Below are 72,089 nucleotides of genomic sequence, written 5' to 3'. Positions count from 1 at the left end.
TAATAATTGATGTATTTGATTTATATATATATATATATATATATATATATATATATATATTATATTTTTATATTCATTTAATAATTGATGTATTTGATTTATATATATATATATATATATATATATATATATATATAGTATTAATTAGATGATATGCAATCAAAGAAAAAAATTAATATAAATTAAAAATTGAAAATGATGAAGTATTTAACTCTTATTTTAATGTTTTCAAGGAATAAAATTAGTCTTATATCAATATTAATATTTTTTTGACAATCATATCAATATTGAATATTGATATATATCAATATTAATATGATAAATATCATTATTGAGTAGCATGGAGAAGATGATTTATGGTTTTCCATTTTTGAATGTCAAGAGTTGTGTGATCAAAGTGCGGGGGTATCGCAGCCATTAGCTAAGAAAACTCTTGCTTTAAGTCCTAAAATTTTTACTATTTTTAACTTATGTGTGCGCGCGTGTGCGTGCACATGCGTACATGCGTGCGTGCACGTATGATAGGAGGAGGAGCAGCAACACTAGTATTGAGATAACTCTGATTTTTTTTAACCTTGCAATTTTCACAAAAGTATTTTTTTAATCACAATTAAAATTAATCAAATTTTATCTAAGATCGTCGATATCTCAAAAGAGATTATTTCATTTGACTTTACTATCCATTGAAAAAAATTGTTAAAGAAAATTGATTATGATAATTTAATAAGCAGTTTTGCTTCTGAAAAAGATCAAAAAATAAAATTTACATAAAATATGTTTTAAAAAAATATATTAATTTTAAAAAGGCTTCATTCTTAGACTTTGTTTTAGGCCTTAAAATTGGATTTGACGGGCTTGTGAAAGTGTGAGAGTTGCAGTGTTTCATTCTTAGACTTTACTTTAGGTGATATTTTCTCTGGCCTAAAGAGTCACTGTGTGATGAAAGTAATCTATTTTTTGGAATGTCGAGCACATTCCATGTTGACTCCACTCGTACATCCTGAATTGTTCATCATTCATTTTGTGAGTTATACTTGGCCATGGAGTTGTAAGCATTGGCTTCAAAATTTTAATATGATGAAACGAAAAAATGAAAAATAAAAAATTTATTCAACAATAATGTAAGATAGCAAAAAAAAAATGTGACTTAATAATAAACATACATCAGCGGGATCTAAGACTACACTCGAACATACAGATGGTTGAGTTCGCTCCAGGTTCAATGGCCAGAAGCCATGAACGATGAATATTTTGGGGAGTGTAGATATGCATCAATTATATGGACTCTTACAAACACCAGATGCCCGTTGTTCTGTCCGTACATAGTGATATTGAATGATGGCAATGGTGCTGCCAATGCCAATGTCTGAAAAATATAGAATAAAATGCATTTTAATATGAGTAATTGCATGTTATAAAATGGTTGAAAAAAGAATTTTATGCCAGTTGAAGTGCAAATTCTATAATTGGTTTGACATCTCTGGCTCCTTGGTAATCAACCGGTGGTTTTCCAAGGGTAAACACCTTTATAGTTGGAAATGTTGGGTTACTATGTTGGTTTGACATCTCTGGCTCGTTGGTAATCGGATATTGTTGGGCTGTTACTAGAGCAAATGTATATGTTATGATTATGATTTAATAAAATGATTTAAATTCATACCTAAAAATGAAATGAAAACGATCAGAAATTTCTTCAACAATAAAGAATATCATCAATTCCCAAATTTTATACTCGTTAAAATCCTTACGTAAAAAATAAGCAAACCTGTGAAGTGAAACCTTTTCTTTTTTTTTTGTTTTTTTTTTTTAGTTTTTCATTTTTAGTTTACGATAGAGACTGACTTTTTTTATTTTAGATATTCAAAACGACAATAATCATTCAAAATCCGCACACTAATAAAAAAATTAAAGAGAACATGTTTCTTATTAGAGTTTTATGTGTAATTGCAGCTCTGCGTGCGTGTGTGCGCGCCTGCATGAAGCCAAGATCATTTAAAGAAACCATACCTTCTACATAAATTTTACCATTTTTACTCTACTCTCATATTTACCCTCTCGAGATAGAGCCACCATATTATGCTTTTTACCCACTTTTGTTGCTTTCTTCACCTAAAGGCATTATCATCACGACATTATGCTAAGTTGGCACTTCGTCTAAAGGAGAGCGGTGTCCCACCTTTCTATTAATTAGAGAGCAACCTTGAATAATATTCTAGTTTTATTAACTATGGCAAACTTTTGCATCCTAGTTTAGTTTCATAGTATGCCTTGGGTAGTGCAATTTGGGAATGGTTTAAGAACATAGTGAGGGACGCAGTTAGAGAGTAAATGCACAATATAATATATACGATAAATTTAAGAAATTATAAGACAAGTCTAAAGTTTCCCTGAAAAAACATATATCTAAAGTTAATGTTTTCAAATAAATATTAAAACAACTAATATTTACTACCATGGACAGAGCTAGAAAAAACAATTAAGGGTGGCGAAAATTTAAACCCTATTATAAAATATGAAACAACCCAAAATAAAATTAAAATATGTGAAAAATTACCAAAGTGTATTAAGTATGGTTCTGTAAAAGTGAATTTTATACTCCAACTTATAAAATTAATAACAAAATATATTTAAATTTAATTATAGTTGACATTTAAATTACAAAGAAGCGAATTTATTTTATTTAAATGGTGATTCGAAATTAGTATATATTATAAAATATTAATTTGTGTTAAAATAGGTTAAAGTGTAATGCATATTTAATTATTAAGGGAGGGGTTGTAATTTAAGCATTTCATAGAGGAGGAGAGTATAAATTTTATTTTTCAAGGGATGAGAGTATATATTTTAACATAAGAAAGGGATGTGAGTGTAATTCAAGCTTCTCTTAAGGGAGAAAAATGTAATTTACTCTATTATTAATAATCAAGATGTCTTATTTTTACTATCTCAAACAAACAAATATTTTTAAAAAAGAGTCAAATTTAATAATATATAACAATTGTTGATTTTAAGTAGAATAAATCCCATTCTGTAAATGTATATGAACATCCCATTTAAAAGAGATTTTAAATAACAGGTGCCATTTCCTTAAAAAAAAAAATTAACAGGTGACATTAGATGAACCGATAAATGCAACAATTTCGGATTGAAGTGCTATGAAAATTGCATCAAGATGCGTAAGTGCAATAACTGATGGTGTTATTAAATTCAATGGACATGGATTTTTTTCAAATCGAATAACCATTCAACACTAGTTTCTCTCATTTTAGGGGGGCGAGTGTGTAACTTCAAGTATGCATAGTCACAAAATTTAGGAAATTAAGGGTGGCCGCTGCTCCTAATTAATTAGGAACACTTAAAGAGTATTTGGATAAAATTGTAAGAGATCTCTTTCAGATTAATCAGATGATACTCGGTCAGACAAAAAAACAAGTATTTACTTTTGAAGTTATGTTTGTCGTTGTTTCAAAGAGTTAGAATCGTTGTGTTCGTCGTTGTTTCAAAGAGTTGAAATTGTTAATTATCATATTGATGTACATTCTTCAACAATCTCACCTTCAACATAAACAATCATGTAATTTTTTAGAAAAACATTTTCCACCTTATTACTTAACCTTGTTTTTAAAAAAATTATAATCTTCATGCTTGTATTATATTTTGCTTGGTTAACAGGTTTTTTAACGGTAGAAACTTATGTGTTTAACATCCGATATATTGAGTAAAAAAAAGGTTCACCGTATAATATCATATAAGGTTCACACAAAAAAATAGAGATTAAAGGATATTATAACACACTAGTATAAAAAAAATTGAGTGATGAACAAATACCTACGTAAACCATTGATCCAATTTCAAAATCCCACTTTAGAATCAAAAGATTTACCAATTTACAATAGATACAAATTATATTTACATGGCTATGATATTAATTGAAAATTTCTGAATTTCATTGTAGATACAAAACTATCGCATACCACCAGGCTACTTTTGCATATCACAATTTACAAGAAATAAGGGATTTAGTATCGGCCATTTGGGGTCAGTCACACTTAAATGACGGTAAACAACAAATTACTAAGGGTGTTAATGGATATTCATGTACACAACTAATATTATATTCATACCCGCCCCATTAGATTAATATACTCTAACGGGGTTAGGTAACTCAACTTTTTGAACTATGGTTAAAAAGGAGTTTCTTTTTTTAAAATGAGTGTTTAAAGGAGTTGCAGTTCAACATCTAGTATTAACATATTAACAATTATTCTCTTAAAAAAAACATATTAACAACTATCATTCAAATAAACAAACAAACAAACAAATAAATAAATATATACTCTAGATAAAAAAATTGGTTTCGAGCCAATACCATTTTATTTCCTTGCTTGTGGTTCGTGGGGAAATTTTAAGCCAAAATTACTAATAATGGAGGATCTTCTTAAGTACAAGAATTAATTCAAAATTAAATTGAAATGATTAGGAGAAGGGTGATGACACTTCACACGAATTTTGTGTCTCACGTGAGCAACATAAAATGGAGGATAAAGGAAGAGGTGACAATGAAACTAGTGCAGATACATCTGAAGATTACTTAAATAATGTTCAAGAGCAAGGAATGTCCTTGAGAAAACAAGTAGGTTTCTATTGTGTGGCAATATATTTGTCATGATGCCAAAAAGAGTAGTTATTCAACTCAAGATTGTAGGTGACCAAATGAGTTAACCCAAGATTAAAAAAGGTTCTTTAATTATCATCCTCCATAGTAAAATTATTACGGAGATCCTTAATAAGATCCTAGTCTCTCATAATATGTATATTAATTTTAGTGAATTGTTTGCATCTCGAACAAACATTACACCACGATATTTCCTCCTCGTATTAGTAAGAAGCTTACCATTAAACAACTTCCAAAGGAAAGTTTGGATTTTAGGAAGATCTCTCTAATTTCAAAGATGCTTGAAATTGGGAGAATGATTCAAGGTAGAGCCTCATCAAACAATGCATGGTAAGCTCATTTAATCGAAAAATACTCATGACTAGAATTTTCAAATGGGAAAGTCTTCATTGCCGAAAAATACAATGCATGGTAAGCTCCTTATTATGAACATAAATAACTTAATAGAGTTTCAATTTCATCCATATAACTTAATAGAGTTTCAATTTCATCCATTTTGTGAAAAATAATCACTAACCGTGAAATTACGAGAATAAGGAGAAATATAAGTAACAATAGTTATTAGCTTATCAATTTCAAACAAGGAGTTTCAAATTAATCATAATAAGGAGGAATATAACTAGCAATAGTTATTAGCTTATCATTTTCAGAAATCTAGTTGTCATGCCAAAAATGAATAGAATGACTATTACAAACCACTCAACTAATAGAAAGATTGAACGCTTTGTGTTAATATTATTTTGAATCTTTGATAAAATTATATGACTTGTAATACAAAAAAAATTGAAATACACTAAACGATCATCTTTTAAATTAATTCAGTATGGAGGGAGTAAAATTTTAGTAAGTACTTTCGCATTCATACACCAAAGTGCTCCCTATATGCGTTGTTTATGGTAAGACATGATATTAGTAGAGTTGAAGCAGTTCTTTTTATACCACAAATTGTTAAAACATCCTATTAATTGAGAGCGAGTGGTTTTGATTGCAAAGATGATTTTTTATTCATTGAAATCAAGAATTTTACCCAATGAATATATTGTGACTGTTTCTTAATTCTGGATCCTTGTTTGTATTTCAACAAACTTATACCATATTGATAAAATCAAATATCCGGCATCGACAGGACGCTGATTAATTCGTGTATGTGCGATTGGTTTAGTTTAGTTTGGTGTGTGATTTTTCATTAATTAATAAACTTTTAGTCCATGCAAAGTGTATCGTTGTTCTTCTATTACCATCTATACTAATGAATGTTGAAAAAGAAATTGAAAATTTTCTCAATGAAGTCAAATACATCAACATATACAACATACTAATTATGTTACAAACTCTAACATGTTTGTTTTGTATTGTGTACACGCAGAAGAAAGACGTGACACAAACTTAGCAGTTGTTGCACAAGTAATATGTAGATTGAAGCCAATCTTGGTTGTTATAGTTGTGTTGATCAGTTGGTAATCTTAAGTGTCTCAGGTGTGATATTTTTCTCTTCTAGCATAGTTTTGACATTATGAGTATACCATAGATATAAGGTGTAGCGAAAGTAATCATATTGGTTGAATGGTGTGCAAATTCCATGTTTTTCCCATTGTCTCTACTAGAAACTATCACAAGCGCCACCAACATCTGACAAAGAAGTTCTAAGGTTTGACTTCAAACTATCAATCTAGTAAAATGAAGACAATAAAAAAAAAATCATATTATAACATCATGCCAACAAAAAGTCATAAAATGAGAATATAAATAACTCACATCTTTGAAAATATATTGCACAAATGTGCAACCTAAGGGTTGAGGTCACGCTATGTAACGGTAAGCAGTCTTGAAACTTAAGGTATACAACTTCTTATGCTTATGAAAACATCTTGTGTCCATTGCAAAGCGAGTGTGTAATGTTGAATGTTGATGCTGACAATATCTACAATATATATATATATATATATATATATATATAGACACACACACACACACACACACACACACACATTTCAATGATCATTAAACTTGAGTCCACACTATATATGCTTTTAGAATTTTGGAGCAGTTAAAACACAATATAAATTTCCTAAATATATACATTACACAATATGAACTTTGGAGCAGTTAAAACACAATATAAACTTGAGGCCATACTATATATACATTTCATCATAAGTAAAATTTCATTAAATTATAATAACATACATGACTTTAAGTAAAATTTCATTAAATTATAATAACATACATGACTTTAAATTATCAACACATGAATATTGTCTTGGTTTTAAACATTATTTTGGCTAAACTTAAACTTACCATAATTAGACTGATTGAAATTAAATTATTAACACACTACTTCTTCAAAAATTATTAACACACTAATTCAAATTCAACATAGCAAATGATTTAAAACATATGTTATTCAAACTCAAGTTCATGAAACATGTCATTGTTGTATTGATAAGTAAAAAATTCATACTTAAAATACAATAACAAACAAAACCATATTTAAATCTAATTTAAGGTCTGACATCGTATATATCAATTGTTTTGGTTGGTGAAAGAGTGAAGTCACTTCAGGTCCCAAAGCAAACAAAATCATTGTTCAAATCATATTAAAATATTATTTTCTCATATCAATAGTTATGGTATATCGAAAAACCATACATGAAATTCAAAATAGCACAAATTAAATCTTCATATGACAAAACAAAAACAACACATCTTCATAGAATAATAAAAAGACTAATTTTGTGATGATAGAACAAAAACACCCAATTATCATAGAAAATAATGAATTAAAGAACTGTTACTTGACTAATTTTATTTACATTCAATTAATAAAAGATCAATTCACCTGGATGAAACAGTCGTGAAAGAAGAGACGGAGAAGAGAAGGTGCAAGGTCTCTCCAATCAAAGTGAATCCTTGTAACAGTAGAACGATTGATGTTCTCTGCTTGGGGACAACTTCTTCTGTAAAAATTCTCATGCAGATCCATTGATAACCTGTTTCCCATTGGAAAACTGTTTACCATCGGAAAAACGTTTGGCATCGAAAACCCAAAACAACCCAAAATCATATGCATGGCCATGAACAAATTTGTATTACCATCTAATTTTTTTTGGTGCAAGTAGCCACATAACACCGAGACCCATTAAAAGACCAACAACTTCATTGCAATTGAAGTTGTTGCTTATGTAAACTCTTGTTTTTTATAACGGCGTTGCTGTCTTGATTGTATAGAGTTCATGTTGACTGAGAAAGGAGAAACAATGGTTGTTGTTGTTAGGTAGGGTTCATAGAGGGTTCAGAGTGATGATGTGAATTTAAAATAAAATAATGACATTACATATATAAGAGTGTGTGTGTTTGGATCATGAGTAGAGTTGTCAAAAAGTCGTATATTCTTAACAATATATCAAAAGGTGAAGAGATATAAAAAGTCATTTATTTATGTAAAAAAATAAAAAATCGTGAGTTAAAATTCCCCAAATTAAAAGTCTGAAAAATACTAACACACATGTTATAACTTCGACCAATAGAAATTTATTTGAGTTCTATCAGGTGTATATAAAATGGCTTAAAAAGTTTAATCTTTTAACTTCTTTTAAAAGTTCAGTTAGGTCATTACTTTAAAACCCGTTAATTTGGTCTCATAGTTTATTTTAACAGTTCATCTTGTTCTCTTAACTTTAAAAGTAATCAATTTAATCTTTTAATTTATGTATGTTAATAATGCTTTAACTTATGAAACTATACGAGTAAACCACCAAATTTTCCCCCGACTATGTAGGACGATTTCAAATAGGTTCTTAGGATTATGAGTATTTTAAAAATGTCTTTGATCGTGTTAAATTTTACTCGTTTTAATCCTTCTGAGAGTTAAGAATGGACTAAATTGATAATAAGTAGTTAAATATTGAGAGCAAATTAATAATTGTTTAAAATTTAAGGTACACTAAAAAAAGTGGATTTATCTATAACCAAATTTAAAGATTGTTGATATGCTTCATAGATTTGTTTTTCCAAAGTTGTATATACGACTCGTAGATACTGATAAGTGGGTAGAATCTCTCGAGCGTAGCAAGAGAGATCTATATTGTTGATTTGGCCTAAATGTTATTATTGAGAAGTACTGTGGCGAAGCCAAAAGTCCTAATTATAATGTTCAATTGGAGTATATTGACATAAAATTTACTTTCATTAATTTAACATAATGTCATTCTCTACACTATTAAAATACAATGAAATTTAAAATATTTTTCTAACTAAGAAAAAAAATTCTTAGACACAAATAGATGAATGTGACTGTACCAAATCAGCGTAATGCACATGCATATTTTGATAATGATGAAGTACTCCTCATTTCAATTGTTCGTGTGTTGCAAATATTTTACTATTTCAGAAAATGATTCTCGTGCAAAATTTTATTAATTGAACTAACGAAGATCAACTCTAATGCAGTGAGCAATAAAGAAATAGTACATTCACCTTGCATGCTTGCCCTATTAGGTACTTCTTGTACTGGGGTCTGTTATATATATATATATATATATATATATATATATATATATATATATATATATGGTTATGATAGAAGACACATTTTATGAAGGTGTCTTTTATCAAGTTACTCTATGAGCATTTGCGAAAAGACACCAACTTACTTTTATGAAGGTGTCTTTTAGCAAAGTTATAACTAAAAAGTGAAAATCACACCTTAAGGTGTGACTTGTTAAAAGACACCACCAAAGGGTGGCTTGTAACAAAACCCATATATATATATATATATATATATATATATATATATATATATATATATATATATATATATATATATATATATATATATATATATTGTTGCAAGACAAAAGATGTGCCGACTATTGATTCGGGTGGACAAAACAATTATACTTCCTCCCAGCACAACTATATATATTTTGTGTAAATTTTCTTACACAAATGTAGTAGAAAGAAGATTTATACAAAACATAACAAATATATATTTTGTGTAAATAATATTATGTTGTTTTCAGTCAAAACAACATAATATTTTTCCTATATTTTGTGTAAATTTTCTTACACAAATGTTGTAGTAAGAAAATTTATACTAAACATAAGAAATATATTGTTAGTTAACTTATTGACAATAGTAATTATCATCAATAATTGGGTTTTTCGGTTAGTTTTAATACAAAATACCACAAATACCAAAAATGGATGTTATAAATTGAAAAATACATTTATTTTTTTATTTATTATGGACTGATTAAATAATTCCCAATGTAATAAACTATTATATTTGTTTTCTTAACCGGTACCAAGGAATACCGGTTAACATTTTCTTTATTTAAAATGTAATGTTGTCAATTTTTATATTATATGCAAGGGCCAGAGTTCGAACCCTGTACATCCCACTTCTCCACATTTAAAAAATGTGTGAGCTATAGAGTAAATTATAAATTTTATAAATAAAATTCGTTTGAATGAAATATATTCTCCAAGTTACGTTGTGTGTGGTTCATTAGAACTTTACTGAATGAGTATGAAAGAATTATTGAAAACTGAAATATATTATAAAGTTGTATTTATGTCAAGCATCTTTTATTAATACGACAAATATTATTCCCTTAAAAAAAGACAAATATTTTTCATTTAACTTAAACAATTAAATTGGGTATAAACTAATCATTTGAGCGGTGTCGAGAAATCTCATTAGAGCGCCAAGTTCTAAAAAAAAAAATTGTTCATAAATCTCTCAAAAATTTTGGCACTATTACACTCTTTTTCTTATATTCAGCACGGAAATAAATCCCTGCTGTTAAATAATTATGTTAAGTGATGATATGAGATAGGTTTTACGATGATATGATATATGATGTGTCGCAGGGATTAAAGTGAAAGTATAAAATAGTCACTTTGGTCCCTGAACTAATGATCAATATCCTCAAATTAAATCTCAAATCGCTAAATCTCAAATTCATAAATGTCATATAATTCTCTCTTTTGTTCAAAATCAATTTTCCATCAAACACCAACTTAATGTTAGGTCCATGTGCATACTTACTATCAGTTAGGTCTCTGACAGTAAACACATACTCTCATTAAGGTCACTGACAAGTTGTTAGTTAAACAGAATGTTACCTACCGACAACAATAAGACATTAGTGCAAGAAGCAGGAAGGAAGCATTGCAACGTTTGATTGTTTGGGTATCTCACTAAGGGATTTAAGGATTTGAGATTCAATTTTGGGATATTGATTTTTGGTTCAAGGACCAAAGTGACCATTTTCTACTTTCACTTTAGTCTCTGTGACACATCATATGCCGTGTCATCGTAAAACATGTGTCACGTCATCACCTAATATAATTATTTAATGTCAGGGACTAAAGTGATAGCGAAAGTGCACAGTCAGAGACTTCTTTGTATTTAAACTTCTTTGTATTTAATCCTAAGTCAGAGACCTATGTGACAACGAGGTGCAGAGTCAGGGACTAAAATGACCATTTCCTCTATTTTCTGAGTTGCTCTTAACTTTTTCAATAAAACTTACAAATGTTATGTATTTGGAAAACTAAAGTTTGTATTTTTTTTAAACAAATTTTTTTTTAACGCTACGTATTTGAAAAACTAAAGTTTTTTTTTTTTATATAAAACAAAGTTTTTTTTTGTTATCTTCAACATTCAAATCTATGTCACATAGTGTGGATCTAATATTAGTTGAAACCATAGTTGAAACCTTAATTTTGGTTAAAGGAGTTGAAAGAAAATTAAAATTTTCTTAACTTTTGATTAATGTGAAGTTAGAATAATTTTTATTTTGCTTTACAAATTCTAAATCTTATTTACTAAAGCTTAACCCGTAAAGCTAACCCTAAACCTAATTTTTCCCCCCATTTTTTCATCCACTTTTCTAAACCATTGGATCTTGCGCATTTAGGCGCCATTCAATTTTAGCCATTGATCATATTATATTTATCTCTTCTATTTTCCGAAACAATTATTTCGTATTTATCTCTTCTATTTTCCGAAACAACTATTTCATATTTATCTCTAATTATAATTTTGGTCATATCCGAAATTTGTTATCAATTCACTTAAATCCGAAATTTGTTTTCCTATAGTTTTGGCCATCCGAATCCTTATTTATTAATTAACCTAACAAATTTCCCTTTCAAAAAAAAAAAATTAACCTAACAAATTTCATTCGTATCCTCCTTTTTTTTTTTTGAAACAAATATTTTCTACACTTTTACGATTGCAATTTAACATAACAAATTCCATCTAAAAAAATGCATCGCACAAATTTTATTCTTATCCTCGCCTTTTTTTTTTATGAAGCAAATATTTTGGTTATATATACGAAGCCCTAAACCTGTTTCTCTCGATAAAAATAAACCCTAAACCGTGGTAAATGCTTAATCCGTAAAGCTAACCCTAAACCTAATTTTTCCCCCCATTTTTTCATCCACTTTTCTAAACCATTGGATCTTGCGCATTTAGGCGTCATTCAATTTTAGCCATTGATCATATTATATTTATCTCTTCTATTTTCCAAAACAACTATTTCGTATTTATCTCTTCTATTTTCCGAAACAACTATTTCATATTTATCTCTAATTATAATTTTGGTCATATCCGAAATTTGTTATCAATTCACTTAAATCCGAAATTTGTTTTCCTATAGTTTTGGCCATCCGAATCCTTATTTATTAATTAACCTAACAAATTTCCCTTTCAAAAAAAAAAAATTAACCTAACAAATTTCATTCGTATCCTCCTTTTTTTTTTTTTGAAACAAATATTTTCTACACTTTTACGATTGCAATTTAACATAACAAATTCCATCTAAAAAAATGCATCGCACAAATTTTATTCTTATCCTCGCCTTTTTTTTATGAAGAAAATATTTTGGTTATATATACGAAGCCCTAAACCTGTTTCTCTCGATAAAAATAAACGCTAAACCGTGGTAAATGCTTAATCCGTAAAGCTAACCCTAAACCTAATTTTTTCCCCCCATTTTTTCATCCACTTTACTAAGAACACAAAGGTGTTGTTTGTTACTTCTTTCTTTCATACGGTATAACTATAAATACACATGACCATGGCTGTGAATGTCACCTTCATCCTTGAATTTTCTTATCCATGAAAAAGAAGAAGAAATGGTAGGTGAGAAAGCATGAGTGTGGCCTGATAAATTCTTTCTAAAGAGGACCATAGCTTTTTTTTTCTTTTGATAATAAGTGGTTTGTTGTTGTTCATGTTGTAAGATGTTGAACTGCTCACATCGTTGTTTGTGTTTTAGATGAAGATTGTCACGTGCGCCCCTTCCCATTACCTTTTTCTTTTTTGTTTCTTTAATTATAATATACACATGTGGCTTTTTCTTTTAAATTTAATTGAAAAATAATGCATGTGGCGTCCAACTCACTTAAGTGATGAGCCACGTGGGCGTTGATAGAGTCAAGATTAAGGGGACCTTAAAGTTGAAAAAAAAGGGTAAACTTAGGGGGTTAAAAAGTGATTTTTTTAATAGGGGACCAAAATTGCAACTATGATAAAGTTAGGGGCCAAAAGTGCGTTTAAGTCTTTTAAATAAGATTTGGGTAGAAGAAAATCCAAAAGAAATTTGGGATCCATTTCCAATTAATATAATCCTTCTTTTATTTTTCAAAAAAAAATATATAAAATCAATTCAATCAAACTCAATTTTGGTCACCGCATAATCAAACACATGCATAGTAGCTTCTAAAATTGTTTAGTTTAAGTCGATTCTCCAACATGGGTATAATCCGTTGTCGCCCTTTATCATATTTATATTCATGATTTCATATTACTATGATATTTAACTATTGTTATTGTCACACTAAATATCGTATAAGAAATTTTCCCTTTTCTTAAACATTAATTAAAATAATATTTAAACGAATTTAAAAAACACGGTAATAAAATATAGTATATATAGACATAATTATATTTTTAATTTTTAATTTATTTACATACTTTATATTTAACTTATTACAATTTATAGTTTCTTTATCTATATCTAATGAAATTTTATGTTTATAAATAAATATGTTTAGTTCCTATAAAATCACGACATTTTTAAGTTTACTCTGGAATTTTAAACGGTTACGTGACTATTCATTTGTTTGCTAACAAATATGTGTGCTGGTATTCTCCTAATATAATTTTTGGTATACTTTTTTAATTTTATAATTGAAACTATGGTTCCCTTACTAAATTAGTTACTAATCAATCAATGTATGGTAACTGATCTGTTCGGTGAGGAATCGATGGAGGCAACAGTGGTGAAAAGTGTTCTGATACAGTGGCGATGAGTCTTTACGGTGGAATGGAAGGTGCATGCAGGCACGTTAGCTCTACGAGACTAAAGTCAGTAGAGAAACAAATACAATTAATAACTCCGACGATGGATCTGTTGTTGAGCTTAGTGTGGATTGTGCTGCGCCAAACAATTCAAATGTTCAGATGGTAATTATTACATTAATCTTTCATGAGTCCGTAAAGGTTTAATCCGTAACACAATTGATCAAATTGTTTGGCGCCAATGTCTGCATGATGTACCAGAGGCTGAGGACTCATGCAGCAATACATGTGTGATTGACACACCAACCACCAAAACAGGTGCTAAGAGGTCCTCTAAAAGCATTGACTATGTGGCTGTTGATGATGATGAAGCTGGCCAGACGTCGGCCACAAAACCTACCAGAGTTGTTCGTGTCAAAATTGAGCACAAGGACGACAAAGATGTTTAGCTTGCTCGAATGCTAGAGCTGTTTGCTTTGTTATCGAATTCCTTCAATCTGCATAAATCAGACATTAAATAATCTGTGTTTTTTCCTTTTGTTTTTTACAGTTTGGTTTTTAATTTTCTTCAAGTTGCTGTGTCGGCTATATTTACTTAGCTAAGGAAACTTTTTCCAGTCCACCTAAATAAATTTATTCATTGCCATAAGTATTAATTCAACAATTTATTATCATTGTCTTTTATTAGCGCTTCGACCTCTAAATGTACGAAATTTATTTTTAGATTTACCTCCGGAAGGTGTTAATATTTTTCTGAATGTTAGATAGTCATTCACCAAGTTGGTATGCTTGATGAAGAAAACCCAATACTGATTTGGCTTGAGTAACTAGATCCCACGCATTCACATGTTAAATTAAAAGTACAGATTGATAAAACCAAGTTAGTATGCTTGCCTTTGCTTAGTATGTGTTTAAGCGAAGGAACATTTTATTATGTTTTAAACAAGTATGTAACAGATCATTAAAAAATTTAAAATTTTAAGCATAATTAAATAAATTTTAATTTAATAGGGACTAAACTACGTGCTGAAATTTTTTATAGAAACCAAAATCTATCAAAAAAATTTTACGAGGACTAAAAACTAAATTTGATATATTTATAGGGACTAAAAACTTTATTAATTATTCGTTTTATTATGTATCAAATTATTCCTGCCCGTGAGACCCGTGCGTTGCACGGGTCGACGTTCTAGTGAAGATAAGTGGGGTGTCCAGAGTTCGAAGTTCGGCCCCTGCATACAATATGAAATATCCTTAGCAGTTAATCACATCTTTTTATTTATGATTATAAATATTAATTTAAAAAGTATTGTATTTAACTAATACTAATAATAATTATTAAATACTAATAAACTTTAAGATTAATGTATTAATTATGAATTTTGGTTGTATTTGACGAAAGAAGAAAGTAAGAATGTGTAAAAGTGTTAGTTTAACATAAACATGCAAGAAGGCATTGTATTAACCACAGCAATGCCCTCTTCATCTTCATCTTCCTCTTCATCATTACGCCACCATTGCAACAATCTCTGCAACTGCAAACATGCCCCATCCGCCACCCTCGACCTCCTCATCCTCCTCCTCGTTCTCTTCTCCGGCGCGTTCCTCCTCTCTTCCTACATCCTCTACATCTTCAACTCCCTCTCTCTCCTCCTCCCTTCCTTCTCTCTCCCCATCCCTTACATCCTCGCATTCATCATCTTCTCCATCGGTTTCGTCTTCGGTTTTGAGATATGTTGCGGTGCTCGATCGAGGAAGTGTGAGCGGAAAGGGTGTAAAGGGTTGAAGAAAGCGACGGAGTTTGATTTGAAGATAGAGAGATTAGGGTTAGGGTTTGGTGAATATGAGAAACTTCCTTGGAAAGGTGGGAGTGAAGGGAATCCTGATTATGAGTGTTTGAGGTCTGAGTTAAGGAAAATGGCTCCTGTTAATGGGAAAGCTCTTTTGCTTTTTAGAGCTCCTTGTGGTTGTCCTGTTGCTAAGCTTGAAGCTTCTGGTCCTAAGAAAGGAAAGCGTCAGAAGAGGTTAGGTTTTACTCGCTCACTCATAGTCAAAAGATTGATTCAATTTGTCTAATTTGGGAATTATGATGATATTGTTGTTTTGATTTTGATTTTTTGTTTTGTGGTGGAATTGAATTGGGTTTTGTGTGTTGAAATGTTTGTTTAATTGTTTTGATTGGTGTGAATTAGATTTTGAGGATGTTTTGGAAAGATTAAATCTTAGATCAAATCTGATTGTGTGAAATTTTAGGGTTGATGATGTGTTACGTGTAGATTCAAATATCATAGAAAGCTTACTTTTATGAAAAGAAAGCTTGGTAAAGGTTATTTTTGATCGGGTTGACTTGTTGTGTGACGAAGATTTTGTCGATTTGCAGTGTTCTTCTTTGAGATTGAGAACCGTGTGCCCTCTTTCTTGGCGGGGGATTGTTTTAGTAAAATAGACACTCCACGTGTTCTACTGCTTGTTGTAGGCGAGGTTATTGGAACCTGGATTGGTGGATTCCCTGCAGTCATTAATGACATGCATTCATGCATTCGTAGATTGAGACTGGACATTCCAGATCTCACATTTTAGTTTTTAAAGAAAATCAAAATCTACTTATTTTTTGGGCTGTCCAATCTTGATCGGACGATTGCGGATTGCCCAACTGTATGAATGTGCGCAGTCTGCAACGGCAGGGAATCCGGTTTCGTGTTATTGTTAGCTCGGTCATTAATGCAATCCTTTAACAACTATTTATTATTGGATAAATAATTCTTTCCTTATAGTGTTCTAGTGTTGAAATTATGTTTTCATATTTCTGCGTTAAAATCGTGGTAAAGAAAAGCTATCGGTAGGGTTATTATCAACCGGGTTGACTTGTTGTGGTACAAAGCTTTTCTCAATTTGCAGTGTTCTTCTTTGAGATTGAGAGCTGCGTTCCCTCTTTCTTGGTGGGGGATTGTTTTAGTAAAATAGAAACTCCACGTGTTCTACTGCTTGTTGTAGGCGAGGTTATTGGAACCCGGATTGGCGGATTGGCTGCAGTCACTAACGACACGCATTCATGCAATCGTAGATTGAGACCGGACAGTCCGGACCTCAAACTCGGTGATTTTAGTTTTTAAAGAAAATCAAAATCTGCTTATTTTTTGGGCTGTCCGATCTTGATTGGACGATCACGGATTGCCTAACTGTATGAATGTGCGCAGTCAGCAACGGCAGGGAATCCAGTTTTGTGTTATTGTTAGCTCGGTCATTAATGCAATCCTTTAACAACTATTTATTATTGGATAAATAATTCTTTCCTGATAGTGTTCTAGTGTTGAAATTATGTTTTCATATTTCTTCGTTAAAATCGTGGTAAAGAAAAGCTATCGGTAGGGTTATTATCAATCGGGTTGACTTGTTGTGGGACAAAGCTTTTCTCGATTTGCAGTATTCTTCTTTGAGATTGAGAGCTGTGTTCCCTCTTTCTTGGTGGGGGATTGTTTTAGTAAAATAGATACTCCACGTGTTCTACTGCTTGTTGTAGGCGAGGTTATTGGAACCTGGATTGGCGGATTCCCTGCAGTCACTAACGACACACATTCATGCAATCATAGATTGAGACTGGACAGTCCAGATCTCAAACTCACTGATTTTAGTTTTTAAAGAAAAGGCTTAATTAGTCTTTTGGTCCCTTAACTTATTTTTTGGTTTCGTTTTGGTCCCTTAACTATTAAAAGTTTCGTTTTGGTCCCTTAACTTACTTTTTGGTTTCGTTTTGGTCCCTTAACTATTAAAAGTTTCGTTTTGGTCCCTTAACTTATTTTTTGGTTTCGTTTTGGTCCCTTAACTCTTCCTCCGTCAACCACTTTGGTCCTTTACATTATGATGAATGTATTAGAGTTAAGGGACCAAAACGAAACCAAAAAATAAGTTAAGGGACCAAAACGAAACTTTTAGTAGTTAAGAGACCAAAAGAAAACCCAAAAATAAGTTAAGGTACCGAAACGAAACTTTTAATAGTTAAGCGACCAAAACGAATCCAAAAAATAAATTAAGGGACCAAATGAGTAATTAAGCCTAAAGAAAATCAAAATCTGCTTATGTTTTGGGCTGTCCGATCTTGATTGGACGATCACGAATTGCCTACTGTATGAATATGCGCAGTCAGCAACGGCAGTGAATCCGGGTTCGTGTTATTGTTTGCTCGGTCATTAATAAAATACTTTAACAACGATTATTTGTTTTCACATTTCTGCCTTGAAATTGTGGTAAAGAAAAGCTATCAGTAGGACTTATTCAGTCTTCTTCTGTTAAGTTACTTGTGATTCACATATACGGATAGAGAATTTGATTTGTCTACCGAATTTGTACTTAGCCAACATAAGTTGCCTTTCATTCATAACTAGGTTAGTGATTTGAATGGCGATTTATTTATGCCATAAGGGGTTTATCCAGATCTCTTTCCCTCACTTATCTTTCAGCCTTTACTCCTGCCGAAATTGATGTGATTTCAATGGTGATATGCCTTGAGGGGTTTATCCAGATTTCTTTCCCTCACTTATCTTTTAACTTTTACTCCTGCCAAAATTTATGTTATTTGGGCTTTATAGATGCTTAAGCTATGATGTTATGCACCTTCTGTGAATTTCGGATGTCACTGAAAGTCATCTTTGTATGCTGTCATCTGAAGCTGAAAGTTTTAGTAAATGAAAAAAGCTTTTCCAAAGTGAATTTATCTTTAACCTGAGTACGGATGTATCCACCATGATCTTTCTGGGTTAATATTATAATGTGATTTTAACTAAATCCGTTGTAGATATAACCTTATGAAGCTCACTTTGGAGGAGTCTCATCCTTAGTATTTCCTCCCTTTTTGTTTTAAGAACAGGGTAATTAGTTTGTAATCTAAGTTTTTAGTGAAATTGTGATTCTAATATTAAAGACAATACAAATTCAGTAGGAAAGCTAGAATAACATGCATTGCAAGTAAAATTCTAATTATATTTCAGATAGCTACAAGTGCAGCAACTTAGATTACATAGGTATAGTCCTCTTTTAGTAGATTTTGTACCCTCTTCACGATATATTACAATTTATCAATTTTTTGTGGTGTTCAATAATGATGCACCTTTTTACTGAATTATATCTGTAGTCTTGGAGAGAATCTTAAGAAACCTGTGAGGTTGTTCGTTACCTATTGCCAAATTGTGGAATTCAGGTGTTGGCTAGTGTTTACTGAAAATTCTGAAATGTGAAATGTGAGTTCTGTTCCTTGGGACCTTTTAAAATTTTGAATGGGGAATGCAGAAGCATTTTAGAATGAGGAGTGGGCTTAGACTAGGATGACCTGAACATTGTACACTCAGTCCTAGGAAAGGGGTGTAAAATTGGGATCCGGATTGTCTGATGTTATGGCGGGAACGTCACCTGCCTTTGGGAAAGGTTTGCCCGTTCAATAAATCTAACGTTGAAAATTAAGCCACGTGGAACTGACCCACTTTAAAACTCTGAGCTGCGTGGTGGAGACGAAGGGTTGTGCCATGGAGGTCACACTAGCCATAGAAGGTTGTACGCCACAACTGCCAAACCAGCCACTGCAGTTTGGTCCTAAGATCGTCTTCTACAGTGACCCTTGTGGTGTCAAACTGTAAACACCATTAAAGAACCATAGAAATGGAAAATCAAATTCAGCAACAAAATCATGACAAAATCCTGCCTCCGCTGTCATGATTTGTGGAGAAAATCTACTTCCGCCGTCGGCACTTCGCAACTCCGCCACCATCTCAGATCTCTCCCTACACTTCGTACTCGGTGGTGTTGCATGGATTTGTGGCCGTGGTGAGCAACGTCGACGTTGTGGTGGCGTGCGGGAAGGCCTCCGTTGGCATGACCGGTGGTTCACCCCTTCAGCTACCCATCGTCATTGTATTCAGAGTTGAGAAAGGGTCGTTCACTACAGACTTGCGTAAAACTGAGGTTTGCCATATGGCAAAGTTCTGAACGCTGGATTAATCAAACAGACTAGAATTCTCCAAAGTCAGGGTGCAGTTGGTGCCCAAAAGTCAGAGAATCCGTTTCCGTAAAATTGGATTAAGATGACCTGATGTAATATTTATCCTAAGAAATCTAGTAGTAATAGCATGACATTTGAGTATTTGGTATATGCATACTATGATACTAGGCCACTGGCAGAGGAAATAATTCAGTATATGACACAGAAGGTGTTGGGCTGGGCTACGTAAAGCATGTAGGTACAATATATGTACAAGCATGCATAAATGATATACATACATACATACATATAAATCATAAATGTATGAGATTAGGGACCCTATTCATACTATCATTGAACTGGAGTATCCTCTACGTGATTAGTCAGATGTTAAGCAATTTCTTCACGTAATGTAATTGCTCTGGTTCATTTGCAAAAGTTGGAATGCCAAAAAGAAGATTATAGCAAAATGTATAACCATTTAACAAAGATATCAATGGCAATTTTCACTAATTTATTTTGTCCTCTAAAATTGCTTTTGAACAACAGAAAAAAAAAAAAGTTACAAATTTATTTATTGTTTCATCTTTTCAATTGTTGTTCTGTCAATTTTTTTTATTTGTTGATTAAAAGTCTGCTAGTTGTTCAGTAGATAAATGCAATGAATAGATACTGGTACCAACTTTGAAATGTTCACTTTTTTATATCCGAAATTGTGGTTTCACACACACACACACACACACACACACACACACACACACACACAGATTGGACATATCAAGCTGGAGTTTGAGAGGTGACAAGAACTAATACCTTGCATATTTGTCTTCAGTATCTTCTTTATGGCTCTAGGTCCTTCACCCAACAATTAGCTATTTATTGATGCTGTGTGTTTTTGCGGTGATTAAATATCTACTAAATTGCTTATGGAATCCTCAACAGTCAACACAATCACTTACATATATACAAGATTAACAATTTAACATTGGAAACTACATAAATAAGGAAACCAAGGATGTGACAGCTACACAAATAAAAACAAAAATTACATATGGGTGTGTGTGTGTGTGTGTGGCACTAAATAGATTTTACTCCTAATGATCAAACCTATTGAGATTCTATGAGTTGACTCACCACACACTCATTGTGAAGGAATTACTTGGTCTAGTGATCTTGAGGTATTTTAATTTCCTGACTAGTCTCTTGTATCAACCAGGGTCTAAATAAGGCTCCCTCCTGATCTGGTCATAGTTTACTGTTCAGATCTATTAGAGTGTCAATAGGTTTACAGTGGGTCTTGTGAAGGAATTATTGGGTCTAGTTATTGCGAGGTAGTTTAATTTCCCTGTATCTGCCTAGATCTAAATTAGGCTCCTCCTAATCTGGTCATAGTTTGATGTTCTGATCTATAAGAGTGTCAATAGGTTTACAATGGATCATGTTGATTTCTTCCAGTATATCTTAATCTAAGGCATATTTTCTTTGCAAAAGATAATATCGTTCTTTTACTAAGCTACCTCAAGACCAAGGAAGCATTTAGGTTTCCTAAGTCTTTGATTTGAAAATGTCTAAGCAAATGTTTAAAAAAAAAAAAATGTATGTAGCATACATTCCGATGTTGTTAATGATTTTAAACCATTTGTTCCAATGATGTACTCTATGAAGAAGCAATTTCTTATTTATGCTTTAGGATTGTGGATTTTCCTTTTCTCACATGCTTATTAGTTTTCTGAAGTAATCCAGTGCTGTATAATTGCCACTATGGCAAGTTTTTGTTAGAAGTTATGAACTCTCCATTAATTGTTTTCCAAATTTTGGAGTTGTATAAATCGGATGAACGCTTTAAATGAAAGATCTGAGATTTCTTAAAAATCCTTATGAATTGAGTATTTATTTTTCAATGTTTGGTTTGGTTAAAGCATTTTTTACATTTACTAGTTAGCTGTTTGTGCCTGTAGAACATTGTCCTTTTCTTGTTAGGCATACAACATTCCATTTCTTTACTAAATAGCCGGGTTTTATTTGTATTCCAGATATGCATGATAAAAAGAGGCGCCCGTGGTTGTGGTAGGATATAAAAACTGATTTTTAGTTTCAACTTCCAAAATAATCGGGTTAGATGAGTTGAGAAATGTACGCCGACAAGGTCTATATTTAAACAAAATGCAATTGATAAGCATTAATAAGTCCAAAGATTGCTATGAAAGAGTTTATTTGTGCCAGTTATAAAAATTTGTAAACAGTTGAAACATTCCTCCAAGTTACTAATTATGCACTACTTATTACTAACTTATTGTGTGTTTGCTCTTGCTTCAAAATTTCAGAATTGTTGATAAGTCTGTGGTAATTTAGTTACACCTATTGTTTTTACACTTGACTATTTAAGAATTTTCTATTTCTCAATTTGATTTACAGATCAATATGAGAACAATGACACGAACAAATGACTGCACACTCTGGCTTTTGATTCACATGCATTGCATTGCATTCAGTAATCTACTATGTTGATGTTAATAAAGTTTGCTTTATTTATATGATTGCTAGAAACACTCTTTTCAACACTTGCTCTAGCACTCACTTTCTTATTTGGTGAAATTAATGTCAGTCCCACCACTTCATGTGGGACTCACTTCCAAAATGTGGGACCCACATTGTTTTCACCCAATAAGAGAATGAATGTTAGAGTGAGTGTTTCTATCATTCCTCTTCTCTATATTATTAGAAATATAATTGCACAATACAAGCTAGCTTAAAGGACTTATTTTTTTGGCAAAAAAATGAAAATATCTTATTCGATTCATTCCTAGGTTTACTAGTTTAGCTGTCAGATAACTTTTCATTCGATAAGTAGACTAACAGCCTAACATGCCTTCTCTTCGTGAGCCTTTTGCAAATGTACCTTACATGTGTGTAGCCTAGGTGGATAGCATAGAGGGCCACATTCCACGGCCTATGGAAGAAGTAGGGGTGGCGGGACTTTGTCTTTGACCATCAGTGTATAACTTTAAATCATTGTTTTATGTAATCTGTTTTGATCTGGAGCTTCATTATCTGAATTTGAATCATGACTTATTTGAGTTAAGGATGTTTATTTTCCACTTTGGGGGACAAAGCTCTCCCAGTTTCTTTTAGACATTCAGAAGGTTCAATTTGATACTTTGCGTATGAGCAATCAATTTCCTTCCTACTCAAACCAATAGACATTGTTATCACAAGAACTTTGAATTTTTTCTGATATTGTGGCATCATGCATTTTAAGTAAAAAAAGGAAATTAATGATGATGATCTGTTTCAGAAGTTGTGGCTAGCCACTAATTCAAATTTATTGAAGACTTGAAGATATGCTCTGAATGGTAACTCTGAACCTCTGATTTTAATGCTTTGAGCAGGTCTACACCCAATGCAACTCTTAATGGAGGAGGAGATCATCGTTGATCCACCACTGCGTAGGCATGTCACATATATTTAAACCATTGCCATTCTCATGGTTACTCATTTATTGGAAAGCTTCTGATCCAAACAATCTTTATAAGAAAGAAAATAGTGTTATCAATCCTTCCTTGTATCTGAACTGCCCAAGAGTGTCTATAAACTTATGAAGGATCGTACAGAGTTGACTCCAATAAACATGTGGTTCATCGTTGTTCCATTTCAGTTGTTGTAAAATGTCCTAAAATTGCCGACTCTATCATCCCTTGAATTATTTCACCTATTTTATAAAAAAAAAATATAGATTATGAATAAAATAGTTTTAAGTTTTTTAATAAGAGAAAATAAAAGGAAAGAGTTAAAAAAAATTGTTCACTTCAATTGTCTGGAAATATAAAGAAAGTATGAAGAACAAATATTGAAAAATAACACAAGTATTCTTATGTAAAAAAGATAATATTATTATTTTTATCTAATACCAACTCTTTGGTATAGTTTTTAAGGAGGAAAGTTTATATAGTGGCTTACATTGTTATTTTTCAAAATTGTGATTGAAGTTTTGTTATGTATTTCAAAATTGTGATCATTAGTAATAAATTTGTTTAGTTTTGCTTTTGTAAGAAAAAACATGTGTTATTTCAATATCCTATTACAATCAAGTTCTCTAATTTTATTTTAGAAGTAACTAGTATGCGACTTTTAATTTCCATAAAAGACTTTTTTAGAATTCTGAACTTTTGAACTTTTTTTTTTAGGAAATGAATTTTTGAACTTATAAGCTATAATATCTTTGTGTGACTAAAAAAAACTCGTTTAGTAAAATACTAGTGAATAGTGATACCTCGTTAATTTTTTTTTTTTAAGGAACCTCGTTAATTTTATTATTTTGTTGATAGAGAGTCATGCCTCGTTAATTTTATTATTTTGTTGATAGAGAGTCATACCTCGTTATTATTTTTATAGTTGTATATAGGCCAAATTTATTCTAAAGTCCTTTACGTTTAACATTTAACATTTGTATCCGATTAATTTTATTTTTTTTACTTTTAAATTGGTCAATTTGTTAGTTAAAGTATGCACTTGGTCTTTAAGTCATAAAATATACGTACCATTACGATATTTCTATCAAGCTCCGTTAAAAAGTGTTTATGCGAATGTTTATTCTACATGTCTAAATTCGCCTTTCTCAAAACCAAAGCTAATTGGTGTATTGTTCGGTTTTAGTTTGAAACATGTCTAAATTCGCCTTTCTCAAAACCAAAGCTAATTGGTGTATTGTTCGGTTTTAGTTTGAAACAAAAATCATCCAATTACTTTTATTTTTTATGAGAAAAAATCATTCAATTACTTGATTTATTTGTTGATGAAATATTTATCGCTAAAGGCTTAAATATGCAATTCGTCCCTGTCATTTGGGCGCGTTTTGATTTTCGTCCTTGTAAATTTTTTTTTTAAAAACATCCCTATAATTATTTTATTGTTTTAAAAAGGTCCCTGGCCCCCACTATTCAGTTGAGGTGGCATGATTTTGGCCACGTGGCAGTTGCTGACTGTGCAACTTTTGCCACATGGTGTTGAGGTGACATGCCACATAATTAATTTTTGTTTATTTTTTTAAAATTCTAAAAATTCATTTTTTAAATTAAAAAATCCGAAAATAAATTTAAAAATCATAAAAAAAACGGAAAAAAAAACTGAAAATTAAATTTTTGATTTTTAATTAAATTTTTTTTCTTCAAAATTCTGAAAATTCTTTTTTTTTTAAATTAAAAAAATCTGAAAATAAAATTAAAAATCATAAAAAAACTGAAAATTAAATTTTCGTTTTTAATTAAATTTTTTTTTTCGAAATTCTGAAAATTCTTTTTTTCAAATTTAAAAAATCTGAAAATAAATTTAAAAATCATAAAAAAAAAATCGGAAAAAAAAAACTGAAAATTAAATTTTCGAAAATTCATTTTTTTTTTATTTTGAAAATTATATATTACATTTTTTTTTGAAAATACTAAAAATTATATTTTTCAAAAATTTATTTCTAGATTTAAAAAACACTAATTTCCAATTTTTTCTTCATATTTTAAAAAAAAATTGGAATTTTTTTTATTTTTTAATTTATTTTCATTTTTTTTATTTTAAAAAATAATTTTCAGATTTTTTTTAAAAAAATAAAATTTTAATGACGTGGACTGCCACGTGGCAAAAGTTGCACTGTCAGTAACTGCGACGTGGCCAAAGCCATCCCATGTCAGCAAAAAAGTGGGGTCAGCGACCTTTTTAAAATAATTTTTTTTTGCAGGGATGTTTTTAATTTTATTTTTTTTTACAAGGACGAAAATCAAAACGCGTCCAAATTACAGGGACGGATTGCATATTTAAGTCATGGCTAAAAATATGATTGAATTGTAGTATACAAGTAATTATGTATGTTTAGTGTAAAAAAAAAACTATGTTTAGTGTCATAACCACTTTTTGGACTTTCCATCTTGATGTTAAAGATCAAGTAAATACTAGTACCTTTTTATAAAGTTGTATAAAAGTGATCAAATTGTACAAAAAAAGAAGTAGTTAAAGGACTAAATTGTCTGCTTTTATTGAAATATGTTTGTTAATTGCGGCTCTTGCTCACAGATGTTCAACACACACAACAGACATATAACCATCGAAGTTTAACTAATGGTCTCTCTTAACATCCCATGTTCATGTTCATCTCTTTGAGTCTCAGACTCAAATTCTCACCTTCCTCTCTTCCCTTTCTTCCAAGACACATTTCCACTTCCACACCCACCAAACCCACTCCACAACACTTCATTCACATTTTCACCAATGCAAGAAACCATCAAAACCACCATGATTCCGAACTTGCATTGGTTTCCGCACTCAAATCATGTTCCTCTCTCTCCCTCACCTCACAAGGTCGTCAAATCCATTCCCTCATCTGCAAACTTGGTCTCCATTTCAACACTTTCATTCAAAACAGCTTGATCAACATGTACGCAAAATGCGGTGATATTAAGAATGCCCAGCTGTTGTTTGATGGTTTTCCTACGTTGGATAGTGTTTCTTGTAATATTATGGTTTCTGGGTATGTGAGAAATGGTCAAATTGATAATGCACGTAAACTGTTTGATGTAATGCCCGGTAAAGGTTGTGTTTCGTATACGACAATGATAATGGGTTTTGTTCAAAATGGATTGTTTCGTGAAGCGATTGAGGTTTTTAAGGATATGAGAAGTTGTGGTGTTGTGCCGAATGATTTGACTTTGGTTAATGTGATATCTGCTTGTTCGCATTTGGGTGAAGTTTTGAATTGTCGAATGGTTCATGGTTTGGCTGTTAAGATGTTTGTTGAGGGGTTGGTTATTGTTTCGACAAATTTGATGCATGCCTATTGTCTTTGTTCGGGTGTGAGGGAAGCAAGGAGGTTGTTTGATGAGATGCCTGAGAGGAATTTGGTTACGTGGAACGTGATGTTGAATGGATATGCGAAGACGGGACTTGTTGACAGGGCTAGGGAGTTGTTTGACGGGATTTGTGATAAAGATGTGATTTCTTGGGGGACGATGATTGACGGTTATATTCAAAAAGGTCGTTTGCGTGAAGCTTTGGAGATTTATCGTGCAATGCTGCAAACTGGACACAGACCTAATGAAGTTATGATAGTGAATTTGGTTTCAGCATGTGGTCGTGGGACTGCAATTGTTGATGGTTTGCAATTGCATGGAACAGTTGTTAAGAGAGGCTTTGATTGTCATAATTTTATACAGACTACAATCATCTATTTTTATGCAGCGTGTGGGATGATGGACCTTGCTTGTTTGCAATTTGAAGTGGGTGTAAAGGATCACTTAGAATCATGGAATGCTCTTATCGCTGGATTCATAAAAAATGGAATGATGGATCAGGCAATGAAAACCTTTGATAAGATGCCTGTAAGAGATGTGTTTTCATGGAGTACCATGATTTCTGGCTATGCGCAAACTGAACAGCCCAAAATGGCTCTCGAACTTTTCCATAAAATGGTAGCCTGGGGAATCAAACCAAATGAAGTTACCATGGTGAGTGTTTTCTCTGCAATTGCCACATTAGGTACATTGCAGGAAGGAAAATTGGCCCATGAATACATGCGTAGTGAATCCATTCCTTTCAATGACAATTTGCGTGCTGCTCTGATTGATATGTATGCAAAATGTGGGAGCATCAACTCTGCCCTTCAATTTTTCAATCAGATTCGAGATGAAGTCTCTTCTGTGTCACCATGGAATGCAATTATATGTGGGTTAGCCTCGCATGGACATGCAAGTATGTGCCTAGAGGTTTTTTCTGATATGCAGAGATGTCATATTAAACCAAATCCAATTACATTTATTGGAGTGCTAAGTGCTTGCTGTCATGCCGGGTTGGTGGAGCTTGGAAGGAGAATATTTGAAACAATGAAAAGCGCACATAATGTGGAACCAGATATCAAACATTATGGTTGTATGATTGATCTTTTGGGCAGAGCTGGGCTATTAGAAGAAGCTGAGGAAATTATAAGGACCATGCCAATGGAGGCCGATATTGTGATATGGGGAACTTTATTAGCAGCATGTAGAACTCATGGAAATGTTCACATAGGAGAGAGGGCTGCAGAGAATTTGGCGAGGTTGTCGCCGTCTCATGGTGGAGGCAAAGTTCTCCTATCAAACATATATGCAGACGCGGGCAGGTGGGAGGATGTATCATTTGTAAGAAGTGTCATGCAGGGTCAGACAATGGAGCGAGAACCTGGCTGCAGTGGTTTTGTCATGTAGTTAAAGGAGTTTCAATGCACTTACATTTTTCGTTTTAATATTTAACTTTAAGGATGAAGATGCTGATATTTCAGCATGAAAAGTTTTTAGATATCATATTGCAATTAGGTTTCATAAATTGTCTAGAAATAGTCCTCACTAGTTTGTGATTTAAGTACACTGTTATTATTATATTTAACTGAGGTTCAAAGTAGTTACTCTTATAATAAAGTGCAAATAAGGCTTTACATGCTTTTCTTTCTTGTTGTAATTTCTTAAGCTTCTAATATCTTCTTCATGACTCTAGCAGGTATATCTTATATAGTAGATTCTGTGATTTATTATTTTTCCTCCTTGGGCCTTCTTCCCACTAGCAGCTATTAACTGATACTACGTGCTGGTGAGTTGAAGCTATTTGTTCTGCCTAAGTTCTAAATGAAGCTAATTTTTTTTATTTTTGCTTTATAATTGTAACTTCTGCCCTCTGTACTATTCAATAAAAGGCACTGATACAGACGAACATCTTGTCATCTTCTGAAGCAATGAAATATTTGTTTTAAGTTGTGATGTCTTTTTATCTGATGAAAGATATAAATGAAAGATCTGAAGTTCTCAGAACACTCCCTAAAGAAGTGTAATGAAAGATAGTTAAACATTTATGTAGATGCAGGGCCATTCAAATTTTTTTTTTTTTTATGTAGATGCAGGATGTGATCTAGACAGAATGTCTTTAAGCACATTGATTTATGCATATTTTCTAGAAACACTCATTTGTTCTATAAGTACATTATTGTTATGATATTCAAAATTTGAAAGGGACAAGGCCACTGATACAAAACAAGGAACTGTTATGTCAAGTCAAGGATGATGTCTTGAAAGTTTTATTATGATGGTCAGGTCCTGTTTCGGTCTACATGTGAAATAATTGTCAAAATCATAGACACGTGCAGCTTATGAATGATGGCCGCAATAGATTTTGAACATGATTGAGTTGATGGTATTAGAAAATTCTTTCCTAACTTAGAATTCATTTGGAACATGATTACATGAAGACAATTCTAATTATCTCCTCTACAAGTTGCCTGTTTGGATACAAGTCTAAATTCTTCGGTTGACATTATGTTATATGGTGAAGAATATTATTTATTATATGAGACTTATATCCGTTGTCAACATGCAAGTTCAAAGTTGATCCGGCTACTTAATACTCCCTCCGTCCCAATTTAATTGACCTACTTTGGTTTTTCACACAGATTAAGAAAAGTGTATTAATAAAGGGGAAAGTGGAATATATTGTATTGGGAATGATAAAAGTAGTATTATTTAGTGTTATATTGTATTGGGAATGATGAAAGTTGTATTGAAAATTGAAATGGGTCAGTTATTTTGGGACACTTTTTTTTAGAAAATGGGTCAGTTATTCCGGGACGGAGTGATTATTATTACCACTAGTTACAAACCCGTGCTTCGCACGGGTTTCATAACGTATCATGTAAAAAAAATTGTTTCAAAGGAAAAATGAGCAAATTAATGAATATTTCACAAACATTATAAATCTTTATCAAAATATTTATGAAAGTTTTACCAAGTCTTGAATAGAGATTAATATTTGTGAAATTGTGATGATTGATAAAATAATTAAAAAGGGTAAAGGGTATAGAAATAAATTTATTAAAGAATTAAAAATTTGTTTACACTTATTTTTGTTACAATTTAGGCCTAAAAAAAATATTGGACTTCGTTGAGTTTCTCTCTAATTTTTTTATCAGGCTTGAAGCTATGACTCTGAGTTTGAAAACTGCAAAATTCACGAAAATTATTGAAGAAACACTATAAACAAATAAACGGCATCATCAAAAATTAAATCATATTTGGCTATAGTGATCAAGCAAACAAAAAAAGCAAGCATATTGAATACCTATAATCAATGGATTCTAATTGCATAGAGGCGACACTTATACTTTCTCTGTGTCTGGTCATCAATGAGAGTGATTGTTTTGCGCTTTCCTTTCATAATTGTTCTTGACACCTCGTTTGGGAAATGCTAAACAGGGAAATAACTGCAATATTAGTCTAATGCATATTAACATGGATAAGATGTATGCAAATATAGTTACATATAATTTATAAAATGAAGGTAGCATAACTGATTTTAAGCTAAAGAAAATGTACCATGACTTCTAATTTATCTTCCTATAAAGTCTAGATAAATGCATGCATGTGCATTATATGTACCCCGTTGATAAATTAACATTGTTGAAACAAATGAAAATTAAGCATCACTCCTGCATGTGCATCTATAGCTAGCACCATTTGACATTGATGTCTTCGAACATTTGGTGCAACTCTCATAATACCATCCAAACTGGTTATGATTGAATTTAGTTGTTTTTCAAATAGTGATGCGGTATGAATCCTAACACAAATTATGCACATGAAATAAATAATAATGCAATATGTATTTTTAATTTATGCGTAAAAAAACTCAAAGCATGTTTGTGCATAAATAAAGCAGACCTTGACTAAGTTTATAAATTCAGCAATTGGCCTAACTTGAGATAGATTGAAAAAAATCGTTGTACGAAGTACGTTGAGAAGAAGCCGAACTCTGACTTAAGTTCTGACTGAAGTTTTGACTCTGAGCTTGAGAAGTGTTAAGGTCACGACAACAATTCAAGAAACATGGTCAAAAAACAATCAAACAGATTGTGAAATAATAAGTTACTCTAACACTGTATTGTGAAATTATAATGCAAACTTACTAAGTCTTCAACTTCTCAACAACCGGATGATGTACGTTGATGAGCAGCCTCGATCCTGACCAATTGTTACATCTATTTGGGTTGTCATTGACTACAAAATGGAAGCAAAGAACTCAAGGTAAATAGATGGTAAATGATAAAGCTACGGAGTATTTTTCCCATAGTGTTACATCAATTATATTCTCACTGCATATGGAAAGACATCTTTCAGGACATTATCAAACTTATACAAATCCTATCATCTGATGCTGACAAATTAGAAAATAATACCTTTTTTCTTTCAACACAATGTTCGTACACGGTTTCTTTCCAGTCCCAGTTGGCGTTGTCTTGACAATCTCATGAAGAAGCCCGATGATTTCTTAAACTTTTTTTTACATATATAAGAACATTATAATCGGCGAAAACACAGAAATAAATTAAAGCACGTAACTATACCATATAAAACGTCAATTTTGAATTTTTCATCTTGAATTTCCTTAAATGACTTAAAGTGAAATTCATGAGTAAGAACATTAGTAAACTTGTCATACTTCTGCACATTTGTACAAGAACCAAAAACAACCTTAAAGGGATTAAATGCAATGTCATTATCAAACACATGACAATTAAACAAAGTATAAGTCTTGTTTTCCTCGATCAAAGCCAATTCTCTATATCGAGTTATTACATGAACTTGATCACCCTAAATCCGAGAAAGAAACCAAAAAATATAAATAAATCAAAATGTACACTAATAAGTAACATTGATAAATCATAAAGGAAATTACGACAAATCTTAACTAACTCATCTAACCTTTGCATAACAAAAATTGAGCTTCATATGTTGGTTCTCATTACTACCAGTCACAATCCAAGAATCCAGCACTCCAAATCCTATTTTCCAAATGTCCAAATCATTTTTGAGATCCTTAATGTAGTCATAATCCCTTGACATTGAAAGTCCTATATAGAAATACAATAATACATCATTTAATTGTATTCCCTTTGTTCATTCTGATATCGAAAGAAGCTAACATATTTCTATGTGATCAATTTTTGTATCATCAAATCAACTTGGTCTTAAATGGTCAAATTTCCGTATCATCAACTTTCTGGACTTCAATGATATGACCAAAACAAAATTACACCAATCAACTTTCGTACGACTCAATGATATAGGAAAGAATAAACCAAATATGAAAATTGTTACACCTTTAGGATTACTCATAAAAACTAAAATAACCCAAATGCATCAATTTGTTTTCAACTACAGTACCAGAAGCTAAAATAAAAATTGTGTCAAAACCTTACCATGAGCTAAAATTCAATCATCATGACCTCTACTATACTCCACATAACAAAGGAAGATTTTTCTACCGCCATGCAACATAACAAAGTTAAAATAAAGGCCTTTAAGAAAGAAGTTAAAGTTGTTTGCTTTCTTTGTTTTTTTAGTTTTAAAGTTATTTTTAAGTTAAATGTTGTTTGACAAAATATTGTACAAACTTTGATTTTTTTTTTATGGTGTCCGCGGTTCGAACCCCGGACTTGACATATATTTATGCATTGTTGCTATCAACTGAGCTAAACTCACGAGGACAAAACTTTGAATTTATTATGAATTAACATAATGAATAAAAAAATGTTTAAAATAAAAGATATTTTTTTTTACAAATACTATATTTACTCAATAACGTTTATTTTGTGTAACATGAATACAAATTTGTATCATCATATAAATGACTTGTTAAATATTTGAATAGAGAAAACAATTTAAGGAGCCTGAAATATAACATAAATAATATCAAAATAGTTGGTTTTTTCTATTTCAATTATACTCTATAATAAATTTCGTTATAAGAATACCATATTTTTGGTGTCTTTCAAAAATATAAGAATTTATATTATATGATATTTTTTTTTGAAAGATATTATATGATATTATATTTGTTACATTGTTGGTGTCATGGAAACATATATGTTTAGCTTTTTTGAATAAGAAAAAGATATGCATAATTTGTTACAATATAAAGGTGCAATATATATATATATATATATATATATATATATATATATAAGTATAATTTTTCCTTAAAAAAATATATAAGTATACTTTTTTTAGGCATCTATACCATTTATGAAGAAAATACATCTACAATTTTACTTTTAATTAAAATCAAAATTTTATAGAATTAATCATACGTATTATGCAACGACAAAAAAATTATACGCATTAGCGTAACAAAAAAACAGACACACATAAAGTATTACTCTAAACGCTAATATGTGTGTGTGTGTATATTTGCGAGGTTAAAGAAAGAAAATAAAAATATTTGGTATCATTAAATGACAGCGTGAATAAAAATATTTGTGAGGTTGTGATGATTAAACGATATTTAAATTAAATATATAAGTGATAAAAAGATAATAAAATTCCTTTGAAAAAAGGTAATAATATTAAAAGGAATCTCCTTAAACAAAATTAAATGGAACTGTTCAAAAAAAATTAAATGGAAGAAAAAAACATGTTGAAATATAATATTAAAAAAATAAAAGAAAAGGTTCCCAACGTGAATTGAAGAGAGATGCTTGTGAACTAAATTGTCGAGAAGTAGTTTTTTGAAGTAGCATTCAACAACTTTTGGCCAAAATGCTCATTCCATTCAATTTTATGCATTAAAAAAAGTATCTTTTTTAGTAAGTACTTAATTGATATTGTATTTGGCCTAACTTCTCTTTAAAAATATAGAGAAGCTGAAAAAAAAATCCGGGTCAAACGGTATCTTAATCTCCCACAACGGCAGTGTAGAAGCAACTGAATTTGGAAGAAAAAAATTGGAAAATAGTTAAAAATAAAAAATTGAAAAATAGTTAAAAGTTTTTAAAAATATAAAAATTGGAAAATAGTTTAAAAAAAAATCGGTGAGGTAGCACTCAACCAAGCAACACTAAAAAAAAATATATGCATTAGCGTAACAAAAAACAGACAGACGAACATAAAATATTACTCTAAACGTTAATGTGTGTGTGTGTGTATTCGTGAGGTTGAAGAAAGGAAATAAAAATATTTGGTATCATTAAATGACAGCGTGAATAAAAATATTTGTGAGGTTGTGATGATTAAACAATATTGAAATTAAATATATAAAAGATAATAAAATTCCTTTGAAAAAAGATAATAAAATAAAATGGAACCTCCTTAAAAAATTAAATGGAACGGTTCAAAAAAAATTAAGTTAAATGGAAGAAAAAAAACATATTGAAATATAATATTAAATAATAAAAGAAAAGGTTCCCAACGTGAGTTAAAAAGAGGTGCTCGTGAAATAAGTTGTCGAGAAGTAGTTTTTTAAAGTAACATTCAAAAACTTTTGGCCAAAGCTCATTCCATTAAATTTTATACATTCAAAAAAATTACTTTTTTTAGTAAGTATTTGATTGATACTGTGTTTGGCCTAACTTCTCCTTAAAAATGTATAGTAGTTGGAAAAAAGTCGGGTCAAATGATACCTTAATCTCGCACAACGGCAATGTAGAAGCAACTGAATTTGGGAGAAAAAATTGAAAAATAGTTAAAAACATAAAAATTGGAAAATAGTTAAAAGTTATTAAAAATATAAAAATTATAAAATAATTAAAAAAAGATTATAAAATAATTAAAAAAAAGTTAGGGGCAAAATGGGAAATGCACCCTAAAATATGTGAGGTGGTATCAACCAAATTTCACCAAATAGAAAATTACAAAAATGCCCCTCTTAGAGGCAAAATGGTAAAATCATATGGATTAATATTTAATATATAGTAAGTAGATTGTAATTGCAAGTTATCGTACACGTGGCATAGTTGTTTGTATTCCATGTTGCAAAGAGTAGACGTGGCAATGTCCAATTAAACTTGAGAAATTGTTTTATGGCAAAATACTAACAAGTATTCTAATTATTCATGTTAAAAAATTAAATCCTGAAATGTTATCTTGGAAGTTATATTTTCAAAACCTTAAAAGTTTTCTACTAAAATAAACTTAAGAGAACCAAACATGTTTGTCTTTCTTTAGTATTTATAAACAGGGTTGTTCTGATGAAATCGGAGATCGTGTTCAAATATTGAAAATAGCCCCTTATTACATATGCCTACCACTTTTGGGTGCTATACTAGGAAAAAAATTAAGGCTCCTAAAGTTGCGATGCCTGGTACCGTAGCTTATCATGCGCTTACTAAGGGTCGGGCCTGTTTATCAGTCATTATTTTATTCATTTTTAAAAAAAGTTCCTTTATATTAGGCGTGTCTTATAGGTTAGAGCTTGTTTTCCTTTAAAAAAATCCATTCGAGCTTGTCTTGTTAAACATCGTTGAAAATAATGTGAATGAAAAACATGAATTTGCTTGCTGCCATGTGTTTTCAAACATGGTTGCGGAATGTCTGATAGGTGGGTCCTCTCTTGGGGGAACAAAACAAATCCTTATAAAAAGTTGAAACGAATTGTCATGGTTCCTACGATCAAATATACAAGTCCTTCAATATTACAAAAGGGATCATATTGGTCAACGTGTGACGAAGACAGCTTCCCACATCTAGCAATTGGATTTGTATGAACAATCTCACATTGAAACGACCCTTTTCGCCAAAACTATTATGTGGAAAACCTATATAAGAGATTTGGATTCTCTCGTGTATAAAAAACATAAGAGTTATGATTTATTTATTTTTAGCATATTTTCATCATTTTTGTGGATTTGATCCTCCTTGTTCTTAATGGCAAATTAATTCAAAATATATAATATAATAATAGTGGTAATAAACAATAGTATTTAGATTTATTTAAGTAGGTCAGCATGATAGATCTATGAGGATTTTTTTAGGGTTAAATATGTTTTTGGTCCCTATAAATATAACAATTTTTCGTTTTATTCCCTCTAAAATTTTCCTTCAACTTTTAGTCCCTATAAAATTTTCAATCACTACTTTTGGTCCCTATTTTTAAGTTAATTTATGGATTTTTTAAATGAAATTATGCAAAAATGTATAAAATATTGTAAACAAATTTCCCATAAAAATTTAGAATTTTTTAACAAAACACATTTTAAATATGAATTTTTAACCTTCAAAAATATAAAAATTCATATTAAATTCATGTTTTGTTAAAAAATTCTAATTTTTTTGGAAGAGATTCTTATAATATTATGAATTTTTCTGCAAAATTTCATTCAAAAATATGAATTCTACATATGAGTTTACTTTAAAGGAGGGACCAAAAGTGAAGATGTAAAATTTTTAAGGGACTAAAAGTTGAAAGAAAATTTTAGAGGGACTAAAATGAAAAGTTTGTATATTTATAGGGACCAAAAACATATTTAACCCATTTTTTTTATGACTTATGGTCTGATTACCTTTTTAACTAACAATAGTGCTATATAAAGCGAAGTAAATTCCCATGAAGGCATCATGAAAAGGAATTCAGCTAATGAAAATCACACATTTTTAAAATTCAAGAGGGGGTTATGAATAGATGAAAAGTCAACAAAAAATGTGTGGTGGAATAAACACGTCGCGATGGATCGTGAAAATCGAATTCTCTATAAGTAACATTATTGTTTAGCTAAACATGCTTCTAAAACAAATCCAAGTCTTCTCTATTTAAAAAAATGGCTTATTTGAATTGATCTATCGTAAACTAAATCGCATACCCTTATAAACCGACTTGACTTATTCCCATCTCTAACTCCAATAATACTAATCTAACATTAACAAATTTCCTCCTCAAAGTCCCACAAATTTCTTCACGTATAATTCAAAAAAAAAAAAAACATACACATGAATAACCCAAAAGCTCCCTCATGCATCCCACCAATATTCTGACCAACCAATAAATGAGAAAACAAGTGCATCAACCATGATCCTTCAAAAAAAAAAGTGCATCAACCATGAGTGAACAAAAAGTTTCAATTCTTAAGAAATCAGTACCACTACCGAACCAAGCACCAAGTAACTAACGCCTTAGTATACGGTCGAACCTTATTGCAAAGACACCCGAAATTTATGCATTCAATGCATCAAAAATTTATGCATTCAATGCATCAAAAATTGAAGTATTAGACATTTTCAATGAATAATTTTTTAATTAAAAATCTCTAAAAGTACACTTAAGACACTTGTTAACAAGATCCTAAAATCAACCATGAAAAACAAATCAAACACATTTCCAAACTTATGGGAACTCAATAACGAAAGCAACTAATAGTTAATGAAAAATGGAACTATGCTCTTAATGTCATGTTAATAATATAGAAGACGGTTAAAGTCACAAGCAAATATATAATAAAACCTTATAAACTAGATTAGTAACTTAGAAATCTAAAGGGCTCAACAAAATAACTTATTATCTAACAAAAACATATATGAAATGGTGAGAGCACACATATAACTTATCAAGAAGTGTACAAAAACTTCAAATAACTAGTAACTACCAAAGATATGAAATTAAGGACGCAAAACTATAAATCAATTAAACAACTTTCTAAAAAACCTTAAACTAGCAACCAAGTGATTAATGAACTTTAATAATTAAGAATGGATTGTTTTAAAGAATCCAATTTTTTTTATAAGATTTACTTGCCATCGTGTAAAACTTCAAATTACCACCCCTATTCTCTGAGAACCGCATGATTAGGTAAGAAAAAAAGTTAAACTAGCAGAGATATGGAATAAGGAGTACACAAACAAACAAATTAAAATTCATTTCATAAGTTATTCAACAAATACTTATCCAAACTTTGGATGTTCTCAACTTATTCCGTGAAAAGAGTTGTAGTACTCCTAATACAAGAGTATAGTAGTGGCAATGCATATACATTTTTGTCGTGAGCTTCATTGACATAATATAATAAGATTCACATGTTTGTTTATCCATTTATCTATATAACTTTTTTTGTAAGGGTTTTATCTATATAACTTGTAACCATAGTATAACGTTACTTCACTTTTCGGATTCTATGGTACCACAATTATCCAATGCCATCATCTTAAGTTTCCAGAATGAAAGCAACTTCTTGGTTTGATGGCTTAAGAAATCTAATTCTAAACACTGGCTAGTATAAAAAATTATTTCTACAAACTGATATGCTTAAACTGCTTTTTATAATAACTTATTAAGTTTTTTTTTTTTTTTTTAAACAAAGAGTGCTACAAAATATATTTTTGTTGATTTGTTAAAAATAATTTATATAAAAAGTGGTATAAATTTTTTATCGAGCCATTATTATTCGTTGGGTGCAGACAGCTATTTTATTTCAAACGGCACGTGATTATTATCAACTTTGATTGTTTTTTTTAATAAACCTTTGATTGTTATTTACGGTGATGTTATCAACTTTTTAATTGATTTAATTTACATAGTTTTTAAATATCAACTTGAGTTTAATTTATTTTTTAAAAGCAAACTCAACTACACATGACACTGATACATGGCCAAAAATGGTCTCTATTCAGTTTAATATACACACACACACACGTAATGTAACCACAAAAAAAAAAAAAAAATACACACACATAAGTGAGATAGTACTATAAAGATGTTTTTTTTTTTTCTTTCTAATTTGCACCATGTATAAGTAATGTATGAAAGATAAGTGAAAAGTCAAATACGGCAATTGCAAAAGCGTGCAGGTGAATAAAATAACATGGCTTAAGTTTCCTCCCAGACAAGGATCCAAAACAAAACTGTTATGAGTAAAGATGTTTACATTGATTTTTGGTAATACAAACGATATTATCCAAAACAGTTAAGGACTAAACTAAAGTCATTTTGGAGTTAACTCACTTGAGTTGACCTAGTGGTATTGGCTTGGGGTTTGGGAGTGTACTTCTCCTTGAGGTCTCACGTTCGATTATAACCGGTGTCAATTTAGGTGGGCTAATTTAGCTTCTTCAAAAAAAAAAAAGTCATTTTGTCGATTCTAACCGGTGTCAATTTAGGTGGGCTAATTTAGCTTCTTCAAAAAAAAAAGTCATTTTGGAGTTTTTTGGGTTTAGCGATTTATAGTCTCTTTCCTTATCTGTTTGTTGAAATCAAATTGTTTTTATTAGTGTTAGAATTGCTTTCAACAACTTTAATAAAACAAGTTATCAAATGACAACTTAAAAAAAATAACACTCAAATGAGCATTCAAAAGAAAGAAGAAGAAAGAAAATGAAAGAAAAAGTGCAGAATGTAGAATGTAGTAAAGAAAAGCGAAAATAAAGCAGAAATAAAGCAATTAAATTGCAGGCAATAATGGTTGCTAGAATCTGTATCTGTCCACTCCTGGACTCGTTTGCTCCCATGACGTGAGTATTACATAGCTTTCAGAAATCAAGGATTCCGCCCCTTGTTCTTATTACAAACTAATATATATAGACCTTGCAGGAAAAACTACCATTAAATCTTGAGGAAATTGCACTCACCTCCCCTGAGGTTTTATTAAAAGACATTCACACCCCCTCTAGTTTAAAAAAACATTAACGTCCCTTATGCTAACACTGTTAACTAACATTTTCTCCATCCACCGTTTATCTCTAACGTCAAAAGTTATACCCTAATTTGCTTTTTCTCCCAAAAACTAGGAATATGAAACGCCGAATCTATTTCAAACTTTAGACCAAACAGATTTTTCCAGATTGAATAAGAATGAATTTGTGCCAAATCTGTGTGACTGCACCAAATATGCAGACTAGACTAGTGAGTTTTTAACCAAATTTGCTTCCATTAACGTTAACCATGTGCAAAACAAATTGAAAAGGCATGCTATATAGATCTGCAACCAAGCTATGATATTCCTGTTATATTATTGCTTTGTTATGCCATAGGTCATGATAACAAACCAAATGGAAATTCCTTTCAAATAGCCAATTATTTAACACACAATTATTCCATGAATATCTATCAATTTGCCAATTTTTCAGCCACGATAACAAGTAAATGAAATAATTAAGGGAGGATTTTTTATGAAGGTGAAGGGAAGTAATGAAGGGAGGATTCCCCGATAACAAGTAAATGAAGATGAAGGGAAGGAATTTTGATGTGCACCGTTAAAAGTAACGGTTGTTTGTGTCCAAGGGGAAAGTTCTGCAATCATGAAATAATTAAGGGAGGTTGGTGTTTTTTTCAAACTAGAGGGGGTGAGAGTGTCTCTTAATAAAACCTCAGGGGAGGTGAATGCAATTTTCTCTTAAATCTTATGTCTAAATTAAAAGTAGAAATAACTTCCTATACTTGTTGAACAATGACAAACAGAAGCTTATGTTACTGGTGCCTCTTGTGTTCCCTCATTGGTAGAAAATCAACATTATTTCTTTCCTTATTTTCTATATGCCTTGACTGACTTTTAATTGGTCAGATTTTGTCAATATCCCTTATTCATTGCTATTGATTTATTATCATCAAACCAAATTGTAACTTCAGCCCAACATTATTAGCCAAATTCCAACGGATATTTTTGATTGTGGGACTGTTACAGAAATTGATTACTCCTCTCTACCCTAACATTCTATATAAGAATGGTTGTGGCTGACAAGTGAATACACAGAAATATTCCTATTATTGTTAGCCATTCTTTTATCCTTCTTTCTCTACTCCTCAAAAAAGTATCTGGGCAATTGTTCTGTGATTACCATAGCCTAAGGCCACGAGTGCACGTGTCCATAGGCTCGTTGTGTTAACCTTGGGGAGCGATCGGTAAGTTGGATTCATATAAAATAATTGGCAAATTGATTATAACCAAATAATAAGTTAATAAAAGATTCCTTCAAAAAAAAAAGTTAATAAAAGAAATTTCTTTCATATCTGCACAAAAGTACATTTAAACAAACAATATCCACCCATCCTCAAAACTAAAGTTTCCTTAAGCCAACCATTCTTGTTGACACATTATTAAATATATACATGGACCCCACTAATCTAGTAAAATACATTTTTTTGAAAGAATAATCTAGTAAAATACATGTACACCTCACACACCTAACCAAATAAGTAATCACAAATTAACTTCATAAAAATAAAAGTAATCACAAATTGAATATCAAGCACCCCCTAAGTAAAATTCCACATACTTTCTTAATTTGTGATTACCCTTCCTACCTTTCCATGTCAACAGGTGAAAGAGTTTTTTGCCCAATATGTATAAAGCTTTTGGGCTTGCCAACTAAGCTTACCTTTTGAGACTCCACATCATCACTTAACTTTTCAACATCTTCTCTCTCTTCATCCTCAATCCCCAACGAGAAATACCGAACCTTATGTGCACCATAATATTTGGTCAAAACCAAATACAAAGAAACACCAAAAACGGCAACAACAATAACCAACCAACTAAACAAAATATTAACAAGTGAAACAGCACGATGAAGTGATTCTTGATCAGAACATCTCACAACTTTATGACCTTCTTCAGAATTCATAAAACACCCTTTGGCAATTAAACTTGGTGTCCAAAGCATGTACCCCATAACCATAAGCCACAAGCCTTGAAAAAATATACTTAATGATCTCACAAAACTGACCAAGAAGCTTTTTTGCATGGGAATTCCCAAAATAGTAGTTGAAAGAGAGACAAAGACAAGAACTTGCAAGAGAAGATGGTATTGTCCTTCTGGTCCCATGTGATCAGCTGAATGAAGATGGAAGAGAAGAAGCTGTTGAAAAAAAGCTATGGAAGCTAGGAATTGTGTTAGGGCAAGTTTTGCTTGGTTTTCGATTTTGTCAAGGATTATGGAGGAGGCGGCGTAGGTGAAGAAAGCCATGGAGATCAAAGCGTGTTCGAAGTTGTGGAGATGATATGAGGGGATTGTTCCGTCTGTATCGAAGGGTTGGTGTCGGTCGGGGCCGATGAAAAGTTCCATTGAAATTGAAGCTGTTGAGGCTAACATGATTAGGTAAAGTTCAAGGTATTTGAATTTTGATGTTGAGAACCATGTTGGTGAAATGTAGGAATTTGGATTTTTAATATGGAGTTTGATGTGGTTGAAAAGGTGCCATAATCCTAGTATTAAGAAAGCAAAACCAGGAGCTACATGTCCTACAAGAGTGCCCATATATGAAAGGAATGAAGATTTAAGGATGTTATAATGTTAAAATAATGTTTTGGTCTTTTTTTTGGAAAGAATAATGTTTTGGTCTTGGAAGAGGGAAATATATAGGAGGGAAAATAGGAGATGGTTGGTTTTGATGAAGGAGAAGAATGGATAGAGAAAGGGGGGAATTTAATATTTAAAGGGGGGGATTAATTAAGTTGATGTGGTTAAATTTGAGATGGAGGTATAGTCTAGAGGGTTCTATTAATTCAAGTCCAACATTAACATGTGACTATCTTGCTTGGGGAATAAGGGTATTTTTCTTGTTCTACATATATGACCAAATGACGAATGAGATGAGGTGTAGCTCCTTTCTGATTTTCTAGATGAATTAATTAATTAAATTCATAGGGTGCATAGTATAGTACCACACGCAGCCTTTGTGCTTATCTCATTCAAGGGGTAGTTGTGCAATACAACATAAGATGATTTGAGTGTTTTTTAGTAGCTTGAAAGAAGATCGTGAAATTTATTACTAATTTCCATGCTAAAACATGCTCCCTCCGTTTCTTTTTATAAGCAAATTTTACTTTTTAGATTCATTCAATTAATGATGTATTAGCAAATTTTACTTTTTAGATTCATTCAATTAGATTCATTCAATTTATGAACCACATACATCATTAATTGAATGAATCTAAAGTAAAATTTGCTTATAAAAAGAAACGGAGTAGGAAGAAAAGGAGCGTAGTAGTGCCAAAAGTCTTCAGAGATTTATGAACATTTTATTATAGAGATTTTTTTTTTGGGGAATTTTTTTATAGAGATATTGACACTAATGAAATTTTACGACACCGCTCAATTTAATAGTTTAAGTTAAATGAAAAACATTTGTCATTTTTTTAGGGGAATATTATTTGTCTTATTAGTAAAAGATGCTTGACATAAATACAACTCGATGTCCCCGTAAGCTTAGCTCAGTTGATAGGGACATTGCATAATTTATGCAGGGGCTGAGGTTCGAACCCCAGACGTACACCCCACTTCTCCACATTTAATTGTGTGAGCTGTAGCCACTAGGCTACCAGAAAAAATAAAACAACTCAATAATATATTTCATTTTTCAATAATTCTTTCATATTCATTGAGTAAAGTTCTAATGAACCACTAACAACGTAACTTGGAGAATATAATTTACTCACACAAGTTTTATTTATCAAAAAAAGTTTCTCGCACAAATTTTAAGCATAAGCAAAAGTATATAAGCAACCGTATATATCTCTCAGACAGGAAAAGAAGAAGCAAAAACTCATAACAGGAGTGAGTGTTTGATAATACTAAAAAACACTAATCATAGTTAAGAAAAACTCTTGAATAATGTGAAGTTAGATATTATTTTTTTGAGCAAAATGTGAGGTTATATATTGTTGCTTAGAGTTATGGTAAACAAGGTCTTTTAATACAAAAATTGACAAATTAGTAAAAACAACATATTTCTTATGTTTTGCATAAATCTAGCTACTACATTAGTGTAAGAAAATTTACACAAAATATAGGAGCAATATTATTTTGTTTTGACTGAAAACATATATATAGTTGTGATATGGGAGGAAGTGTTTGTCCACCCCAATCAATAGTCGACACATATGTGTTGGTGTGTTTTGAAGGAGAATCATTTTCTGAAATAAAATATTTGCAACACATGAACAATTGAAATGAGGAGTACTTCATCATTATCAAATATGTATATGCATCACGCTATGTACTTACGATTTGGTACAGTCACATTCACCTATTTCGCTATTTGTGTCTAAGAATTTTTTTAAATCTCAATGTATTTTATTAGTGTAGAGAATGACATTATATTAAATTAATGAATGTAAATTTTATGTCAATATACTCCGATTGGACATTATAATTAGAACTTTTGACTTTGCCACGGTACCTCAAGTTGTCCTCCACAACAAACATTTGGGTCAAATCCAACAATATCGATTTCTCTGACTACGCTCAAGAGATTCTACCCACTTATCAGTATCTATGAGTCATATATACAACTTTGGAAAAACAAATCCATGAAGCACATCAACAATCTTTGATAAACCCACTTTTTTTTAGGGATAGATAAACACCCACTTTTTTTTAGTGTACCTTAAATTTTAAATACTTATTATCAATTTGCTATCTATGTTTAACTACTTATTAGCAATTTAGTTCATCCTTAACTCTGACAAGGACTAAAATGGGTAATTTGACACGATTAATGACACTTTTAAAATACTCATAATCCTAAGAACCTATTTGAAATCGTCCTACATAGTTGGGGGAAATTTTTTTTAGTTTACTCGTATATTTTCATAAGTTAAAACATTATTAACTTATAAAAATTAAATTTATTGGTTTTAAAGTTAAGATACCAAAGATGAACTATTAAAATAAATTATAACACCAAATGAATTGGTTTTAAAATAAAATGACCAACCTGAACTTTTAAAATAAGTTAAAGGATTAAAGTATTTAAGCTATTTTATATACACTTGATAGAACTCAAATAAATTTCTATTGGTAGAAGTTAGTAATATGTGTTAGTATTTTTTAGCCTTTTAATTTGGGGAATTTAAGTTACATCAAATACAGGACATTTTATTTTTGACATGAATATAGGACTTTTTATATCTCTTCACCTTTTGATAGTATTATATTGTTAAGAAAATTGGAAAAGGGAAACATTTGACCTTTTGTTTTGAATTTTTTATTTATTTTTAAGAATTGTTTTGAATCTTTTGACCCACCACTAAGCATCCATGTTTGAAGCCTGAAGCTGACCAACTTTGGTTTTTCTTCTTCTTGTCTTCCGTGGAATTTTTTTTTGTTAAGCAACGTTCTTACTATTTGTTTACCTGACTAAATCTAACTTCATTTTTTGTTGCTTTTATAATTGTTACGAAATTACATTTTAACAAAAAAATTTATTGGTGTTAACCCACCTGTGAAACTTCATTTTGGTGGTAAACTCAGTTTCCTTAGTGTGTAAGAGTTAACTGCTGCAAGTTCCATTATATACATAAAAGTTTTAGGCTTTAGATTCCTTGTTTTATCTCTGTTGACCATGGAGTGTTGATTTTCTATGTGACCAGGTTTAGCAATAATTATAAGAGATGGAGTTGAAGTTGGTTGTGTATTGGTTTAAATGGAAACGGATTTGAAAGTGTTATTATAAGGAAAGTTGACCTCATTGAATTGTACATCTTTAAAGAGATATTTATGTTCCTTGTGTTAAGGTGAAGGTCCCAAATAAACACATTCAGCATATCTATGTTGCAATTTATGTTTAATAAAAGGCCTTAAGTGAGGAGAAACCAAAGGTCCTAGAAGAATTGCAATCATGAAGCTTATGATATAAGGCAAAATATGGACATGTGAATCCTTAGTGCTAGGTACTATTCCAGGAGTATGAACTGTGTTAATCAGATAAACAGTTATGAAGCAACTAGCATTTATAGTCACACTGAGCAACCTGAAAATTGGTGGAAACAATCTTAACCACTTCAGTATCTTCCAACTTCTGTTTTTCAGCCTCGCGCATCAATGAGTGAGTGTCTTCACGAACTACCTAAGGCTTGACAGTTTCATCATGAGGTTTGGAGAGTTTCAGAATCTTCTAACTCTTGCTAAGAACCTACCTTGTCCTCTTTAGAAGCCTCCTGATGAGACATGGAATCAGCTTTGGGAGTGTACTCCTTACTCCTTAGTATGAACCTTTGAATCATACAGGGCTTCACAATTGACCACACTTCTTGCTTTCTTATCGTTAGCAATTTGAGAAGTCTCAGTAGTGTTATCGTTGCAACAATCTTTATCATGGTCGTCTTGAGCATCTTTCATTTGGGCAGAACTAGCACCTGCAAAAGGCTTTGACTGCAACTGGTCATTATCCTTGTTTTTAAGTTGATTTGCCTTGATTTCTTGTATAACGAGATGATTTGCCACCTAAGTTACGATCTATCACTTCATTTCGTAATATTATGTAAAGCATAATGATTAGAAGAGCTAGGCATATTAGTATCAATCGGTTCAATTATCAACAATGGCTTATTATGCAAGTTATCGAGATCAGTACCAAATTTACTCAATTTGCAGGTACTAACCAAGAGACTAGAAAAAATGTCATTAGCATCTAGCATATTTTGCTCGAGAAAGAAGGTATTGAATGTATTTTCCCTGAGACAAAGAAATTGAACCAAAAGGCAAGTATTTAACTTCAACACCTTGAAAATAGTCCAATTTGCCAAGTTTCTTTAGGGCAAATTGATTATTCAGCTATGAATGAGATCATGAGAAGAAGTGGAGCATTAATCAAAATATCATCCACATAAACTAAAACATAGAGGACAATGGTGTTCTTGTAAAACATGAGAAGAGATGGTCATACATACCATGCCCTTGGTGCTTGCTTAATTTAAACCTACAAACCAGATTTCTATCAGCATTTGTAAATCCTGGTGGTTTACACTTATACACTTCTTGAAGAAATTCATTAAGAAAGTCATTAGTGATGTGTGACAAGGTTAAAAGAATGTGAATGGTGACTAACTTCACAACACATGAGAAGGTATCGTGAAAATCAAAACCATGACTTTAATCCAAACCTTTTGCCATAGCTTTTGCTTTGAATTTATTTAGACTACCATCTTGATTTTCCTTCCTTATACAATTGCCTTCTAGTGAGGTGAAAGTCGAAAGAGTTACAATAAGTCCCTTGTGTTGGGGTGAAGGTCTCAAGTAAACACATTCGGTAGATGTATATTGCAATTTAATAACAGTCCTTATGTGAGGATAACGGGAGCAACCAAAGGTCCTATAAGATTTGTAATAAGGAAGCTCATGTTGTTGGGAAAAACACACAGAAAATTAAAGAACACAGTAGGAACATAAGAATATACTGTGGAAACTTTAAAACCGGGAGAAAAAACTATGATCATTGTCTAATAACTTCTAATGACTACTAGAGAATAACATTATATGGAAAATTTTATAACATTTTTGACTATTCTTAAACATCCATGGCCCCCCAATACACCCACACTCTTCAAAACAAATATCTAATTACATCTCACAACACTCTAACATAAGAGTATAAGAGAAAGAAAAAACAGTCAAATACAAGCTTCAAGTACTTCTACTATTATATTTTGTAATGAAGAACTAGGGCCTCTATAGTCTTGACCTCCTTCCTTTACAATTCTAGGGCAATGTGGAACTTTATTTCAAACATGTATATTTTCAGCCAACGCAAACAAACTTATTGTGCTACTTCCATGTACGCAAAAAGCTCTTCAACCACCTGCATAATCGCACACCACACCTTGCATCAATATCAATCAATGGCCACATACTAATCAACACTTTGTGTAATCTCGATTGAATCAACGCATCCTTGACTTGAAAATTTCATAAACCATCAATTTTCTCTAGCCCAAACTTCACAACGGAATTTGTGGTTGCAACACTTTCACAATACCACCCTTCTTTTCTTATGAGAAAGATGAGACAATGTTTCAACCACATAACATACTAAGTTAACTTGTAGGAGTTAAACTATTAATTAATCAATATACATGTTCAAATCAAATATTAAAATTATAATCATACTTTAGTGCGGAGATAAACAAGCATATGAGCATGCATAAATTTTAGAATCTATGATATGTTGAATTATTAAGGATTATAGGAAAATCTGGATAGACAAAATGACAATATTTATTAAAAAGTTACACAAACGAGTGAAGGAGTTGAGATTCGAACGTCGATTTCGGCGTCCCATCTAACGATAGTTTGTCGGTTGCTCGTTGCACGAAGACTTATGGACTAAAATGATACATTATTATTACTACAATTTTTCGGTACAACATTTTTTTTCTAAATAAATAGTATTATTTTTTTTAAGGAAGTATAAATGTTATTTACATATTCTTTTTCTTGGTGAAATTTACATTTTTACGTTACCTACTTTAGAGTTCGTTTGTTATAACTATTTTAAGAAAAGAAAATCATTTAAAAAAAACATTTTTAAGAGTAATGCATCCGTTTGTTACAAGACTTTTTAAAAAAATCAGAATCTAAAAACAGCTTCAAATGATAAGCTGGTAAGGGTATCTTCTCAAAAAATAGATTTTTTTTAGAGGAGGGAGAAAATATGGTTCAAAAAATTAAACTAATTTTGTAACAAAAAATCTCTTTTATATAGATGTATCAAAACAAATTAAATTATTTGTTTAAAAAAAGTGATTTTTATTACGGTAAACAAACGCAAAATAGATTCCGATTTTTCATAAAATCTTTAAAAAATAATCTCTAAATTATTTTATGTCAAAATCACTTTTATTTTAATTTGTAACCAACGAGCTCTTTGTTCTTTATTTTATTTTCTTTTTTTGAAAATTATGTATTTATATTTGCCTATGTGGTTTAAAATTTCACTCATAATGTCAGTCATTGAGGAAACTTCACCAACTTTTATCATATTGTTGTAGGAATTTTTTTTTAGGATTTCTCATTCTTTTTCCTCTTCTTAACAAATTATTCTTGTGCAGCGGTCTTGCCTCTTGTGTAATGCTCATATCGTATCATTCATGGTAGGCGTGCAAGCATTAATGGTAGGATGATTTAATGCAACTTAAGGAAGTTGTATAATATTTATAGCCAACCAATAATATGTGAGTGAATAATATATAAATAAATCAGTCGTGCAACTATTGATAAGTATTTTTAAGTGATAATTCAGTCGTGCAACCGTGCTGCTCCTATTATGTTTTGTTTTCATTTGAATAACAAACAATACCGCAATTGTATTGTTATAAGATTGTATTATTGAAATGATATTTTAGTTATTTTATCATTATATAGTTGATTAAAACATTATCAATATACGTGTTATGAAATTGAATGATTGTGTCTCGTGCGTACGAACAAGTAAATAGTTTAGTTGATCCATATATGGTGATAGCTTTTGATGGTTGATCTCGCTACCATCCTTTACACAAACTCTGTCATAAATTTATTATGGTATTTTATTGTTTGGTTTTAGCATTTTGTTGTTTCAAACATTATTAGTTGTTTGGAAGTTAATTATAGTTTTAGGTTTCTAGTTTTTTTTTACAAGATATGCTTGTTCTTCGTGTGTATGATGTGTATAGTGTTATTAACAATAACAAGAATGAACACCTTAACTGATATTGATATTTTTTAATTTTTTTTAATTTGAACGTTCAAAATATGGGCAACACGAGCAATTGCAATCTTGGGAAGAGCTATGAAACCAAGTTTTTGAATTATTACATTTAAAACAAATTTTTTGATATTATTGAGTTATGTTAAAGTTATGGAGGAAAAAAATGGTTATGGTTTGTGATTGTTTTTGTGTTGCATTTGGTTTTGATGTTTGATTTTTTTTCCATATCAAAACAATGATTTATGTACTTTGAAGTAAGTTTGAATGAAATTTAGTTTGTGCTATTTTGGATTTCATATATGGTTTTTTGATATACCATAACTATCAATATAAGAAAATAGAATTTAAATATGATTTGAACAACGATTTTTTGTGTTCTGGGAATTGAAGTAACTTCACTCCTTCACCTACCAAAACAATTGATATATATGATGTTAGAACTTAAATTAGATTGAAATATGGTTTTGTTTGTTATTGTATTTGAAGTATGATTTTCGACTTATCAATACAACAATGACATGTTTCATGAGCTTAAGTTTGAATGACATATATTTAAATCATTTGCTATGTTGAATTTGAATTAATGTGTTAATAATTTAATTTCAATCAGTCTAATTATTGTGAGTTTAAGTTTCGCCAAAATAATGTTTCAAACCAAGATAATATTCATGTGTTCCTTAAAAAAGAAGATAATATTCATGTGTTGATAATTTAAATTCATGAATGTTATTACAATTTAATGAAATTTTACTTATGATGAAACTCAATAAATATATATTGTTAATTTAGGAAAATAAATATGAAGTCTAATAAAAAAAGTATATCAGGTTCATATTTAATTTTATTTAGTTTAGAAGGGGCACGGATGTTGTAGGCGTTGACTACTGTGTTTTTTATTGTGTTTTAGTTGCCGCATAATTCTGAAAGCATATATAGTGTGCCTAAAGTTTAATGATCATTGAAATGTATATATATTTTGTAGATATTGACAACATCAAGTCATTTGACCATTACAAACTCGTTTTCCAATGTACAACGGGTGTTTTCATGAGCAAAAGAAGTTGCATACCTAAAGTTTCGAGACTACTTACCGATCATGGTTTGTGGCCTTTAAACATAGTGTGGCATAAATCCTCATAATATGTTTGCAAAATGTGAGTTTATTTAAATTCTCATTTTATGATTTTTCTGTTGTCATGATGTTAGAGTATGACTTTTTCTTACCTTTCCTTTTACTAGATTGATAGTATGAAGTCATACCATAGGACTGCTTGGCCAGATGTTGATGGCACTTATGATAGTTTCTGTCAGAGACAATGGGAAAAGCATGGAATTTGCACACCATTCAACCAATATGATTACTTTCGCCACACCTTATATCTATGGTATATTCACAATGTCACAGATATGGTGTGATTCTTGGTTTAGATTTGTTGAAAAACCAAAAGGTAGTAGCTTTCTTGAACATGATTTGTCCTTGTAATATTATACAATGGTAGTTTCCATGATGTTTCCTCCTGCTACTCCATTCTTTTCCCACCTTTCAGATACTGTGCTACTTTTTGTTGGATTTTGATGTGGCTCATCTTCATAACTCTGTCAATTATTCATAAATTTATAATTTAATTTTCCATCACAAAAACATAATCTATGTCGTAACATGTGTCACGACATCATGAAATTGCAGTTATGGTCGCATCCATTAATTGTATCTGATTATGATAGTTTCTAACAGAGACAGTGGGAAAAGCGTAAGCTGGTGGAATTTCTTTGCAATCTTTAATTGTGAGTTGAAGTCCTTCTCCTTAACAAGTGGATACAGAATCTGATTGAAGTTGTAATCTGATGAAATTGGACGCGTGCATAGTAAATTCTTCACTTTTTTCACCGCCTTAAAGTATGAAGGAGTTGTAGAATAAGTTAGGAATGAAGTATTTGCAAAATGATAAATTGGAAGAGACTTGAACTTGGGAATCAAAGAGCTTCGAAGAAATTTGCTTTGACCCATTTTCACTTTATGTAAGAAGAAAAGAGATCAATCAATTCGCTAAACGATGGTGATTCACTATTGTTCTATTTTGCAGGTCACTGATTTAACCTAAAAGATACGCCTCACTCAAACAATACTGATTTTAAAGAGCTGATGTTGATATCACAAATAGATGATTTTATCGAAGATCATTCTCTTCAAAAAATCATGAAGTTAGTTCGACATGAGGTATCCCTCAGTGTGATAGCAAATTGTTGTCACAGTGGTGGCCTGAAAGGAACTGTGGAACAGTTAGGATAGTTAACACTAAACATCATAACAACCATCAATGATGAAAGTATCATAAATAGGATTTTGGCATGTGTATCATCTGATCGCCCTTTGGGTGTTTGTCTTACCTCATGTCAAAGCGATCAAAGAGCTTGTTAGAGTTGGAAGTTAGAATGCTCGTTGTTTAGATATATCATAGTGACTTTACTTCGACTTTATCATGGACATATTACCAACATGCGTCTAATTATTAGAGTCCAACAAGTGTTTCACAATCTTCATCGTTTGATACACACCTTCCAAACATCTGGATTGTATTGAAGTCAGCAACAAGCTAATCTGATTTTCTTCGACGGATCCATGCAACCTGACCAAAATGGTTCAACACTTCGGAAAAGAGGAGGATAAAGAACTTGCACTTCACATATAAAACTCTTATTCGTAAATTGTAATAACATACATGAATTCAAAATATCAACACATGAATATTATCTTAGGTTAAAACATTATTTTGGCTAAATTTAAACTCACAATAATTAGTCTGAATGAAATTAAATTATTAACACACTAATTCAAATTCAACATAGGAAATGATTTAAAACACATGTCATTCAAACTTAAGTTCATGAAACATGTCACCGTTGTATTGATAAGTCAAAATTCATACTTCAAATACAATAAAATATAAAACAAAATTTAAACATAATTTAAAGTTCTAAGATCAAATACATCAAATGTTTTGGTAGGTGAAAGAGTAAACTTACTTCAAGTCCAAAATCAAACAAAATCATTGTTCAAATCATATTTAAATTCTATTTTCAGATATCAATAATTATGTAATATCAAAAAATCATATATGAAATCCAAAATAGCACAAACTAAATTTCATTCAAACTTAGTTCAAAGTAAATAAATCATTGTTTTGATATTGACAAAACATCAAACGTCAAAACCAAATGCAACACAAAAACAGTTACAAACCATAACCGTTGTTTTCCTCCATAACTTTAGCATAACTCAAACAATATCAAAAAATTTGTTTTGAATGTAGTAATTCGAAAACTTGGTTTCATAGCTCTTCCCAAGATCGCAATTGTTTATGTTGCCCGTATTTTAAACATTCAAATTAAAAAAAATTTAAAAAATATCAATATCAGTTAAGATGTTCATTCTTGTTATTGTTAATAACGCTATACACAACATACACACGAAGAAAGAACCTATCTTGTAAAAAAAAAACTAAAAACCTAAAACTATAATTAACTGCCAAACAACTAATAATGTCTGAAACAACAAAATGCTAAAACAAAACAATAAAATACCATAATAATTTTATGGCAGAGTTTGTGTAAAAGATGGTAGCGAGATCAACTATCATTATCTATCATCATATATGGATCAACTAAACTATTTACTTGTTCGTATGTAGAAGACACAATCATTCAATTTTATAGAAAATATATTTATAATGTTTTAATTAACTTGTTTTTTTTTGACAAAATATTTTAATTAACTATATATAATGATAAAATAACTCAAATATCATTTCAATAATACAATCTTATAGCGATACAATTGAAGTATTGTGCGTTGTTCAAATGAGAAAAAAACACAATGGGAGCATTATTGTTGTACAACTGAACTATCATTTAAAAATGTTTGCAAAAATATATTTATCATCAGTTGTTATGATCTATTTATACATTATTTACTCACATATTATTCGTTGGCTATAAATATTATATACAATTTCCTAAAGTTACATTAAATCAGCCTATTCATGGTTGCACGCCTACCATGAATGACATGATATGAGCATTACATAAGAGGCAGGATTGTTGCACAAGAATAAATTGTCAAGAGGAAGAAAAAAAATGAAAAATCCTAAAAAAAATTCCTACAACAACATGATAAAAGAAGTTTCCTCAACGGCCGACATGATGAGTGAAATTTTAAACCACATAGGCAAACATAAATACATAATTTTCAAAACAAAAATAAAATAAAATAAAGAACAACAATACTCTGCAGTTGAGGTGTGTTTGCAAACGATGAAATTCACTAGTTCTAATTGATTATATTCTCAATTTGTGAAGAAGCACTTTCACGTATCGCTTACTTATATGGTCTATTTGTTAAGACCATGAAAGACATGGATGCTTTGTATTTGCCTTAAGAAGAAGGAGGATGAGGAACATGATGAGCGAGAAGAAGGAGAAGTGAAGCAATGGATTAGGACCAGGTAGCTGCGATGGATTATCTTTTGGTGATTGTTAGGTATCTCAAAGTGAACTTATAAACTATCGGAGATGAGATGCAAACTGTGGAGGATAAACTAAAATGTCAAGTTATGGAAGATAGAGTGAAGTGTCTCCAAAGTTATCTCAAGCTAGCAATATCTTCATCCTTTCATTAATGATTTTGTTTATTTTTTCTTCTATTTTGAAATGTTGATACTTCTGGCTTATTTTATTAACATCTTATATGGTTGCTTCTTTTTAGCTTCAATTTCAAATGAATGAATAATCAAAAGTATTGATAGACATCTTGATACTATTAGGACTGTGTTAAGAGATAGTTTCTTACTCAAATGGTTGCATGAATGTATTAGTTAATTAATTTGAACTCCCAAACATCGTAAGTATGAAAACATCTCACAATCACAATAATTGAAAAGGCTAAAAGTTGGAGAAAGGTTAGGAAAACTTGGTGCTTTTCTTCCACTTGTTTCGTGAAGGATGGAGAGGTATGTGGTCCTTTATATGCAATTTGTTTGGTAAATTATCTTTAGCTAAAAAGTCTGGATTTTGAGATTGATTCCAAGCAAGTAGTTGGTACTCCCTTCGTCCCATATTAAGTAAGGTATTTGTTCATTTCACACATATTAAAAAAAAATATGAGTGAAGGAGAGAGAAAATTTGTTTTAAGTGATCTTAGTATTGGTTCATTCACCATTATCATAAAATCAAAGTAGAATATATTGAATTGAGAGTGATGACAGTAGTATTAATTATAGTTATAATTGGAAAAAAGTATTTATATTGCATTGAAAAGTAAAACGAGTCAGTTATTTCAAGACAATATTATTTTAGAAAAGGATCGCTTATTATGAGACTTATTATGAGACGGAGAGAGTAACTTTCAAGCTTCAAAGGAGGTAGGTAGTCTTTGAGTTTATTGCCATATTTTCTGATTGTTGACGTCACTTCTCTTTTTATCGAGTTTGTTGCCATAATTTGTGATCGTCGATGTCTCTTCTCTTTTTATTGAGTTTGTTGCTATATTTTAACAACTTTAGTATCAAGTTTGTAAGGAGACATTTCTTCTCAAGGGCAAACACATCTTCAATTAGTTTCCATTGTTTTATTGATATCACCTTTTAACTTTTCCCTTGTAAATAAAAACTAGATAACCCCAAATAATATCACCTTTTAACTTTTCCCTTGTAAATAAAAACTAGATAACCCCAAATAATTCACAAAAACCACCAAATAAAATAATAAAGATGGGTTATAAAATTGTTATGTTATTTCATCTTATTATTTTACTATGAATTTATGTAGTATATGGAAGCATTATCAGCATACATACACGGGAAAGCAAGGTTTCTTCTCCTTAGCAAATTCACGCTTATGCAACGTTGTTTTTATCAAAGATTAGAATGGTACAAAAGACGTGTCTATCAATCATGTCCCAGCTTGGATTCCTCCTCCTGCAGGTTGCCTCAAGTGCTACATTGACGCTATATTTTTCGCTGATCTAGGATTTACAGCAATTGGTGCTTGCATTAGGGATGAAGACAGTGGCCAATGGATTAATAACTTCTTTTGTGAAATAAAAATTTAGGTTAGGATGAGCATTAATATATACAAAGTTCTAATTTCTCATATGTACTACGTTAAAAAAATGTTAGAATTCAAACGCGCGAAGCAGCTTGTTATACATGAAATAAACTAATGTATATATCAGCATGGTGAAGTGTTTGCATTTCAGGGTCAATTATGAGCTTAGTTGCAGCACCCATTGTACCAACCCCACCAACATCTATAAAGCAAGAGCAAGCTCATCCTCGTTCCTCTGTTTGATTTTTTTGTGCTCAATTTATAGGCTTTAATTCCCTCAATTGATAAACCTTTGTCAATGGGATAAATTAGAGAAATATTTTCTTGTTTCGCACGATTTAGGGGGATTGTGCAATGCAATATGGAGTAAAGTGAGTCCCGTCTCAACAATTTGGCAATGTTATCTATCAATGTGTCATTTTGATAGGTAGTGTGAGGACAAGTGAGTCTGTATGACGCATAAATTAGTTAAGAACTTAATTCACCTCCCCAATCATTTTGAGTAGGTTTAATATTTATTGTAACATATGTTTGAATGAGTTAAAAAAATTATCGGAATCCCTAAAAGGCATTGGATTTTTGTTTGAAAAAACTAGATTGTCGACCCGTGCGCCGCACGGGTCTTATGAGCTAAAATCATTTCATAATGTATTTTGTTTTGGTGATGTAGTTATAATGTAAAGTTGAAAATACCTAATATCTAATGAATGTTTCAAGAATCAAGGATTATTTTTAGGTATCAAAATTGAACTTTCAATAATTGTAGTTTATATTTAAGTACATAAGTTGTTTTATCAAACACACGCATGCGGGTCCGATAAAATATTTTCTAACACAATTTGAGGAGTTGAAATTTTTCTTTGTACAGTTTTTTCTCTTAATTTTTTACGTTCATATTATTATAACATTCATGCACAATGAATTATAGTAGCAGGAACTACTTTGACTTAAAATCATTGTTTTGGTGTTTTTTTTTAGTGCCATTGTGTTGGTGTTGTTAAATATTGTAGTAGGCACGATGAATAATATAGTATTATCTATGATAGTCTTGAATGCCTATAATAGTCAATAATGTAACCCACAAAAATCTATCATAACAATCCATTGTTAGAAAAAAGAATTAACAACGGTGTAGCATCAAAGATTGTATTTCTATATCCCATTCATTCTCCATATAGGTCAAGGCATTGTGCATGATATGGAGTTAAGGACCATAAGAAGAATTGAGCTGTTATTTTTACGCAAGAATTAAGGCAGGATCTGATTCATTATGCATTTGTGCAAAATATAAGGTTAATAATTAGCTTATTAATTAAAATTGAGTTTAACACACTTTTGATTTTAAGAACATTTTAGATAAGCAATCAACTAAACCATCCAAATATGGATGTCTTCCATCAAAAAGATGATTGTGTTGGCCAACACACTAACACATCCTATATCTTCCATTGCTTTGATCTTAGTCATAAATCACAAAAATTGCATATATAGTAGCATAGTAAAAGGTCTAAAATAAGATTCTGCCTTCAACAATGGATCCATCGACTGAAGTGGCAAAAAATATGTAGTAGCTTGCAAAAATAGCAAATGTGGTCTACTCTTGATTCAACTCTAGATTTATCATATTGGTTAAGATATGTAATGCTAAGAAGTAATATTTGTATCACTATGACAACATATTCCATTAGCAAATAAGTACTTCTCAACAACATCCTGGAATTTTTTATTTCTTCATAACCATTATAAAGCATTTGTCTGACATGACACAACAACCTACAATTGGATGAACCAAAATATATAATAAGCAGGGATTTTGAAAGAAAACTTGGGGATTTGAAATAAAATTCAGAGAACCAAATCACAATATATATTCTGCATGTATAATGAATGCACGGGTCATTCACATTGCTTTCACATATGAGAGAAATAAGCTACCAGCCTACCACAATACCTTCTCAAAAGGCTATGAATTAATTTAATCATATCAAAATATGCAACTCAAACAAATTGTTATGTTTGCTAACAATATATACTTGTTACTCTTGCCCCAAAAGCAATATCAGCTCCTCTAGTTCCTTGAGTCCATTGCAAAGACATCTATTTGTTAATCTGTAGCAAAATTATTAGAAGATTGACAAATTGCCTAACTACTCAAAGTCACATACCCAAAGGACGTGATTAATAACAGAATTTGAAATTCAAAATTCACAAATATTGGGAAGCTTAATATAATGGAAAGTCTAACAAATTCTGATGACATTATCCCTCAATTAATGCACACGAAGTGGAGGAGTTACAACAAACTTCTAGGAAAATTTGAAATTCAAATTCAAATTCAACAAACAGTAGGGGGAAAATATTTCTAGGGTTTCATGGATTAGCATTAATTACAGAGAATTAGAGGGAAAAAATTAGGTTTAGATATAGCCTAACCTAATAAGCTTTAAGAATAAGTGATAGATCCAAGTGTATTTAGTAAATGTGGCAACAATGAAAATATAATAGTTGTCGCGATTTGAAGATGGCAGGGGTGAAGGACTCCATAAATCAGCATGAATAACTTCAAAAGGATTAGAATGGGTTTTACCTAGGCAACAAACACAAATTTTTATTGATGAAAATTATTTTATAACAGCTGCATTATTAATTTAATAACATTTATTTGAGAACGGCCAAGTCCACAACAACTATCAAGTCTTATGCCACTAAGTGGCATCAACTTGTGGATTAAATTACACTATAATATTCGATCGTAAACCATGTTTCGAATCAGCTTATTAATCTCTAGATGATGAAAACAACTTTTTTTTTTGGTAATGTAGATAATGAGAACAACCAAGTCTATGTTGCCAATTTTGTTTACTAATGGTAGTAACCTGGAATTAGAGAAACGAAATGCGCATTTTGGTGTGAAACTTAGTTTCATTACTTGGTAAGAGTTACACTTTATGTATTAAAAATGTACATAATCAGTGAGATATCGGACTTATATAATGGGGAATAGGTTTCAAACTTGAAAGGATCACTTAAAATTGTTAGTTTGTTATTCTTAACAAACCAACTACAACTAACTTATTGAGAGTGATTATACACTCCAATGCATTAGAAACAGAGAAAATAGGAAGAAACTTCTATGTGTGTGATGCTGTAAACCTTATTCATTAAAAAAATATTTTTGCATATAGTGACACTTTTTCCTGTCCGTGTCAAACTTTTTTTTTTTTTTATGGTGGCCGGGTGTGAACCTCAGACCTTGCATATTTTATGTATTGTCCTTACCAACTGAGCTGAGTTCACGAGGACGTCCGTGTCAACCATCTAGTTCCTATGGGAAAGATACCATAATAATTTGGAGTTTAATCAGAGTTAAGTAAAGTCAGAGCAATAACTATTTCCATCAAAAATTGAATTTGAGTTCTCATGAACGATTCGTTTTAGAGAGATCTCATTAACCACTCGAGCCTATAATGACTGTTTTATCACGATTGAAATTAAGTAGATATATTACGTTAAAAAAATTCAAATATATAATAAAGGTGATTTATAAAATTGTTGTTAGGATAATTATATATATTTTTTATTTTTTGAGAAAATGAGACATGAACTAAGAACGTAAACACTAGTTATACAAAGACGTCCGATGTGAATACAAACAAATATTGGTCCTAAAAAAAAAGATCATGATATCAAATTTAGTTTAGTAGCAATATACCTTTTCAGGAAGAAATTTGAGTGTCTATTGATATTTTACCAAAGGAAAGAGTGCTTATTGGTTTTTTTGTTACAAAAAAATAAATAAAAAATGAAAAATGCTAACAAGTGCCTTAAGGACATTGTTTAAACATCTAAAAGTAGCAACTTTTGTATTGAAAATTGTACGATTATGACTTTAACATGTGTTTGACTTGTATTTTCAAGACATAATTTCTTTTTATGGGTTCCTTAAACAATGCCCTTAGGGCACTTGTTAGCAAGACCCATAAAAAATAATCATTATTATATACAATTTTTTTACAAAATATAAGTATTATTTACACGAAACATCAAAATCGGAGCTATAAACATTTGGGTGCCAGACACCGACCCAGACGGAAAAAATTCTGATGTGATAAACCCGTGAAACCCTAAAATCCCAGAAAAAATCAATCGAAGCTCACGACGGCGATGATGGCGGAAGCAACGGCGGAGTCACCGACCACGTTTCTCCCAGTGGAACTGATGATCGAAATCCTTGCTAGAGTTGACTCAAACAATCCTCTGCAGTTGAGGTCAGTATGCAAGTGGTGGAAAGCGCATGTTGTTGATGATCAATTCGTGCAGAAGCACCTTCAGAAATCGCTCGCCGACATCACCGATCTACTTTCCACGGCCGCGGAACACCGCAAATCCTTCAATTCGCATCAGATTCCCGACCAGCTTCAAGGAGAAGAAGAAGAAGATGATGATGATGATGATGATGATGATGATGATGAAGAGGTTGACGAAGAAGAAGCTGCGAAACGAGCGAGGATGAATAGGTTGGCTGAGTTGGATAATCTGTTGGTGGGTGTTCGGTCTATCAAAAGGGAATTGGAAATTATCAAAGTTGATACGCTAGCTATGAAGGATAGAATGAAGTGTCTTGAAAGTTTTCTGAAAATTTATCTCAAATCTGCAACATCTTCATCTTCTCAGTTATGATTATCAATGGTTTCGTTTTGCTTTTAATCTATTTTGAAATGTTGCAACTTCTGGCTTATTAGATTATTTATATGGTTGCTTCTTTTTGTTTCAAATTAAGCTGAAATCACGATGAAGGAATGTTGGATTAAGAATTAGTTAGTGATTTTGATGCTATAGTTTGTGACTGATAGTATTATTCTTGGTTCAAATCTTTGTAAATGAATGGGTTAGTTAGTTGAATTGAATTTGAAGAATTGAAAAAAAGAATGCTTCTGCAAAAACTGGTTCTTTCTATATTTTAATCTTCTACGTCAGTATGTCATTTTTATTAGTTTTCCATTCATTGATGTAAGGTTTTTGCTGATAATAACTTGTACTTTGGGTATGTTTTTATTGACCTGTTTGAGCTTATTTACTAGTATAAGTTTTGTAAAACTGTTTAGAAGAGCTTATGAAAACAACTTATATGACAATTTTCGTAAAGTTTTTTTGGCTTATAAGTTATATTCACAGGTTCTCGGGTAGAGTTTATAAAAATAGTTTGTAGCGTATACAAAAACATTATGACAAATGTTAACATGAGCTCATTTAACTTTATTTTTCCATTTTCTATAAAAATAACGGATGTAACCATAGTTTTAAAACCCGGCTCGGACCGGCCGGTCGAACCGGTCCGACCGTGAACCGGATGGGTAACCGGTTCGAGCTGACTTACGGATCGGCCATGTTTTTAAACCGGCACGAACCGGTGTGGCTCGGCCAAAACCGGTAAAAACCGGCGACTCGCCGGTTTTGATAAACCGGACCGGGTCAATCTTGATTCATTTTTCAAACATAAATCAGAGGAAAAAAACCGGATTCAGAATAAGGAAATGAGAAAGAAAGGTAGGAATCAAAGTGAAATTGCCCTTTAATTAAGCATTCACGTGATTTTACAAAGTTTTGTATTTGTAATCTTGTATCAATCTTGTACGATTGTAAAGAAGAAGAAAAGGAACTGTGAAAATGGTCTCAATTGATGTTGGCAGCGGCTGCTATATTGTAAAGAAGAAGAAAAGGAACTGTGAAAAATGGTCTCAATTGTTGTTGGCAGCGGCTGCTATAATAGAAATGAAACTAGGGTTAGCTCACTTGCCCCTTTTATAATTGATGGGCTTCGGGTTGTCTAGGCCCATTTATTCAAGCTCTATTTGCTCTTTTTTGGTTACAACCCTATTGTTATTTTTCTTTGTTTTTTTCTTTGGTAATATACACTAATATTTATATTTATCTCTAAAATATGTAAAAGTGAGTTCACAATTTTGTTTTTAATTGATTTTTTAAGTGATCGAATCATCCAATTTTACTCGGTTAAATGTTTATACAAGTGTTATAGAGACCGAGTTAAACAACCGAGTCATCCGATTCAATCCGATTCAGTCATGCGGTTCGACCAGTGACCCAATGGTTGAACCAATGACCCAGTGACCCAGTACCCTTACCGAGTCGATCACCGGTCCGAGTTTTAAAACTATGGATGTAACTCATGTAAGCTTGTAAGTTCCTGTACTATGCGCTACGTGTAAATTCTTTCTTTATCCAAACATGCCCTTGTGTATTGGCGCCGTCTACGGTGGGAGACCTTGATAGGTCTACTACCGGTGAGAGACCTCATTTTTTTTGTTTTTTTTTTTTGCAAAATGAATGGAGCCATTGGATTAAATCCAATGGTTGAGTAAAAAAGGACAAAAATGATGCTTTTGTTATTTCATTCTTAAATTAGGGGTATTTTGGTAAAAGCGATAATAAATTTAAAATATTAAAATAATTTACCAAAATTTTTCGAAAAAAATGAAATAATTTTTTAAAATTGAAATTTTCGTAAAAAAATGAAATAATATATCCAGATTTTTCGAAAAAAAAATGAAATAATTTTTTAAAATTGAAATTTTCGTAAAAAAATGAAATAATATATCCAGATTTTTCGAAAAAAAATGAAATAATTTTTTAAAATTTGAAATTTTCGTAAAAAAATGAAATAATATATCCAGATTTTTCGAAAAAAATGAAATATTTTTTTAAAATTGAAATTTTCGTAAAAAAATGAAATAATATATCCAGATTTTTCGAAAAAAATGAAATAATTTTTTAAAATTGAAATTTTCGTTAAAAAATGAAATAATATATCCAGATTTTTCGAAAAAAATGAAATAATATATTTTCAAAAAAAAATCAGATTTTTTAATGATTTTCAAAATTATATATTCCATTTTTTTTCATTTATCAAAAAATTATATAATTTTCCATTTTTTTCATATTTTGCAAGGAAAAAAAAAAAGGAGGTCTCTCACCGGTAGGAGACCTATCAAGGTCTCCCACCGTAGCCTTTGCCTTGTGTATTTACTTCTTCAACTTTTAACTTAATCTCACTTTTTTTTTTTATTCATAATTTTTGTTTCTTGTGCAATAAACTCCTCTTTCTTTTTCTTTTTCTTTAATTTCCCTCATTTTTGGTCCCTGAGTGATGAGTATCGTGGGTTTAAGATTCGAGTCTCCTAAAATTGTAAATGTAATATTGTCTATATTATATGTAGATGTCGAGATTCGAACACCGAATCTCATTTATTTACTTTAAAAAAAGTGAATTTTTAATCCTTAAACTAATTAACATAAAAAATTATGCAATTTTCCAACAAAAAAAAAAAATTATGCAATTGAAAAGTGACGAGTTAAAGTTGCAAAATTGTGCAACTACGGATGTGGATACCTCGATGGACCTTAGCTTGTCCTGTAAATTGGGTCTTATATAACAATATATAAAGGGGATATCCTTTTTGGATTGACTTTTTTTTCTTCTTCTAAATTTACCATTCATTCAACCTAACTATCCTTTTTATAATATTATTAAATTATTAATTAAAAAAATCTCATTAAAATATAAACAATCCCACTAAAATATAAATTTAAATTATTTCTTAATAAATTTAAATTATTTATTAATAAATAGCTATAGCGCAAATAGAAATATTGAATATGATTCTCCTAAAAAAATATTGAATATGATTAAAAAACTTATTTTAATTTTATTTGCAAGAAATATTTGATATGCCAAAATTGTTATTTCTTTCAGCATAGCGCAAATGCAATATATAAAAGATTGAGATAAATATGTACAATATCACAACTATATACTTTTAAAATCAAGTAACACAACCACATTTTTTTATAAGAAATACAAGGTGAGTTATCCCCATCCTACTAAATTATCTTGGCATGGAAAAGTCAAAATCGAACTCATAATCATTCACTTAAGGAGTTCAAAAATCTCACCACCAAAATCAATCTAGTCTTATTATTATTATTTTTTGATAGATAGAAAAAATGATAAATAATCATTGAAACTCACACACCCAAGTTGAGGGGATCCGAGTTCGAAAATCGATCGTGACATTCAATCAAGCAATTTCGTCATTTTTACGCAATTGATTTAGGATTTATGGACTTGTTTACATTATTTTATTAAATCAATACAAATATATTTTTTGATAGAGTAAATAAATATAAAGTTGACGTGATTTTATCTCAGTTGATAGATATATTACATAACATATTCGGTAGCAGGGTTTGAACGCAAAGAGACCCTCTAAATAAATATGAAGCTATTTTATGTCAAAAACAAATATTAAGCAATTTTCCTTCAAAAAAAAATATATTAAGCAATTTGACAAAAAATAATAATAAATATAAATATAAATATAAATTTCATTTCCCCTAAAAAATTTAAATTATCATTTACATTTACATTTTTAAATTAGAATTCAGAAGCATTTACATTCGGATCTCCAAATTGAAAGGGCGACACATACCGACCCGAATGGAAACACAATCTCATTTTGATCTGATAAATTCCCGAAACCCTAAAATCACAAAAAGAGGGAAAATCGAAAAAGCTTAACGAGAGCAATGACGGCGGAAGCAACGGCGGTGTCACCAAACACGGTGGTTCTTCCGGAAGAACTGATAATCGAAATCATTTCCAGAGTTGATTCAAGGAATACTCTGCAACTGAGGCCCGTTTGCAAACGATGGAATTCGCTTATTACTGATCCTAAATTCCTTAAGAAGCACTTTCAGAGCTTGTTCACGGACATCAAAGATCTAACCTCCAAGGCTTTGGAACAGTCCAATGCTTTCATATCGCAACATATTATAAATAACGCGGTCATGCCTCAAGAGGAGGAAGAAGAAGATGCTGAAGAAGAAGAAGAAGAAGAAGAAGAAGAAGAAGAAGAAGATGCTGCTGTTGTTGAAGAAGAAGATGTTGTTGTTGCTGCTGTTGATGAAGAAGAAGATGTTGCTGCTGTTGATGAAGAAAAAGACGAATTGAAACGGGTGTTGATGGATTTAGTTTCTGACGTGGATAATCTTTTGGTGAATCTTCGGTTTATCAAAGACAATACAGAAACTATCCACGTTGATATGCAAACCCAATCCCAAGCACTGGAGGATATAATGAAGTGTTTTCGAAGCTTTGTACGAATTTATCTCAAGTCATAAATATCTTCATCTTCATCCTCTTAATTCAGAGTTTGTCTTTTTTCTCTTTTGAAATGTTGCAACTACTGGTTATCTGATTGTCTTATATGGTTTGCTTGTTTCTGCTTTGATTTAATCTGAAATTACAATGAAGGAATGTTAGAGATTTTGATGTTATTGGGTTTGTGTTCAAAGATTGTTCTTGCTCAAATTGTTGTAAATGAATGGATTAATTAGTTGAATGGAATGTGAACTACTGAACAAGAATGCTTCTTTGACCTGATAATATGTTGGCTTCTTCTTATTGGAATAACAGAATCGTTTCTTGCTATATTTTAATGGCAATTGTAAAATTATTTGCAGTTGTGGTAAAATTTCAATCTTTCATTTGAGTATGTTATTTTGATTGGTTTTTCATTGATGCAAACTCATTTGCACTTGTGGTAAAATTATTTGCTCAAATGGTTTTTATACTTATTTCTTATGTGTGTTTTACTTCTAGGCTTAATCTCATTTTTATTTTGATTCATAATGTTGGTTCCTTGTGCAAACCCATTCTCTTTTCCTTTAATTTCCCCCATGTTTAGTCTCCTATGTAATGAGGATCATGATTTTAAGATTTGAGTCTCTATAACATTGTAAATGTGTACCATTGAAAGATGAAGGCAAAAGTCGCATATCAACTTCCTCAAATTGTTATTGTGGAATGTTAGTGATTTTGATGCTATCGGGTTTGTGTTCAGAGATTGTTCTTGCTCAAATTGTTGTAAATGAATGAATTAGTCAGTTGAATTGACTGTGAACTACTGAACAAACAATGCTTCTTTGACCTGATAATACATTGGCTTCTTCTTGTTGGAACAACAGAACCGATTCTTACTATATATTTTAATGGGAATTGTAAAATTATTTACAGTTGCGGTAAAATTTCAATTTTCCATTTTAGAATGTCATTTTTACTGGTTTTGTGTTTACTCTCTTTGAAATGTTGCAACTGATTTATTTGATTATCTAATATGGTTGCTTCTTTTTGCTTCAATTCAACATGAAGCAACAGGTACGAGTACAATTAATTAGTGTTTTTGATGCTATTGGGGTTGTGTTCAGATATGGTTCTCGCTCAAATGGTTGTAAATTAATGGATTAGTTAGTTGAACTTTTAAGTCATGTGCAGTTGTGATAGAATTTGAATCTTCCCTGTTATGTCATTTTTATCCGTGTTTCACATAATAAAGGGGACCACTTGTGCGTTTACTTCTTCAATTTCTATCTGAGTTATTTAATTTTTAGGTTTAATTTCACTTTCATTTTTAGTCATAATGTTTTTTCGTTATGTAATGAATCCCCCTTTTTTGTCCCCTATGTAGTTAGTATCCTAGTTTTAATATTTGAGTCTCCCAAACACTCAAATAGTAAAGATAAAGGCAAAAAGCGCACAATCGCAATTGGAGAAAAATTAGAGCTTATCGTGCGATGGGGAAAAATTAGGGATCACAATTGTGCAATTTAACAATTGAGGAACTAATATTGCATAATTACGATACTTGAGTGATTAAAGGTGGGATTATGTCAACAATTCTATTTGGAAGAAGATTTAGAAATGGAAAGGTCCAAGAAGAATGAAAGGCTACTTATGGAGAGTTTGTCACATAATAAGGATGGGTGTTTAGAGTTTAGACCAAACCTGAGTTGGGTTATCAAATTGAATATGAATGTAGCTTCTAAGGATCTGTTTAGTTCAAGCGACGGGAAAGTGAGGGATTTTAATGGAGGGGAGGTGAAATGCTGCTGAATGGTGAAGAGTCATTCATGGTTTTGAGTTGGCCTGGGAAGCAGGCTTCACAATGATTATCCTTGAGATGCGAATGAAAATAATACTATGATTATCTTATATGCTTGCCGCTGATTTTGTTTTGATTTTCTCTTTTGAAATGTGATTTTGATGCTATTGTTTGTGTTCAGAAAATAGAGATGGTTTCTTTTTCAAATGGTTGTGAATGAATGGATTAGTTAGTTGAATTGAATGTGAACCACCGAACAAAGAATGCTTCTTTGATCTGATAATACACCGGCTTCTTCTTGTTGGAACACCAGAACCGGTTCTTGCTATATTTTAATGGGAATTGTAAAATTATCCGCAGTTGTGATAAAATTTCAATCTTCCATATTAGTATGTCATTTTTATTAGTTTTTCATTGATGTAAGGTTTTTTATATAACAATAACTTGTACTTATTCCTTATGTGTGTTTACTTCTTCAACTTCTAGGCTTAATCTCACTTTTATTTTGATTCATAATGCTTGTTCCTTGTGCAATAAACCCCTCTTTCTTTTCCTTTAGTTTCCCCCATTTTTAGTCCCCTAAGTAATGAGTATCATGGTTTTAAGATTTGAGTCTCCCAAACATTGTAAATGTGTATAATTGAAAGATGAAGTTAAAAGTTGTATACTCAAGAAAATTGAATGACTAAAATTGGAGAAAAATTAAAAATAAATCAATAAATCAGGGTTTATTGCACAATGGAGAAACATTAGGGAACAAAATTGTCCAATTTAAAAGTGAGAAGCTAATCGCATAATTGTACTATTTGGGAGATTTCAAGTTGAATTAAGCTTAGTTTTTTTACGCCATTGAAAGCCTTTTTATATTTTAAGGAAAAACTAGGAGGGCAAACCATCATTTTGGTCCCTGAAAGTGTAAGACGTTGTCATATTGGCTCTTAACTCAAACAAAAACCTAGTTAAATCCCTCATTCTTCATTGTCAATCATTTTGGTCCTTGATGTTAACAAAAGCATTAAATCAGTCAAAAATGCTGATATTGTGCTAATGAGAAGACCAAATTGAATTGTGACTTGGATAGGGACCAAAATGAAGGGGGAATAACATTCAACCTTCTTCTTTATCATCACTTCCCAACATCTCTCTCCCGTATTCAAACCTCAATAACCAAGTTTCTCCATCCAAGTGATGCTTCTTAACTGATGTTCATTGCTATCAGGATCAACCGCATTTCACATTTGTTTACATTATTGCATTCTCTGTACTCCTTGGTAAAGCCAACACATAACATATCGTTAATCCTCTCCAAAAAAAAATACCGTGAAAGGGTTGAGAAAAGGATATCTCGTGATTGAACGGTCCACCAAGCTTCATTTCATTTCATGTATTATAAATCATTGCCATAAAGAGAGCTTTTCAAATTCAATTGGGGATTTTAATCTGCAGGACAAACAACTAAAATGAAGCACTCCACAATCCACATGCCCAACTTGCTTGCAAAATAATATTAAAATGAAAGCTAAGGAATTTGGCATTGAGACATAAGACGAGACTGCATCATTCTACAATAAAATTGTGATTATATTTATACGGGATCTGACGTCTTAAAGAAAATAAATCCATATTTTTTCGAGACAGAATAGACAAAAATGTTGCCAATTTATTTCAATATTGTTGATTTTTTATATTATATAATTGATGTCAACGTTGATTCCAGAAGTTTTATAATTACATTATTGCATATACAAGCCATGTAGTAATTTGCATATGTTTGCTTTTCAGTAACTCATTATCATGGCAAAGGACCTAGGCCAATCCTAAAGGTAATTTATTGATATACTAAACTTTAAATTATGATCGAGCAAAATGAAAATTGAAAACTATAAATTAATTAAGGGACCAATCGTCCAATTAAACCAACGATTTAATATGTATTTTTTTTTCATTTGTTCAAATTTACTAAATCACAAATTAATTCTTGAAATTGAAGATCATCGGTTAAATTTATTTCGTTAAAAACGTTAATCTGGCAAGTGTTTATTACAGTTTAGGAGTTTTCATGTTCACCGTCATGTACTCACGTTCACTATCTCGCATGTTTCATTGCAATTTTGCAAAGAGTGGATACAGAAGAAAATGGAGGGAGAGTGATAATACTTCATTGTTGGCTGTTACATGGAAAGACCTCAATACTTCAGTATTTGCATACACATGACCCGAAGAACAGTAAACCTGCAACATTCATCTTTATTTCAACATTTTCCTTAAAAAAAAATCTTTATTTTAACTTAAGTAATGATATTTTGACATTCATTTGATGACAACTTTATTGACAACCTTGTTTTTCTCACTTCTTATTGGTCAAAAACAATGGAGAGAGAAAAAGGAAGAGAGAGGATAACAACATCATGTGAGTATGAGAGAGAAAATTGTCCAAAAGTTGTTAAAAAGTGGTTGTCAAGATATCATTTCTCTTTTAACTTTCAACCATTTGATTTATTTTCCAACGGTCTAGCTTTGTTTGACTGTATAAATTTAGAATTCGTTCACTTATACTAAGGATTTATTTTTATTTCAAAATTTGGATGTCAAATAGACGCCCTTTAATTTTTGTGTGCTCTACTTCAAAATTTGGATGTCAAATATAATGCACTTTAATTTTTATGTAGAAAATAAAAAATAAATAAAAAAGATAGAAATAAATATATACCATATTACATATAGGTTTCTATATTTTGATATTGAAATCAAATAACGAAGTTGTAAATCCACTTGGGTTGGTCTGGTCATCGATGATCTTGGCTTGAAATCTTGGATAATACTCTTCTCAAGGTCTCAAGTTCAATGTTTTACGGTGTCAATTTAACAACAAGGTAACCAAGAAAAAGAAAAGAAAAAAGAAACTGCATCTTTTTATAAAAATACGAGGAATTCTTTATTTTGAAATGGAGGTAGTAGCATTCAGTTTATGCTATGTAATTTACGAAATTTGAGAGTCTATTGATTCTTTTTAAGTAAAGAGTGTTTATTGATTTAAAACGTAAATCATATTATTATTTACTATTTTTATAACCATGTTATATCTACGAAATATACCGAGGTTTGGTAGCTCAATATGTTTAAACTAAATGTTAAATAGTTATTTTAGAAAGAGATAAGTTTTAAATAGGTGAATGTCACATGTTCAAACTCAAACAAAAGAGTAAATGTTAACTTAACATTTACCATTAAAAAAAGGTACGAAATATAATTATTGTTTAGAAGTCACTAATTTTTGTCGATTGTCGAGGGAACTTGTAAGACACGCAAAATGGATTTTTCATTTATAATCAATTTTTTTTTTTGAGATCGAACATTGACGATGTAGGTCTAAATTCCTTCCCACTCTGACTAATCATGTCTGTATCCTACTATATTTTTTTACTAAATAAATATTATTTAGATTTTTTTTGTTGAAAAGAAATAATATTTATATATTTTTTTAGGGGAAAAGGAGAGTTATTTTGAGAGGGTCATTTACATTTCAAATAAAACGATTAGAATTCCGAATTCCGTCAACAAAAAAATTCCGAAGTATAAAAAAAATCAGAGCCGAAATCGAAAATGCTCCAAATTCCGACCCGAACGGAAATGAATCCCTAAAATCTCAGAAATTGAACGACGGCGCTGATGGCGGAGTCACTGAACATGATTCTCCCTGAGGAGTTGATAATCGAAATCCTTTCTAGAGTTGAGTCAAGCAATCCTCAGGAATTAAGGTGTGTTTGCAAGTTGTGGAAATCACTAGTTTTTGATATTCAATTCCTGGAGAATCACCTTCTAAGAGCGTTCACTGAAATCGCCGTTCTACTTGTTACGGCCTTTGAGAAATTAAAGTCTTTCAAGTCGCTTCAAGAAGAAGAAGAAGATGACGAAGAAGCAGTAGATGAAGAAGATGACGAAGACGCAGAAGAAGAAGAAGAAGAAGACGGTGACGACGACGATGATGATGAAGAAGAAGACGACAACAATGACGACGACGACGAAGACTACGACGACGACTTCGACGATGACGATGATGATGTAGAAGGAGAAGATGTTGAAGAGGAAGAACCGGTGATGGATGTAATTGATAAGATACGCCAGGAAAAGGAGGTAGCTCCTTTGGATAATCTATTGAAGATTTTGAGGTATTTGAAAGGGAAATTTGAAACTATCAGAGATGACATTCAAGCTGTGGAGGATAGAGTCAAGTGTCTCCAAAACTTTCTGCTGGTTTATCTCAAGTCAGCAAAATCTTCATCTTCTTCTTAGTTATGATTATCAATGGTTTCATTTTGCTTTTAATCTCTTTTGAAATGTTGCTTCTTTTTGCTTCAGTTTAAAATGAATGGATCAGAAAAAAATTAATTAGTGATTTTGATGCCATTGTTTGTGTTTAGTTGAATGTGAATAATTGAACAACTATGCATATTCTTGTTGAACAACAGAATCAATATCTTCTATATTTTAATGGAAATTGTATATTCGAAGTTGAGGTAGAATTTCAATATATATCATTTCTACTTGAATGCTTTTGTTTCTTCAGCGTCTGCCTTAGTAGTAATTTTTACAGAGCCACATAGACATTGGAAAGTGGATACTGTATTAAATCATCTAGCAAAGACTCACATGCCTTGTTTGTCGTTCCCTTTTCTTTCTTTCATTGTTTTTTATTTCAAATTCATAGTTTCTACATTCTAATCTGAAAATTCATATTAGTTTGCGATTGTATGAGAGGTTTAACCATCTGATATATTCATAGTTGGTGGCGTTTAGCCTGGGAAAGGGAGGTTTTTTCCCACCATGGGAAAGTTCCCTTTTTCCAGGACAGGTGGCGGTTGCTACTGGCTGTGGCCAAACAAAAAACAATCTGGCTTTCATTTTTTAATACTATTTATGTCTTTAACGTACCTCACTTTTACAAATGTACCTCCCCTTTCTAATCCATTTGAAGTATGTTGTTTAAGGTGATTGTTTTCTGAAATTCATCGTTGTTAATCTCAGTAAAGGGAAAAAAGCTTAACCTATACTACTATTGTTCATGAGAATGTTGATTAAGCACATCCTTCATAACCACCATTTTTGTACCTTTTAGAGAGAAGGAAAATGAACAACAGATCAATATCGATTGATTCCAACGCTTCACAGGTACACAAAAAACAAATCACAACATCAAAAAATCCAAAACTTGATAATAATACGAAAATTTAAAATTGGAGAGTATGAATCAAATTGAATGGTGATAAAGGTTTGGATTTGAGTGGATTTAGGAAAATAAAGAATTCGAAATTGAAAGAACAATTCAATCTTCTTTGATGGTGCATGGGGTATTTGCAACCATGATTAAGAAGGTTGTAGATGAGAAAAGAGGAAGAAGCGTGAATGGGTTTCTGGGTAGGTGGAAGAAGCAGGGAAAGAGAAGGCAGTGGAGATACAATAATAAAGTGTTTTTTAATCATTTGGTGGGGTTGGTTTTTTTTTTTACACAATAACCACCAAAAAGTTGCAACAATTACCAAGTTAAAGATCTCAACCATCCAATTAAAATACTATTAAATCCATGGCTGTAAAGGGCACTTTCCCATCATGGGAAAAAAGAGTTTGTTCCCATGCTAAACGTCACCTTCATAGTTGGGTTCAGGTTTTCAAACGAGTTTCACAAACAAGGTCAATTATGTTTCTTTCTTTAAACGGAGTCAAGACTAATTTTTTTTTTATCAGGCTTAATCTGACTTTTATTTTGATTCATACAAATGTTTTTCCTTGTAGAATAAACCCCTCATTATATTTCTTTTTAATTCGTATCCATTTTTAGTCCCCTAAGTAATG

At 31.2% G+C, this 72,089-nt stretch overlaps 6 protein-coding genes across 8 annotated transcripts; 5 read left to right on the top strand and 1 right to left on the bottom strand.

Annotated features, from left to right (window-relative positions):
- The first annotated feature begins 15,396 nt into the window (after positions 1 to 15,396).
- LOC146944481 (uncharacterized protein At5g19025-like) lies at positions 15,397 to 23,611 on the top strand. Of its 3 annotated transcripts, none has more exons than XM_085742869.1 (2): positions 15,397 to 16,018; positions 23,352 to 23,611. In XM_085742869.1, the coding sequence occupies exons 1-2, from the start codon at positions 15,438 to 15,440 to the stop codon at positions 23,395 to 23,397; spliced, it is 627 nt and encodes a 208-aa protein (XP_085598995.1). In that variant the 5' UTR covers positions 15,397 to 15,437; the 3' UTR covers positions 23,398 to 23,611. The 3 variants fall into 3 exon arrangements, with proteins under 3 accessions (XP_085598995.1, XP_085598996.1, XP_085598997.1); XM_085742870.1 differs by having other exon boundaries at positions 15,410 to 16,018; positions 23,258 to 23,611; XM_085742871.1 differs by lacking the exon at positions 23,352 to 23,611 and adding an exon at positions 21,996 to 22,298 and having other exon boundaries at positions 15,410 to 16,018.
- A 2,296-nt stretch (positions 23,612 to 25,907) lies between these two features.
- On the top strand, positions 25,908 to 28,408 carry MEF18 (mitochondrial editing factor 18). Its single transcript, XM_085742866.1, has one exon. The coding sequence runs from the start codon at positions 26,085 to 26,087 to the stop codon at positions 28,179 to 28,181; it is 2,097 nt and encodes a 698-aa protein (XP_085598992.1). The 5' UTR covers positions 25,908 to 26,084; the 3' UTR covers positions 28,182 to 28,408.
- A 12,289-nt stretch (positions 28,409 to 40,697) lies between these two features.
- Positions 40,698 to 42,349, bottom strand: LOC146944479 (uncharacterized). Its single transcript, XM_085742868.1, has one exon. The coding sequence runs from the start codon at positions 41,967 to 41,969 to the stop codon at positions 41,013 to 41,015; it is 957 nt and encodes a 318-aa protein (XP_085598994.1). The 5' UTR covers positions 41,970 to 42,349; the 3' UTR covers positions 40,698 to 41,012.
- A 16,979-nt stretch (positions 42,350 to 59,328) lies between these two features.
- LOC146944478 (uncharacterized) lies at positions 59,329 to 60,224 on the top strand. Its single transcript, XM_085742865.1, has one exon. The coding sequence runs from the start codon at positions 59,446 to 59,448 to the stop codon at positions 59,959 to 59,961; it is 516 nt and encodes a 171-aa protein (XP_085598991.1). The 5' UTR covers positions 59,329 to 59,445; the 3' UTR covers positions 59,962 to 60,224.
- A 3,538-nt stretch (positions 60,225 to 63,762) lies between these two features.
- On the top strand, positions 63,763 to 64,789 carry LOC146944477 (uncharacterized). Its single transcript, XM_085742864.1, has one exon. It carries the CDS (start codon positions 63,886 to 63,888, stop codon positions 64,477 to 64,479), a length of 594 nt encoding a protein of 197 aa, XP_085598990.1. The 5' UTR covers positions 63,763 to 63,885; the 3' UTR covers positions 64,480 to 64,789.
- Positions 64,790 to 69,759: 4,970 nt separating this feature from the next.
- On the top strand, positions 69,760 to 70,755 carry LOC146944476 (uncharacterized). Its single transcript, XM_085742863.1, has one exon. The coding sequence runs from the start codon at positions 69,909 to 69,911 to the stop codon at positions 70,530 to 70,532; it is 624 nt and encodes a 207-aa protein (XP_085598989.1). The 5' UTR covers positions 69,760 to 69,908; the 3' UTR covers positions 70,533 to 70,755.
- Positions 70,756 to 72,089: the final 1,334 nt, after the last annotated feature.

This window comes from Medicago sativa, chromosome 2, assembly GCF_051527215.1.
Source record: "Medicago sativa cultivar Bolivia chromosome 2, Bolivia_mono, whole genome shotgun sequence".
In the NCBI taxonomy this organism is placed as follows: domain Eukaryota; kingdom Viridiplantae; phylum Streptophyta; class Magnoliopsida; order Fabales; family Fabaceae; genus Medicago; species Medicago sativa.
This window is presented reverse-complemented; position numbering and strand designations above follow the sequence as displayed.

What these genes read in the sequence shown, in the direction of transcription:
- LOC146944481 (XM_085742869.1), top strand. Translation starts at nt 15,438, where the DNA reads ATGCAAGAAGGCATTGTATTAACCACAGCAATGCCCTCTTCATCTTCA. An exon ending in AAAGGAAAGCGTCAGAAGAG is followed by an intron (nt 16,019 to 23,351) that starts GTTAGGTTTTAC and finishes TGCTTTGAGCAG; the next exon opens with GTCTACACCCAATGCAACTC.
- MEF18 (XM_085742866.1), top strand. Translation starts at nt 26,085, where the DNA reads ATGTTCATGTTCATCTCTTTGAGTCTCAGACTCAAATTCTCACCTTCC.
- LOC146944479 (XM_085742868.1), bottom strand. Translation starts at nt 41,969, where the DNA reads ATGGGCACTCTTGTAGGACATGTAGCTCCTGGTTTTGCTTTCTTAATA.
- LOC146944478 (XM_085742865.1), top strand. Translation starts at nt 59,446, where the DNA reads ATGATGGCGGAAGCAACGGCGGAGTCACCGACCACGTTTCTCCCAGTG.
- LOC146944477 (XM_085742864.1), top strand. Translation starts at nt 63,886, where the DNA reads ATGACGGCGGAAGCAACGGCGGTGTCACCAAACACGGTGGTTCTTCCG.
- LOC146944476 (XM_085742863.1), top strand. Translation starts at nt 69,909, where the DNA reads ATGGCGGAGTCACTGAACATGATTCTCCCTGAGGAGTTGATAATCGAA.